Below are 72,089 nucleotides of genomic sequence, written 5' to 3'. Positions count from 1 at the left end.
ACCAGCAATGACACTCTGCTCCCGTGCGACAGTAGTGAGCTTGCTACTAGAAAACCAAGCACATATCTGACAAGAGGGTTTATGTACGATAAAAAAACACAAAATTAAGGATCAGTCTTTGCTCCAAGACCCAGTACTGTATCTGCTGATACAAAAGGACCTAGCGAGAAGCACTTCTCATAGGTCACTCTCAACGTCCTTCAGATAATGAGATGCAAACACTGAATTGCACCTCCAATATGTAGTCTCGATGTATATTCTTCAGAGACATATTTTCTTTTGGAACGCCAAAGACGTTGCTACTGCTCTTACTTCATGCGTCTTGACTTTTAGAAGACCGAAGGATTCCTCCGAGCAGTTCTTGTGAGCGTCCGTAATAACGCTTCTCACAAAGAAAGCCAAGGCGTTTTTTGGACATGAGTCGTTTGGGGTTCTTCACTGCACACCAAAGACCTTGTTGACAAGCTCCCATCTGTCCCTCTTCCTCTCTAAATAGAATTTAAGAGCTCTCACTGGACAGAGAGATCTCTCTATCTCTCTGCCTACCAGGTTAGATATGCCTTTTACCTCAAAACTTCTGGCCAAGGTTTTGATGGGTTTTCGTTCTTTGCCAGAAACATTGTCTGAAAGAACAGATGGCAGCATCTCCTTTGAACCCCAACCGTGGAATCCAGAGCGTGTAATTCGCTCGTCCTCTTGGCTGTAGCGAGACGCCACTAGGAACAAGCATTTCCTAGTTTGACGTCGCGGAAGGACGCCAGATGTAAAGGTTCGAATTTGTCCGATGAAAGGAATTTCAGGACCACGTCTAGATTCCAACTAGGTGTTCTAGGATAGCTGCTTTCGACGTCTCAAAAGATCTAATTAGATCGTGTAGATCTTTGTCGTTAGCAATGTCTAGGTCTCGATTCCTGAAAACCGAAGAGCGGCATGCTTCGGTATCCTTTTATTGTCGAGACAGATAGGTGTGACTCCTTTCTCAGAAAGAGGAGGAAATCGGCAATATTCACTATAGAGGTACTGGAGGAGGACAGCTTCTGAACCTACACCACCTCCTAAAGACTTCCCACTTCGACTGGTATACTCTTCTCGTCGAAGCTCGCGGGCTCTAGCGATAGAGCCCGTAGCCTCGCGAGAAAAGCCTCATCGCTCTGACAAGTCTTTCGATAGTCGAAAGGCAGTCAGAGCGAGACCTGGGAGGTTGTGATGAAACCTCTCGAAGTGGGGTTGTCTGAGTAGATCGTGTTCTGTTTTGGAAGCGATCTGGGGGAAGTCCACTAATCCACTCCAGAACCTCCGTCCTCGGGAACCATTCCCTGTGATGGCCAATAAAATGGGCGATGAGTATCAACTTCGTGCTCTTCGAAGCTACAAACTTCCTGAGCACAATTCCCCCCAGGATTTTGAACGTGGGGGAAAGGCGTAAGCGTCCACACCCGACCAATCCATGAGAAAACGCGTCTATTGTGAAGGCTCTCGGATCCTCTACTAGAGAGCAAAAGGTCTCTATTCTTTTGGAGAGGAACGTCGCAAACAAGGTCTATTGTGAGGTCTCCCCCACAGGGACCAAAGACTTCGACACACTTCTTCGTGAAGAGTCCATTCTGTGGGAAGGACCTGGTTTCTCTGCTCAGGTCTGTCCGCTCTCACATTTTTGATCCCTTGAACAAACCTTGTGAGGAGAGTTATGCCTCTTTCTTCCGTCCAGGTTAACAGGTGTTTTGTCAACTGATAGAGGGAGAACGAGTGCGTGCCTCCTTGCTTCTTATGTAAGCCAGAGCCGTGGTGTTGTCTGAGTTGATCTGTATTACCCCGTCTCTGACTATCTTTTCGAAGGACTTGTTTAAGGCTAGGTGTATGGCCACAAGTTCCTTGCAATTGATGTGCCAGGACACCGTTCCTTTGTCCAGGTGCCTGACACCTCCCTTGCTCCCAGCGTCGCTCCCCATCCCGACTCCGAAGCGTCGGTAAACAACACTTGGTCTGGGTTCTGCAGAGCAAGCGATAAGCCTTCGTTCTTTTGAAGCTGAGGGATCCACCACCTCAGATGATCTTTTACTTCTTGTGAAAGTTGGAAGATGTCCGAGAGTTGACCCGTCTTCCAGTTCCACACCTCTTTGAGGAAAAACTGAAGAGGGCGAAGGTGAAGTCTCCCTAGCGAGAAGAACTTTTCCAATGAGACAGGGTCCCTAATAGGCTCAGGTAATCCCTCGCTGAGCTGTCCTTTCTCTCTAAGAAGCTTGAGATTCTCGACAAACCTCGAGTAATTCTTTCTTGCGAAGGATATACCCCGAAACCCCGAGAATCCATCTGAATCCCCAGATACCAAGTTCTGGCTGGGGATCAGTTGTGACTTCTCGAGGTTGACGAGCAACCCTAGCGAATCTATCATGTTCCTTGTTACTTCCAAGTCCTCCAAGCACTGACTCTTCGACTTGGCCCTGATCAGCCAGTCGTCCAAGTAGAGGGAGATGTTTATCCCTTCTAGTGAAGCCATCTTGCTACATTCGCCATCAGGTTGGTGAATACTTGTGGGGCTGTAGACAGACCGAAGCACAGAGCCCTGAATTGAAAGATCTTGTCTCCTATCACAAAGCGAAGATATTTCTTTGACTGATGGTGAATGGGAACGTGGAAATAGGCGTCTTGCAGGTCCAGAGAGCCACCATCCAATCTCCTGGGCGATAAGCGCCGACATGACAGAGGCGGACGTTTCCATACGAAACTTCTTTTTCTGTACGAAGCGATTCAGAGCGCTTACGTCCAGAACTGGCCTCCACCCCCCCGATGCCTTTGGTACTAGAAAAAGGCGATTGTAAAATCCCGGGGAGTGTGGATCTTGTACCAGTTCGATGGCCTCTTTTTCCCACATTTGCTCCACCATCTGAAGGAGAGTCTTTCGCATTAACGGGTCTCTGTACCTCGCTGACAGTTCCCGAGGCGTAGATGTTTAGGGGCGGTTTTGTCGTCCGAAGGGGATTACATATCCCTTCTTCAGGACCGACACTGACCAAGGGTCGGCTCCCCTTAGTTCCCATACTCCTGCAAAGTTCAGGAGTCTGGCGCCCACTGGTGCTTGGAGGAGCAACAAGTCACTTAGATCTCTTGAATGGTCTAAATGAAGACCTTCCTCTCTTTTCAGAGCTCTTCTTTCTGGCAGGTGGACGAGCCGTTGCACCTCCACGAAAGGGCTGCTGAGTAGGACGAGGTTCCTTTCTTAACCGTCGTCGCTACGGTCGTCCTTTTTCTTGGACGTTTGAGTCAGTAGGTCTTGTGTCGCCTTCTCAGTTAGTGAGCGAGATATATCCTTGACTAACTGAGAAGGAAACAGATGATCTGATAGCGGGGCGAACAGTAAGGCAGTCCTCTGGCTCGGAGAAACCCCTTTCGATAAAAGGGAACCATACACTGATCTCTTTTTCAGGAGACCAGCACCGAAAAGAGAAGCCACTTCACCTGAACCGTCCTGTACTGCCTTGTCATGCAGGACAGCACGCTATGGGAGAATTTCTGGGTTCTTCAGAAACTCCAGGATCCTTAGATTTGTTGGCCAGAACTCCGAGCGACCAATCCAGAAAAATTGAACACCTCTAAAGTGGCAAAAAGTCCCTTAGAAAGTGGTTCAACTCTGAAGTGCTCCGACGTCGCTCTGACCGATCCTAAGGAGTGACGTCTAGAGGCCTCCACTAAACTGGCAAAGTCGGCATCTGCAGAGGCGGGTAAAGAAAGACCCATAGTCTCTCCTGTCCCATACCAAATACCTCTCTTCCCGTGCAATCTGGAAGGAGGCATGCAGAATACCGCTTTCCTAAACTCCTTCTTCTGTCCATCCAAGAATCTAAAGAATGGAGTGCCTTCTTCATTGATATCGCAGGCTTCATTTTCAAGAAGGCCGACGATTTAGCCGTAGCTGAGCTCGAAAAGAGCGAACGAGGAGAAGGAGGAGCTGCAGGACTAAGAGATCTCCAAACTCTTGAGTAGTAAAGAGGCCAAGACTTTGTCTAGAAAGTCCCTCATTAGCAGGAGGATCGTCGTCAGACAACTCGTCTAACTCTCGATCCGACGAAGGAGAACGTTCCCGTTTTGAGGAAGAGTCCTTCCAAGACCTCCTATGTTCTGAAGGAGAGGAGCTCCCATTTGGCGAAGAGTCATAACCTCCAGGACCGAGTCCCCGACTCTTGACTCCTGGCTCTTGACTCTTGCCTCCTGACTCCTGCCTCCTGGCTCCTGACTCCTGCCTCCTGACTCCGGACTCCGGACTCCTGGCTCCTGCCTCTTGACTCCTGCCTCCTGGCTCCTGGCTCCTGCCTCTTGACTCCTGCCTCTTGCCTCCTGGCTCTTGCCTCCTGGCTCTTGCCTCCTGGCTCTTGCCTCCTGGCTCTTGCCTCCTGGCTCTTGCCTCCTGGCTCTTGCCTCCTGGCTCTAGCCTCCTGGCTCTTGCCTCTTGCCTGGATGCCCTCCACACATCTTGGCTCTTGGCTCCTGCCTCCTGGGTTGACCTCCTCACTCCTGGCTCTTGGCTCCTGCCTCCTGGGTGACTCCTCACTCCTGGCCGGTGCCAGACGTCTGATTGTCCTCATCCAGTTCGTACAGGAAACCTCACCTCGGGTAGGAGTATCGATCCTGGAGGTAGATACCTCCATACGTCTGGAGGATCTTTTAATAGGAAGGGAAGTGTCTTTCCTTCTAGGAGGCTCCTTTGACAGGACTCCTACAAATGACGAAATCTGCTCCTGCATCGCCATCATGAACTTCTTTGTAGGCCTCCTCTATTTTCCTCTTCGGAGGAGGGGGAAGGAGGAGGGGGGAGGAGTCCATAGCCTCCACCTCCTGCCTCCTTCTCACTCTGGTTGGAGAATGGCTCTTCTCGCCTTCTTAACTCCCGATGGAGACTCCTCAGGCGGAAGTTTTCAGGGCTCGAGTCAATAGTCGGCGCCCTCCAACTCCTCTTGAGAGGCCGAGATCGATCGAATCTCTCCAATCACGTCTCGGTGATGAAGATCCCGACGACGAGAAACACTTACGTAGGACGCTTTTACAATAGCTGTCCTTGGCAGTCTGGGGTGTCACAGAAACCGCCGAAGGGACACCTGATCGGTGGGGATTACTCCACAACCTCCTTTCGGGCTTTCGACATTCCTCTCCTCTGGGCATGTGAGCTTGGAAGAGGTCTAGACCTAGGAGCGTTGCTGAGCCGACCAGATGCCCCCTCCACTACACTGGGGACACTTATATCACTGTCTAATGACAAATCACTAGCCTTACCTTGTATGGCAGCCATTTTGTTTTCCATTATTTTGAAGGCTGCTTTTAGATCTGCAAGTTCTTTCGCTGGATCTACAGTTCTGCAATAGGAGAAGGGGCTGCAATGGAAGGAGAAGTAGCAATACTTACCCTTGGGGAAGATCCCAAGCTTGGAATTAGTTCAGATCTAGAACTACTTAAACTTCTATGAGAAGCCTTCCTCGCTCTCTCTCTTTCTAACTTTTTAAATAATTAGTTAGATTCTTCCATTCGTTCTCACTCAAGTTCTCACATTCTTTACAAGTAGTTAGTAAAAGAACATTCATACTCCCTGCACCTCTTGCATACCGTGTGAGGGTCTACCGAAGCTTTCGGCAACCTCACCTTACAGCCTACATTCACACAACGTCTCACAACCATACCAGAGTCAGACATATTTAAAGAAAAATCCAAAAATCAAGTCCACAAAAACAGTCCACAAAAGCGTATGCCAATCCAACAATCCGAGTAACGTCACCAAAAGTCGGTCCCAAAGAAAGATCAATTGCCGGTGAAAAAAGAAAACCAATCGAGGACCAACAACATGTTGATGGTCGGCGACAGAAAGAATTCTGATTAGAAAACGGGGATGGTTCCTAGTCCTGCCACCCAGGGCAGGGCAGGGCGGTAGATCACCTGACCTACCTGTAGCGTGTGCCGCGAAATTTGAAATTCTGTCGGAGACGACGGAGTCTATAGCTAAGTATATATCTGGCAGGGAAGTTGAATGTATAAAACTGTTCTTGCATAGCCATCATGAACCTCTTCGTAGCCTCCTCTTTATCCTCTTCGGGAGGAGGGGAAGGAGGAGGGGAGGAGTCCATAGCCTCCACCTCCTGACTCCTTCTCACTCTGGTTGAAAGAATGGCTCTTCTTGCCTTCTTAACTCCCGAAGGAGACTCCTCAGGAAGTTTTCTGGGCTCGAGTCAATCGTCGAGCCTTCAACTCCTCTTTGAGTGGTCGAGAGCGATCTGAATCCCTCCAATTACGTCTCGGAGATGAAGATCCCGACGACGAAAAACACTCACGCAGGACGCTTTTGCAATAGCGATCCTTGGCAGTCTGGGGTGTCACAGAAACCGCCGAAGGGACACCTGATCGGTGGGGATTCTCCCCAACCTCCTTTCGGTTTTCGACATTCCTTCTCCTCTGGGCATGTGAGCTTGGAAGAGGTCTAGACCTAGGAGCGTTGCGGAGCCGACCAGATGCCCCCTCCACTACACTGGGGACACTCATATCACTGTCCACTGAAAAATCACTAGCCTTACCTTGCAGGGCAGCCATTTTGTTTTTTTTCCATCAACTTGAATGCTGCTTTTAGATCCGCAAGTTTCTTTCGCTGAATCTACAGGTTCTGCAATAGCGAAGGGGCTGCAATGGAAGGAGAAGTAGCAATACTTACCCTTGGGGAAGATCCCAAGCTAGGAATTAGTTCATTAGATCTCGAACTACTTAACTTCTATAAGAAGCCTTCCTCACTCTTTCTCTCTCTAACTTTTTCAAATAATTAGTTAGATTCTTCCATTCATTCTCACTCAAATTCTCACATTCCTTGCAAGAATTAGTGAAAGAACATTCATACTCCCTGCAACCCTTGCATACAGTGTGAGGGTCTACCGAAGCTTTCGGCAACCTCACCTTACAGCCTACATTCACACAACGTCTCACAACCATTCCAGAGTCAGACATTTTTAAAGAAAAATCCAAGATCAAGATCAGTCACACGTCACAAAAGCGTATGCCAATCCAACAATCCAGATACGTCACCAAAAGTCGGTCAAGAAGATCAATTGCCGGTGAAAAAAGAAAAACCAATCGAGAGGAACCAACAACAATGTTGATGGTCCGGGCGACAGAAGAATTCTGATTAGAAAACGGGAATGGTTCCTAGTCCTGCCACCCAGGGCAGGGCGGTAGATCACCTGACCTACCGGTAGCGTGTGCCGCGAAATTTGAAATTCTGTCGGAGACGACGGAGTCTATAGCTAAGTATATATCTGGCAGGGAAGTTGAATGTATAAAATTTGCCTCTCCCCAGGCTGCAGTACAAAATTCATAACCAGATACAACACTGTCACCTACATCAAACATTAAAAAACAATATAACTGACCACCACCGAACACTCATGGTACATACATATTACCCCCCCAGGCTCCGCTAGGACCCAACACCCTCAGACAAGGCGAAGAGGAAAAACTAAAAGAAGGGATGCTTCATATACTTCCTCAACGAACACCCTGCCAGCCACAGACTGTTTCTACATCTTGTAAATAGTGCTTTACAAAAATTGATTTGTATTTCCAGTATGTGCACTCTTAAAATCGATGAAGAGAAAGATTTTACCTAAAAGCTACCGAGGTAGCGACTGCCCTTAATATCATGAGTCCAAAATTTTGACCAGGTAAGACATCCTCCCCAATTTGGTAGAATACCTCCACAATGGTCTAGATGGATTCTTAACCGAACACCACAAGTTACTTGCTGGTCCCCTGATATTCTCTGTCCTCTGAAGATAATATCTGAGGGCTCCTCATCTTCTGCCCTAGAATTTCCATTAAACTTTTAATGGTAAAAAAGAATGAGGCCTGAGACACGTCAGGTTCTCAATCTTTGCAAGGAAACTGAGGATGAGGAGAACATACTGCATCTTCTTTGGAAAAGCTGATTGTCTTATCCATCACGTGGATCTCCCTAATTCTCTTCGCCATAGCTAGAGCCACCAAAAATCACAATACTTAAAATTAAATCGTATTTCTTCTACCTATAAAAACCTGAGGTATTTTACAATTGGAATATGCTTACTGTGAAGCTGGAACATAGCTATAAAACTCTTGAACAAGGTGGTTAGACAGCAACTACCATCCGGTAGACAAGGAAACCCCCTGATCAGGTGTAAACATTCCAGTTTGCCTTTCAGCCCAGGTTTCAGATTGAGGGGTGGCATGAGATGGGCCTAATATATAAAGGACCTTAGGTTTGTATGGTTACAAAAAATACAATGTACTCTTAAAAATTGTGCTTTGTTCTTACACAATATACAAGCCCTTGGTTCTTTACAATTGGAAGACTCACTGGTTGAATGGAGGAATCTGAGCGAGTCTCTTGAACTGACCGGAGTTCGGCACACGTGGGCTGCTCCTGGTTGAAAGTGAGGAGGAGTGCCCCGCCTCTTACAAACTGATTGGAGTATAGGAACTGCAGGATCAAGAGTCAGACATCAGGACCTTTTCAAATGAGTGAGGAATCGTAACTTGTAAAAAAAAAATGGCTAGGAAGAATCTTGATACGTAGTCAGAGGAAGTAAGGCGAAGACTAAAAGGGTTTGTCTTAATGCCATTTCCTCCTTCTATTATTATATAAAGAAACAGGAGTCAAAGCAGGAGCGGCCTAAGCAACAGGAAAGCAGGAGCGGCCTAAGCAACAGGAAAGCAGGAGCAGCTGGGTCAACAGGAACAACCAGGAAAGGAGGCACAGCAGGAGTAGCTGAGACCAAGGGTACAGCAGGAAGCAGGAACACTGAATACTAGGGTGCCGGAGCATAAACAGCAGTCTAGTCCACAAAAGCTGGGGTTGTCAGGGTCGGATAGTGTGTTGACACCTACGTGGGGACCTTTGCAATAGCCGTCATGGTTACTGTAGTCGTCGTCGGGGTAGCCACAGCATGGGTGACTACCGGCAACCCTCTCAAGATACCCTGCAGCAATGGAGGCCCCCAGAGCCCCAAGGGGGTCTATGCTTCCTGGAGCTCAACCGCCTCAAGGTGCTCGGCTGCCAATCCTGAAGAAGCAAGCAGTCAGGCGAGTGGAGGGAGACTCCTCTCCCCTCTCGCTCCAAGGGAAAATCTCCCCCTTGGAGTGAGCGGAGGCCCCTGAGAAGGGGTTGTCTCGATCATGCAATCGCCCCCACCCCCCAAATGAAGTAAGTGAAGAAGAAGAGGGAGAGATCACTTCCAAAGGAGAGACAGCCAGAAGGGGAAGCTTGGCATGAGGGAGAAACAAGGAAGAAGGATTAGCTACCAGGGGTGTAGTCGGAGGCATATAGCCTTCCAGCAATGCCTAAGCAACCTTCCTCCTATGCTGTTTCCTTCCGGTAAACTTCGTCCACTGCACAGGCAACAAAGAACAGCACTCAGCACAAATAGATTGTGGAATACAATCATGCATCCTGCAACTAATACAGAGGACATGAGAGTCTACACCAACAGGACAACGGAAGCAGGTGGTACTTTTGCCGCCAACACCAGGGTACACACGCTGGGTGATAGCCTTCCACTTAGAAGATTCATGGGTTTGAGACATTACTAATACACTATCAAACACAAATAGCCAAAATAAAAAAGCAGTAGAAAGAGAAAAAGCCCACCAAGGAAAAAAGAAGGAAATCGGCGAGGGTAGAGAGTCAAGAAACACATCTGCATAGCACAACAGCCAAAAGCAAATTGGAATGTTTACATCTGGGTAGGCGGGACTCCCACCTACTGAACGGTAATAAACTGCCTAACTACCTTGTTCGAAAGTTTAACAACCATTTCCAGCTTCTGAAAATAATTTCTAATGTAAAGGACAGTGTAGAAACAAATCCCTACTTAAAAGACTGAAGGTTTGTATTTGTGTATGTAAAAATAAAGAACTGGGATAGAAAACAGTTCCCGAGAGTAAAAACACATTAGATATATGGAAAGGAAAGAACTCCATTTACAGAGACTATACCATTTAGCCTGGCACTAGCTAAAGGGACTAACCTAACCTTTCCAGTCAAGAGTTAATAAGCCTAACCTTGACTGTCAAGAGTCATACTTTAACCTAACCCTCCTATCACGAGTTATACTTTAACCTAACGCTGCGCATCAAGAATTAACCTTTAGCCTAACCCTACCTGTCGAGGAATATACTTTAACCTAATTCTGCCTGTCAAGAGTTACCCTTAACCCCTAATGGATGGCAGGACTTTAGATCACCAATAGGTAATTGTATATGAAACTGCCCAGTTCAGCTCATATTAGTACTGTTATTTTGTGCCATAAATATACTCAGGAATAGGTGTTGGTTTCAGTTCTTATCTTTTATAATAGTAAGTTAGCTGTAATTGTAATTTTGTTAAGTACAAAAAAGTATTAGAAAGAACATCTAGGCCATAGATCACTAAAAGGTACTATGTACATCTCCTAATTCCAGTTCACCTCATTAATATTTTACCATAAATATAGCCTACTCCAGGATTGTTGCTGATTTTAGTTTTTAACTGTTAAGTATTAATTGAACTGAATGTAGAACTTTGGCCAAAGGCAATGAAACGGAACTTGACAGTAAAAGGTTTGAAAGGTGTAACAGAAGGATAACCTTACAGTTGCACAATGAATCAATTGTTAGGAGAGGGTGGAAGGTACCATGGAAATTAGAGAAAATGAAAGGAAGTAAAATAAACAGAATAACAGGGGTTGCAGCTAGGGGTTGAGGGCATGCTGCAAAGAACCTTAACTAAAGCACAAGGTGAACTGATGGCACTTCACCCACGAGGGTATACTACTGGGAAAATGACAATTTGTCGAAAATTGCATTTTTCCTAACTATACAAAACCTGAGTCCCTTTAAACAATAGGAAGGTAACTACGGCAGCTGGGAACTAGCGGCAGCTGGGAACTAGCGGAGCGGGACGGTCGTAAGCTTCGAACAAGGGGAGAACGGTAGTTAACTGCTTGTCCGATCGTGCGCACGCCCGCGCGCCCGAGAGGTGAAAAGAATCACTTTTGCTTTAGGCCCATGCAAAAAGTTGCAGAGTGAGGGGTGGCATGAGGTGGGACTATATGTAAAGGACCTCCAGGTTTGTATAGTTAGGAAAAATGCAATTTTCGACAAATTGTCATTTGTTCCGATACGTAATACAAACCCTCGGTCCTTTAACAATAGGAAGACTCACTTCTTGGTGGGGGAGGAATCTTGGTCTTTTTGGGAACAGACTGGTGTTCGTCAACCCTGGAGTGCCTCCCTGGTCGTAAGAGCAAGGAGGGATCCAAACCTCTGTCCGATTGATCGGGGTGTGTACCGCAGGATCAATGGTCAGACCTCTGGGCCAAGTACTAAGAGAGAGGCAACGTATCTCTTCGTACCAGCAAGCAAGAACTTGTTCCTGTTTGCAAGAGACAATCATAAAATGATGGGTTTGTCTCAATTTGGCATCCACTTCCTCCCCCTTGTTGGGAGGAAGTGGTGGATATTTACTCCTATCCCTACTGAAAGGGATAGGATGGTGCCTCTATTGAGTAGCTCACATGCATCTCGTCCTTACCCAGCAGGGTGACGACCGTGTCCCTCTACCCAAAGGTAGAGGGAAGAAAAAGATGGGAAGAGGAGCCAGTCACACTCTCATTCCTCATCCATTCTTACGGTCACACCAGGACTCGATGCTGTTCAGCCTGCGAGGGTCTGGGTTAACTACACAACGTGTTGAGCAACCATCCCACGGTTTCCCAATGAAAAAAGATCCAAGGAACTGTGGGCAATATCCTGAAGGTAGAAGGAGGTGCATGCGGTCCGGTTGGACCAGGCGCCTGCCTTCATTACCTGCGCCACGGAGAAGTTCTTGCGGAACGCGAGAGAATGATGAAGAGGCGTCCACACTCATCCTGGGTGGTCGAGTTTTTCTTCAGACAGCTCCGTCGCACCTTCACAGGACAAAGCAGCATAGCCTTCGTATCAGAGGCGGTGACGTCCCTTAGGGAGGGTATTGTGAAGGACTCGAACCAATCGTCAGTTACCGAAGGGTTCTGAGTCTTCGCTACGAAGATCGGTACGAAATCGAGCGTCACAAATCCCCATCCCTTTGTGCTTGACTTCTCAAGAGAAGTCATGCAGTTACCTAAGACGAAAAGAAGGGAATAGTCGTATGACCTATCCCTCTTCTCGACTTTGGTTATGTACAGTACTCATACTGACAAGCTATTAAGACGAAGTAATGATTGCTCTGGAACAACCGAACTAAGTCCACAGCATAGTTCGTAACTGACTTCGGGCGCTCTGACAGCTGCCGACTGACTGGTTCGGAATCAGTAGAGGCAAGTTGTCCAAGCATCCGGGTAAGTCACGTGACCTTCGCCCTTTAAAGAGTTATACTGAGAGACAAAACAAATAAAATATTTGTTAGTCACCGATGCCGGACGGCGCGGCGATGATTCTCTTAATGCATAAGCTCAAAAGGCGAAAGTCAATTGCCTTCAAAAGACCGAGGTCCCTGATGGCAAGAAAATCTCATAGACGTTGAATCTCAGCTTAAGGAGAAAACAACACTATGTGACGTTGAAGATGAAGGTAGGCAATGAATGCAACCTACGTCTTCCAGCTGAATCGAGAGAAGGAATCTCAAGATTCTAAACCTGTGCTTACAAATGACTGAAAACGCTAACCGCCATTTCATTGCTGTCCGTTGTGCAATGAAAGCGGGGCGTTCTTCAGTAATGAAACACAGGGGAGAGTCCCGCTTTGAAGAACTGCTTCTCATGGGCTGAACGTTTGGAAGTAGAGACTGGCAGGTGTGGGAGTAGGCGAGTCTTTCAATACATCTGCTAATCCGGGGTGAACAATGAACAATTGTACACCTCCGAATACAAGATATTTTGAGGACAAACTCAGATTCCGCAAAAATCATTCGCATTATCGGGATACGATGCAGCAAGAGACTATTACAGAATTCTGTTACCGTGCGGTAAACAGAAAGATGAGAGTCGAATAGATATCTCTGTTTAAAATTCTCGCAATACCGAAGACGATGAATACTAGCGTTTCTCAGCAGTAGATGGTCATTCATGTATGCGAGAATCCCCGTTAATCAGAGACTTAAGTCTGTGATTGTTGGCAGAGATACGGTTGTTATTCAATCAAAGCAGGTGAGAAAGACATAAACAACCGTCTACCTCAAAGCGGCAGCTGATACTGAAAATGCCTCGGGCAATTCAATACGCAGTAGCTGTCGCTGACTCGTCATCCTGAGTTTGCCAAGTAATCCTTTCCACGAAGGAATGCGTTCGGCTAGAACCACCGAGCATAAAAAGATATGCTCGAGCAATTATATTTAAGCGAAACGAATTTCGGTAAATATAAAAGCTTAAATGGTGTTGTTGTGACACCCCATAAGTATATAAAATTGAAACTGGAAACTCCTGGGAGGTTGCAGGCAACCCGGGTTGCAGTTCAATTAGAATACTTTTCGTCTAAGTCGCAATCCGTAGAATAACCAGGATATGCGCCTACCCTCGACCATTCAACTGCTTAGCAGAATCATGTCGCGAGGTTAATATACGTAGTATATTTGTAGGATTCTGAACAACGATCTCCATCCTAAATTCTTTCCTTCAAGAAAACAAAATAAGGATTGGAGATCGACCACCTTCGTTCTCTATTAAAGAGAGTGAAGGAGAAGTCTTCCTCGAAGGAAAGCTTCAATGGTGAACAGAATACTAAGACGATAGTTCCAGCCAAACTGGATATTCCCGTCCGTTCTTCTCTATTCCAGGTTGGTCGCCTACTGTGAGATAGTCTTCTTTCAGCAGCAGTCTTCTTCCTAATGCTAGAAATTCCAGGAATTCGAGCATAGGCGAGGTTTCCGATTATCGTGTAACATATCGGGGATTCTCGTCTCGCTCACTTTGGACCGTGGTCTCGCCTAAGTGTTTGGAGATCGTAAGAAACTCTAACACTCTGAATGCGCTAGAAATTCCGTAGAATTCTAAGCAGTCTGCGAAACCCCCACCGAATTCGTCAAACGATATCGGCTGGTGGTCCTCTCGATTCCCGTAGGAGAAATCGAGAATGGGGCAGGATCCATCCTCAACGACCGGGGCTTACGTCTAGGTAGGACCCGAAGGTCCCCCCTGGTAGCGCAGTCCCCAGCGTGGGATCCTACAGAGAAATCTCTGTAGGATCCTTCCCCTTTCCCTCGTAGCCGTAAGGAGAGAGGGAATAGGGGGAGGAATTGGATACTCGCTCGCCTTCCCAGTGGAACTAGCAGTTGGAGAAGAGTAGGAGCAGCCCATCGCCTTGCGGCGATGGCTTCTCAGAGTCTGGGAAAACGTATCGTCAGGAGAAAAACGTTTTTCACCCCGAGGAGGGTTACGAACTCTCACTGTAGGTAAGGGTCTGCCGCCACTGTGAACGTCGTCTGGGTGGGGCTGATCGACACCTGACAGGAGAGAGCCGATACCGTCCTCCGACTCATTCCAGTCCTCGTCGAGGTCGAAACCTCTCAGAGGACCGAAGGAGTATTTAAATACGGTGTCCGAAGACACGTAGAAACGCCGCTGTCGCAGTAGAGGAGGTGGAAGTAGCTTGATCGACCGGCCAGAACTGAGAGAGCCTTCTTGTCCGGAGACGAGAGACTCTGGTCAAGACAGAATCGGCAAGCTGCGATCGAACGGCATACCCACCGTCGGTCTGGGTTCCCTCTCGGGGCCCCAAAACGACTCGAGCAGAGACATGGGCTCTGCTGGTGGGAGCGGCGATCCTTCCCCCCCCCCCGGTCGTGTGCTGACGAATCAGTGCAATAACCTGGGTAAAGTTACTCTGAATCTCGGAAGTACAGCGTCTTGAGGAGTAGGACCGTCCAGTCCCTCCAACAAGAGCAGCTCCAGGACCCTCCTCCTTCAGAAGAAGGGACCAGCAACAGATCCCTGACGGTTGCCTCCAATCACTTGCGCGTACGTCCTGGTTGGTCCTAAGACCAACCTGGCACGTGCGGCGTCGTGACGGGATCGTGAGCGGCGCATCTCTCACGATCACTCCTATATACCTCGCTCTTCCTGGCGTATGCCGAGGAAGTTGAAGGTATCGGAGAGACAAGAACTGACGCTACCCCCTCTCCCCCTGACAGTCACCTCCAATCACTTGCGCGTACGTCTGGTTGGTCCTAAGACCATACGTGGCACGTGCGGCGTCGTGACGGATCGTGAGCGGCGCACCTCTCACGATCACTCCTAGCTACCTCGCTCTTCCCGGTGTAGCCCGAGGAAGTTGAGGGTAGTGGAGAGACAGACCTGACGCTCCCCCCCCGCTCGCTGGCAGGACCAGCGTAACGTGGGGGGCTGCAGCCGATCACCAACCCGCGGTGGGGATCGATCTGCAGGCCTGGCCGTTGCCGCTCACCTGTGGCGAGCGGCTCGACTGGAGCACGTCGACCCCCCGGTCCCGTGCGTCAGACGAGCTGCTGCTGGTCACCGTATCCGCCCCCCGGTCCCTGTGGGAGCGGCGGTCAGGTGACCTGCAGAGCTCGCTTTCCGCCGTGAGACCGGTGAGCGTCCTCGCGGCACGTCAAACCGCTGGTACCAGCCGAGGCTGGTACCGTCGGTCGAGGGGACCTGGGGACCTCTTCCCAGCCTCAACCCGTGGCCGGTCAGAGACCGTCACGTCCACCCGAGGTACCGGCTGGTCGCTGCGAGAGCGGCCGCTGGCCTGGCGAGAGTCACCTGAGCGGCTCTCGACAGTCTTCTGCTCCGTGCCTCGGTCATGACGCTGAGCGAACTCAGGCGTCTTAACTTTGGCTGCACGGTCACCCGAAGGAAGTCGTACACTCGGAACTTCTCGACGACGAGAAACCGAGCCGGTACCTGGCTTAGCAGCAGAGCTGCCAAGACCAGGCGAGGTGTACCAAGCGGTAGCCAGCACACCCTGGTCCCCGTCTTCTTCTTCTTCTCAGAAGGGGACGGGCCCCGTTCCCGAAGGAACAGGATGACCAGCAGAAGAACCCCCCCGTCACACCGGAATGTGACGAGCCCTTCGAAGTTCCCGAAGGAGTCTTCTTAGGGGGAATAACAAAACCCGGTTACACCAGCTGGTCGCTGGCGAGAAGCGGCCGCTGGCCTGGCGAGAGTCACCTGAGCGGTTCTCGCCAGCCTTCTGCTCCGTGCCGTGGTCTTGGCGCCGAGCGAACTCTGGCGCCGAAACTTTGGCTGCACGGTCTCCCGAGGGAGAGCGTACACTCGGGATCTCCCGCGGAACGAGAGACCGAGCCGGAACCTGGCGTAGCGGCATCGCCGCTAGCACCAGGCGAGGAAGTACCAGAGCTAACCGATACTCCTCTGGTCCCCGTCTATCTCTTCCTTACGGAAGGGGAGACGGGCCCCGCTCCCGAAGGAGCAGGAGGACCAGCAGAAGGACCCCCGTCCCACGAGGTGGGACGGGCCCTTAGAAGTTCCCGAAGGAGACTTCTTAGGGGAGGGAGGCAGCCTTCTTCTTCTTCGGCTTATGGGCCTTAGAAGTCGAAGGGGAAGAGGCAGCAACAGACGAAGACGAAGATGACACCTTCCTCTTCTTCGTCAGCTCACGCAGGACAGTCGTCAGGTCCTCCATCCGAGGCCGGAGTCGGGCCTATTGCCGAAGCAACACGGCCCGACTGCACCTGTCCGGAAGGACTGGGACTGGGGAAGAACACACCATGGGCAGGACCAGCAGGGACAGGGCGCAGAACCAGAGCGACAGGAACAGCAACCAGCTCAAGGAGCGGCAGGAACAGCGGACAGCGGTAAAACAGAAGGGACAGCCAAGCCAGTAGCGGAACCACATCCGCGACCAGGTACGGCAGGCCCCAGCCATCGCCTCGTAGAATCATCGGCAGCCAGCGTGGTACTGGCGTCCGGTTGCCGGTCCAGGGGCGAGCTGCTTGGAACAGCGGAAGTCTGGGGCAGGCAACACGAAGAAAACACAGGCGGCGGGGGGGCATTACCCCTCCTCGGTACGGCGGCGGACCGGGCCTAGAAGCGGCAGAGGCGTCACGACACAGCATGGGGAGTGTAGACCAGCGGGGGGTGGGGGGAAGCAGCATAAGCGGCCGTGAAGGTTGTAGTGGAGACCACTCCAAGGTCACCGCCCCACGACCTCGCTAGACTCTGCAGCGGATCGTGGATGCTAGGCAACGCCCTGCAGCCGCAGTGGTCCATACCTGTCCAAGGTCGTCTCCCACGGCTGTAGCACCTGCGGTAGCACAGACAGATTAGTAAGAGGGGTTCCCTCACGCACGGGGAGGGGGAGACATGCCCCACCCCGAACGGAAGGAAGACCCCAAAACCCCAACAAAATACGAGGAACGGAGCGGGGGGCAGGCACAAAGAAGACGAAGAATCGGATACCAAGGGAGTCGCGGGAGAGCTTTCCGACGACTTCCTGGCAGACCTTCGCTTCCCCTACCCCCGCACAGCAGTGAAAAGTAATATGAAAATGAAACAGAATACTGCACCTTGCGATTCACTTCATAGAACTTAAAGAGGGAAAAATCATTCCCGGTAAGAGCGGAAACTTGATCCATAATAATATGATGCTATCATAAATATATATGAAAATGAACAATCTGCACTTGCTATTTTCACTTTCACAGCAATAAATCGTAAGGATTATTCCCGGGTAAGAGCGGAAATTGATCCAAAATTAAATTTGATGCAATTAATAAATGAAAATGAAAAGAAAAACTGCATTGCGAATCCACTTTCATTGCACTTCTATTCATACAAAATAAGAGGCTCTTGCCGAGCGCAATCAAGCTCTCGGCAACGAACGCACAGGGCAAAAATATAATGAAAAAGATTGCTTACATCTTTCAATTACACACTTTCGCCCAAAATACATGACTCGGCGCGAGTGCGCCCGCCCTCGGCACCGAGACATTAATCAAGGGTTCAATTCATGAAAGAGCGGAAATCGCCGTTCTCTACGGCGATGCTCCATGTGATTCATAATTAAGTAATGAAAATGAAAACAGTTGTACTTACAGTTTCATTTTCAAGTCAAACCAAACCATTAGTAGAAAAACACAATATAAACAAAGCATACGACGATGAAGCGGGCAGAGAGCAATGACGAACACGTCCTTCACACCCGCGGCCGAAAAGCAAAAGTGATTCTTCACCTCTCGGGCGCGCGGGCGCGCGCACGATCGGACAAGCAGTTAACTACCGTTCTCCCCTTGTTCGAGCTTACGACCGTCCCAGCTGCCGCTAGTTCCCAGCTGCCGCTAGTTACCTTCCTATTGTTAAAGGACCGAGGGTTTGTATTAACGTATCGGAACAAATGATGAGCAGCAACATAGAAGCCACCTTCCCAAAAAAGTACTTGAATTTGCTGCCATGAGCATCAGTCAGGAGTTGTGGCTCATCCAGGAAACACAACATGACTTCTATACTCCTATCGAAGTAAGTATTTTCTCCTAAATTATAAAATAATGACATAATTCAAGTGCTTTTTCAGGAAATAGCTGCATTCTGGGAGAGGTGGCCGGTATGTCGCTGCTCGGTCAATTACCCTATGAGCTCTACTTTTAAAAAAGTAACATTTAAAAAATTATGAGAAGACATGTATAACTCACTAAAAATGATATTGTAATGATACAATTAAGTTTGTTCATACTTACCTGGCAGATATATATATAGCTGTATTTTTCCGAATCGACAGAAATTTTAAACACTTACGACACACGCAGTGGGAGTCAGGTGGTTAGTACCCATTCCCGCCGCTGGGAGGCGGGTATCAGGAATCATTCCCATTTTCTATTACATAATTTTATTTTCCACTGTCTCCTGAGAGGGGAGGTGGGTGGGTACTTGATATATATATCTGCCAGGTAAGTATGAACAAACTTAATTGTATCATACAATATCATTTTGTCATGAAACTTACCTGTCAGATATATATATAGCTGAATCCCACCTTTGGTGGTGGGAGTAGACAGAATAAGAAGATTTTAGGAAACATATATATGCAGATAATTGATATCTTGATTCCTTACCTGTTAGCATAGCTGACTTCGTGTTACTGGCCGCGTAAGTCTGCTTGTGCTACTAGAGTTGCCAGCGAGGTAGAGACCTATATAGCTGGTGCACTCCAGATGATCTGTCAACAGGGGCGAGACCACGACGTGACTAGACCATATTGACCATACCATGAGGCCTAAGAAGTAAAAAAAAATAAAATAAATATATAAAAATATATATCACCACCTGACCCACCTAGCCAAAGTTAAGGTGTGTTAACTAAGGCTTAAGAGTTAAGAAGTCACCGTTGTCGCGACTCAACTACTAAATTAAGAGCTCTTCCTAACCATTTTCTACAGGATAGGATGAGTGGTACTTCTTGCCCCAACCCCCGATTGTGTCTGCAGACACGTATGGCCCTAGCGAGCAGCAGATCTCATATGCCATCTTCACATCTCGCAGGGAGTGTGAATTGAACACAGAGTTGCTTCGCTAAAACATGGTACTCAGGAGTTGCTGAGTGCCATGCTCTGTTGAAATGCTTCCGAGGCGCGCCCTCACCTCGTGAGCATTCAAATCAAAAGATTTCAAATCTTTGTGCAAACACAAAGAGGAGCTTTTTTGAAAGACCTCCTTAACAATAAAGCCAGGGTGTTCTTCGATATGGGCAAGTCTGGTCTTTTCGGAACACTGCAGATTGTCGTACGACTTCGACTTTCTTGAGTTTTATGTAGATAAAACTTGAGAGACCTGACAGGGCACAGGACTCTCTCTGGCTCCTGCCCACTAACTTGTGCCATCCTTGCTTCCAAGCTCCTGGCCCAAGGACAAAACGGGTTTCCATTCTTAGGCCATAACGAAAAGCTTAGAGAGCACACCGCCTTGTGTTCTCTAAAGCCAAAACTTGTGACGATGGCTTAAAATCTCACTAACCCTCTTTGTCGTATCTAGGGTGGTTAGAAAAATGCCTTCCTGATCACATGCAAGAAGTTAACAGGTAGGAGATGTTCGAATGCTTTGACATCAAGAACTTCAGACTATGTCTAAGTTCCATATTGAAAGCTTCGATCTGGACATGCACAGTCAGTCCGTCTGTACTAACGTCAGGTGACCGACCAGTTGACCAGTCAGACGAATCAAGGACAGCAAGGCTGTACCCTGAAGACCATAAGGCACTATTCTTCGCTGAAGGATGAGTGTTTGGACTGCCTGGGCGATTCAAGCTAAGCAAACCTTGGGGGGTGTATCAACGCAACCCAACGTCGTTAGCGAATCAACTCCTGAGCCACTCCTGTACTCGAGCTTCTGGTGCCAGGAGAAAGGAGCGAGGAGCAAAAAGGCGATTCAGTCCCGAAGGACGAATGCCTGACAGTCCAACCTGGTCTCATGTTTAAACGATCATCGGGGGTGTATAAACGCAACCGACTTCGTCAACAAGAAACTCAGGGCTACTATATGTCTCCTGATCTCGCACGAGTGTCTGACTACCGAGAAAACAGGTGAGACAAAAAGTAGATGGTGAGCGAGTTTCGAGATTTCACAGAACTCAAACATCGTGAAGGGCTTTGTTGTTTGGACAGAGAAGCAAATCTCTGAGCCACAAAAAGGCCGTCAACAACATATTTGCGTATTCTTTAATAGTTGTTTTTGACTGCCAGCTTATCCCATTCTTCAAACGGAAAGGGAAGACTGCAATCTTATGCTGTCACATCTCGATAGTCTGAACGTAGTCAGACTCAGAGCGGAGAGGTTATAGGTACCTTTCGTGTTAAAGGAGACCGAACTCTCTCGGAAAGGTCCTTGGAATGACGTGACCTCTGTGAATCTAGGGTCTTGAAGGGCCAACATGGGGCGATTAGCGTCATTGTCGATCCCTGTGATGATATAAATCATCTTATTACATTTCCTAAGTGATTGAAAAAGGGGAAAAGAGACTAAACATCCATCCCCGTTCAATATCATAGGATGGCGTTTAATGTTACCGCTCCCGGATCGAGAAAAGGGAGCAGAGAAGAAGAAGCCTCTTCGTCCTCAACCTAGCGAAGAGATGAATGAAAGGACGTCCCTAAAGTCTCCACAACTCTCAACATACTTCTAAGAAAGATTCACTCGGAAGTCAGTAGTTGCTGCCTTCGATCGAGACGATTCGAACGGACTTTTGCAATCCTGTAACGAACCTCTAGAGGATCGTTCCATTCTACGCCTGTTGTTATAATAGGCTCTTTCTCGTAAACCCGAACCGGGACCGAGAGAAGATACTTCCTAAGATATGAGAGAGCTGTGGAAGATCAGAGTTGATATGGACCATGGTTCCAAAAACTCGTTTCGAGGACTGGAGGGACGACTGAATTGCTTCCACTTCTTTCAGATTATGATCCAGGACATCTGAAACCCTCTCCAGATGTCCGGCAACTTCTTTCTATCACCTCAAGAGATACTTAACGACCCGAGAGATGTTCAGAATCATTCCTAGATCTTTAATAAAATTTCAGTTTCCCGGTAGGAAAAAACTGTAGAGGTCTGAATTGCAGTCTATTCAGGGAAACAAAACTTCTTTAGGAAGGAAATGGTCCCCAGCAAGCTCATCCATTCCTCACACAGTATGTTTACTTCCCTAATAAGGCTGCGCTTTGCCTAAGCAAGAGAGCATATAATAGTGCAATGTTGTGGTAGACTCGTAGTCCTATACCGTGCGGTAACGAGCACCGAAAGGAGGGTAAGATATCTCTGTAGAACATATTAAGGCCAAACGAATGCAATGTTTATTCATTCATGTAAGAAATCCCCTCAATCTTAGGCTAAAGTTCCGTGATTGTAGGGCGAGATACAGTTCGTCAGTCAATCCCGCGGGAGGAGAGAGAGACGTAACGGCCAGCACAGAGATACGGTTAGTCAGTCAATCCCACGCAGAGAGAGACTTAACCTACAGCGCATGACAGCGAACGAGTTTGGTACTGGCTCGTTTTGGACTGGAGGAGAGGAGTCAGAGGACAGTGACAGCAGCAGCTTACGATCGTCCGTCATCGTCGTCTCTTAACTTTATGCCTGGGTTGCCAGCTACCCTATTCTATGAAGAAAAAGGTTCGTTATTTTTAGCATAAAGAGACTCTCAAGCTGGTATATTTAAGCGAAACAGAAAACGCTAAATATTAGATGCGTTTGTGTCGTCAGAACACTACCATACAACGGTAAAAGATAATCGGAAACTCCTGGAAGGCTGCAGGGAGTAACGATTAAATGTCCTTAAAATGGACCATAGACCTCTCGGTTGCCATCCGAAGAGGTAACTACAGCAAGCGTATATGACTTGAACCAACCAGAAATAAAATAACGCAAGGCAAAATATGAAATTATATCACAATAAAGTTTGTTCATACTTACCTGGCAGACATATATATAGCTGAATTCGGAAATACAGCTACATACATATCTGACAGGCAAGTTTCATGAACAAAACTTAGGAGAAATCGAAGCAGTCAGCTCAAGCTCTTATGTTATTGGACATAAGCGTTCATTGACGTAGTCTACAAGTCTATTTCTTGTACGAAGTCTGCGAATGACGAATGATGAGCTCTTCCGAATCTTGTCAATAAGAGCTTATTCGCTTACGCAATATCAAGTTAATGAGATGTTTGTCAATGAGAACTAACCCATTTAACCGGGACAAAGAGATATTTTGTCAATGAGGGGATACCCACTTACTTGACACAAAACGATAGTATATTGTCAATGGGGGAAAGTCACTGAATTGACAAAACGTAATCCAGGAAGTCGAGCATTTTATTTTCGATTCCCGTCTCAAACGACCGGAAGGGGCAAGAAGCCTGTTAAGAGACTGGGCTTACGTCAGGTATTACGACGATGTTCAATTCGGCAGCGTAGTCCCGACTAGGAACTAACAAAATCTATCATCTGAAAAGCCCTTTCAGATGGGCTAAAAAGCTGGCAAAATTATCCTGGGAAGAGGAAGAAACTCTCCAACCAGCTTCCTCTCCCGTATCACAACTAATGCCTGCTAAAGCTTAAAAAAAATTTATTGGCAGTATGGCAAAGGAAGTCCTGTCTTGCGCTTTCCTGAAGAGCGTACTTTTGATGAGTGCCTTTGCAAGAATCCTACTGAACGTTGCCGAGAGTCCTGACGTGCAGGACATCGAGCCTTTATAACCCGTAACTGCCTTATCGCAAAGTCTTGACTGCGGTAGTGGCAACTTAAATTTATTGGCAGAATGGCAAAGCTTGCGGTAGAGCAAACGAGAACTTCCCTTGAGCTTTCCTTAACTCCATCCACCTATGCGAAAAGCAATATTAATTGACAGAGACCTCTTGTAATTCACGAAACCCGATGTCTTGCTGGGTTTCGAAGAAGTTGTCCTGTTCACTTTAAGCTTACTCCGAAGCACTGCCTACTTCACATTCTTTGCAGGTGAGGTAGAAGGTATCATCGAAGGTAGAGGTAAAAATTCTTTAAGCCCAAATCTGAAACAAGAGCTTGAAGAGTTCAACAGAAACGTTCAGCCAGGCGACACACCTGGCGTGCCGCTGTGCACGCTCGGCGTCCACTGGAGCGCGCTCGGCGTCCATGGAGCGGCGTCGGAGCGGCGTCCACTGGCGCGCACGCTCGGCGTCCACTGGCGCGCGCTTGGCGTGCACCCGCGCGCCCCTGGCTTGGGCGTCCGTCTCAAAAGCTTACTGCTACTATGACTTCTTTTACGTATTTCTCGGTGGAAAGACGGACAAGAGTTCAGGCGACGTTCGCCTTCTTACTTCTCACTGAAACGCATAACGAGAGAGAGAGAGAGAGAGGACGTGAAGCGTCCTCTTCTATAAAGATGATATTGTTATAATACAATTAAGTTTGTTCATACTTACCTGGCAGATATATATATAGCTGTATTTTTCCGAATCCGACAGAAATTTAAACACTTACGACACACGCAGTGGGAGTCAGGTGGTTAGTACCCATTCCCGCCGCTGGGAGGGCGGGTATCAGGAATCATTCCCATTTTCTATTCATAATTTTTAATTTCCACTGTCTCCTGAGGGGAGTGGGTGGGTGGGTACTTGATTATATATATCTGCCAGGTAAGTATGAACAAACTTAATTGTATCATTACAATATCATTTTGTTCATGAAACTTACCTGTCAGAATATATATATAGCTGAATCCCACCTTTGGTGGTGGAGTAGACAGAATAGAAAGATTTTAGGAAACATATATATGCAGATAATTGATATCTTGATTCCTTACCTGTTTTAGCATAGCTGACTTCGTGGTTACTGCCGCGTAAGTCTGCTTTTGCTACTAGAGTTGCAGCGAGGTAGAGACCTATATAGCTGGTGCACTCCAGATGATCTGTCAACCGGGGCGAGACCACGACGTGACTAGACCATAGACCATACAAATGAGGGCAACGAAGTAAAAACCAAACCACCTGGCGTAGCCTACCAAAAGTATCCCACATAGACTAAGCTAATGGAAGGGAGATCCGCCGCAGGCGGTCAACCCCACAACCATAACACAAGTTAAAAACTCACCTAAACCATTAAAGGATAGGATGAGCGCTACCTCCTGCCCCAAAAAACAGTGTCTGCAGCGACGTATGGTCCTAGCGATTAACAATTTTTTCGTATGTTGCTTTCACCTCCCGCAGTAGTGTGAAGCGACAAAAACACCGAATTGCTTCGCCAACAATAACGTGCGATCAAAAATGTCTTTTGATTGCCTATATTTTTGTGAAAACGCCACGAAAGTGAGCAAGAGCCCTCAACTCGTGGGCTTTCACTTTCAGAAGTTCCATGTCACTTTCACCACACTTTTCATGGCTTCCTTAACCGTACTTCTAAGAAGAACGCCAGTGCATTTTTCGACATCGAAGATATGGTTTTTTCACAGAGCACCACAAGTTCTCCGAAGAACCTCTGCATGCTCTGGTTCTCTGCAAGTAAAACTTGAGAGCCCTGACAGGACACAGGACTCTCTCAGCTTCAGGTCCCACTAGCTCCGACAACCCCTTGATCTCGAACGTTCTCGGCCAAGGGTTGGAAGGGTTCTCGTTCTTTGCCAAGAACGTAGGACTTAAGGAACAAACAGCACTATGTTCCTTGAACCCAATATGCTTGCTTATGACTTGAATTTCGCTAACCCTCTTCGCCGTCGCCAGAGCGGTTAGGAAAATAGTCTTCTTAGTAAGATTCCTAAGCGAGGCTAAATGGAGCGGTTCAAATTGACTCGACATGAGGAACTTCAGTACCACGTCTAAGTTCCACGATGGTACCTTAGGCTGGAGAACTTTCACGGTCTCAAATGATCTAATGAGATCATGAATGTCTTTATCATTCGCTAAGTCGAGTCCTCTATGTCTGAAGACACAGAAAGCACGCTTCTGTAGCCTTTTAATCGTGGGGGAACGGCTAGTTTCGCTTCTTTCCAATAAGGTGAAGAAGGAAATCTGCTATCTGGCTCACAGAGGTTGAGGTGGAGGAAATGCCCTTCCTTCTGCACCAACTTCTAAAGACAGCCCACTTTGATTGGTAAACTGCGACTGAGGAGGGCCTCCTTGCGTTGGCAATCGCCGTTGCCACAGGTCTTGAAAAACCCTCGCTCTGGCCAACTTCTTGATAGTCTGAACGCAGTCAGACTCAGAGCGGGGAGGTTTTTGTGGTACCTCTCGAAGTGGGGCTGTCTGAGTAGATCTTTCCTTAGGGGCAGCGTCCTCGGAAAGTCTATTAGGAAGGACATCACCTCCGTGAACCAGTCGGCCGCTGGCCAGAAGGGGGCGATGAGGGTCATTCTCGCTCCTTCTGATGCAGCGAACTTCCTCATTACTTCCCCGAGTATTTTGAATGGGGGAAAAGCGTACACGTCTAGTCCCGACCAATTCCACAGTAGGGCGTCTACTGCCACTGCTCCCGGGTCCAGAAACTGGGGAGCAATACAGCGGAAGTCTCTTTGTTCGGGAAGTTGCGAAAAACGTCACGTGAGGACGTCCCCACAGCTTCCAAAGCGCCTGGCATACTTCCTGATGAAGGGTCCATTCCGTCGGCAGAAGCTGTCCCTGCCGACTGAGAAGGTCCGCTCGCACGTTTTCCACGCCTGACACAAACCTTGTCAGGATCGTGACGTTTTGCGCCTTCGCCCACATCAGGATATTCCTCGCGATGACGAACAGAGAATGAGAGTGCGTCCCCCCCTGTTTCCTGAGGTATGCCAAGGCTGTGTGTTGTCCGAGTTTATCTGCACCACTTTGCTGGAGACTTCCTCCTCGAAGAACCTCAGAGCGAGGTAAACCGCTGAGAGTCTTTTTAGATTGATGTGCCAGGACACCTGTTCCCCTCTCCAGGTGCCTGACACTTCTCTCCCTCCCAGTGTTGCTCCCCCAACCGGTGGAGGACGCGTCGGAGAACACTAGGTCGGGGTTCCGAAGCTTGAGCGAAAGACCTTCCGCGAGCTTCTTTGGATCCAACCACCAATTGAGGTGCTTTTTTACTTCCTCTGTCAAACACAAGACCTCTTCTAGATCTTGTTTGCGAGACCAATTGCTTGAGAGGAAGAACTGAAGTGGTCGGAGGTGCAACCTTCCAGAGAAACAAACAAACTTCTCCAGTGAGGAAATGGTCCCAGCAGACTCATCCATTCCCTCACCGAGCATGTTTCCTTCCCCAGAAAGGCCGACACTTTGTCCAGGCATTGGAGTTGTCGCCCCTGGGACGGAAAAGCCCGAAAAGCCACTGAGTCCATCTGAATCCCCAGATAGACTAAGGATTGAGAAGGAGTCAGATGCGACTTCTCGAGATTCACCAGAAGTCCCAGGGACTTCGCTAACGACAGAGTCGTGTGCAGGTCCTTCAGACCACCTCCTGGCGATGAGATCGAATAAGCCAGTCGTCTAGGTAGAGAGAGATTCTTATACCGCAAGATGGAGCCACCTCGCAACGTTCTTCATCAGAACGGTTGAACACCATCGGCGCCGTGCTGAGACCGAAGCAGAGTGCCCTGAATTGGAAAATCTTCCCTTTCAGGACAAACCGCAAGGTATTTCCTTGCGAAGGGGATGGATGGGGACGTGAAAGTATGCGTCCTGAAGGTCTAACGAGACCATCCAATCCCCGGTCTTAAAGCTGCAAGCACGGATTGAGGTGTCTCCATCTTGAACTTCTGCTTTGGTCACGAAGCGATTCAGACTGCTGACATCCAGAACAGGGCGCCACTGATGACTGCTTCGGCACTAGGAACAGATTCGGTTGTAGAACCCCGGAGAACTCCGGTCGAAGACTTGTTCCACTGCCTGCTTCTCGATCATTTGATAATAATAGATCGTGAAGCACTTTCTGTTTTTCTCCCTGATACGACGGAGACAAATCTTTCGGTGTCGAAGACAGCGGGTCGAACGACAGGAAGGATTCTGTACCCCGTTCTTGACGATGTCCAGAGACCAAGCGTCGGCACCTCTCTCTTCCCAGGCTTCCGCGAAATGTAGAAGTCTGGCTCCTACCGGTGTCTGAAGGACTTCCCTCTCACTTCTTGCTCTTGGAAGGAGCGGGAGTCTTGCCTCTGAAAGAGCCTCTTCCTCGAGGGCTGGCTTCGAGGAAGAAGCGGGTCGAAAGGGCTTCGACTTCTTCGAAGCAGAGGACAGAAGCCGAAGCAGTAGCAGGCTTCCTAGAAGACTGAGCCAGAAGGTCTTGAGTTGCTTTCTCCTGGAGACTGGCCGCTATGTCCTTAACCAACGACTGGGGGAAGAGATGTTCTGAGAAAGGCGCGAAAAGAAGCTCCGCTTTTTGCGCTGGTGAGACTGACTTTGCAGTGAAATTGCAAAAGTGCTCTTTTCTTAAGCAGTCCCGTGCTGAAATGAGCAGCCATTCCTCAGAACCATCCCTGACGGCCTTGTCCATGCAAGACAATACACTGGACAGCTCCCCCAGAGTGATGGAATCAGAACTCCTGGACCTGGCATCCAATACCCCCAGGCACCAGTCAAGAAAATTAAAAACCTCTAGTGTCCTGAAGAGGCCTTTAAGGTGAAAGTCTAACTCGCTATGTGTCCAAGCGACTTTCGAGGAAGACAAAAAAGATCTTCTGGTGGCGTCTCTACAATGCTACCAAAGTCTCCTTGAGCTGAGGCTGGAAGCTTAACCCCCGACGTTTTTCTCCCGTCTCATACCAACATACCCGCTTTGCCACCAAGTCTGAAGGTGGTAAAGCGAAAGAAGTCTTGGCCCGAAGCTTTCCTCTTTTCCATCCAATCATGGACCGTCCTAAAATGCTTGCTTCGTAGAAAGCGACTTCTTCATCCTCACAAAGCCCCGAGATCTTAGCAGCTTGGAAGACGAAAACTGAGAGGGAGGAGTACGTGGAGCTTCAGGTTGGAAGGTGTCTGCAAAGGCTGACTGAAGTAAGCGAGTCAAAACCTTGTAGTCCGTCGAAACTGGAGCCAACTGCTGTTCTTCGTCCACTTCGACGAAAGCGTCACTGACTTCCTCTTCAGACACTGGAGAAGTCGGAGGAGGAAGTAAAGAAGAGTCCCGAGCTTTCTCAAAAGAGAAAGAACGGCGAACAGGAAGAGTTCCCGCCTCCGCTTGTGCTTGCGGAAGTGGAAAAACTGACGTCCGTATGCGCGCGTTTTGCGTCCGAAGCCAATCTACTGGCGCCGACCAGAAGCGCGCTCAAACTCCACAGTTGTACACCTGGCGTCCACTTGTGCGCGCTGGGTGTCCACAGGTGCGCGCCGAGCGTCCACTGATGCTCGCCGAGCGTCCACTGATGCGCGCCGAGCGTCCACTGGTAGCGCCGGCCGAGCGTCCACTGGTACGCGCCGAGCGTCCACTAAACACTCGCTGAGCGTCCACTGGCTGCTCGCGAAACTTGCACCGAGTCACCTTCCGGGGTTCGCGTCCACTAACGAGCGTTTGACTTTCGCAGAAGCGCGTTCTGCATCTAAGGAAAACTCGCTTCTTATCACCAAGTTTCGTATCAGCGGAAACAACCGCTTCACGAGAGCGAGAAACGAATTTCTCGCCTCCTCTAGAAAGTTGCTGGGAGCAGGACTAACTCTAGAGGGAGACTCAAACGGAGAGAGAGACGAGCGAGGAGAGGGAGAGGGAGAACGCCTCGACCTAATTCACAGGAAGGCTTGTCATCCTTACGGCGACGTGGGTAGCAGTCTTTCTCGAAGGAAAAACATCTCGAAGTTGCTGCTGAAGAGACTGAAGAATCTTGCTTGTAGGTGAAGCCTCCTTTTCTGGGGAGGGGCTGATCCTGTGAGCAGAAGAGCGGCGAGGGGACGGCCTTCTTGCTACTCCCAGGAACCGCCGCTTCACGCACTTTAGAGCGACTTCTGGCGCTCGAAAGAAAACATCTAGGGAAGACTCCGCCTCCGACGAATCCTTAGCTTCTTCTGCGGAGGAAAAGCAGCAAACTCACTATCAGGCGACGAGCAAAGTTCCTGGAGAACAACTTGGACGTGAAGCGTCCCGAACGCGAGCCGTCCTTTTCCAGCGGACGTGATGCGGTATGCGAGCTCCACCCCTTGCCGCGGGGAGGAAGCTTCGAAGAAGAAAAGCACTCCTTGAGGAGACGTGCACGCGCACGCTCCTTGGCAGTCTGGGTATGTTCGTCAGAAGCTGCCGAAGGCACGCCAGATCGGTGGGGGTTCCTCGTAAACCCTCCTTCGACTTTCGACATGCTCTCTCCCCCGAGAATCTGGAGTCAAGCAGAGGTCTAGGTCTTAGAGGCGAAATGAGGCCGATCTGACGCACCCTCCACTACACAAGGGGCACTTTCACTGCACTTTTCTTCACTTTTGCTCTCCAGAGCTAACACTTTTGATTCTAAGTTACGAATCGACTCAAGAATTAGCGATAGCGTATTACCTTCTACCGACACTGTCTCAGGGGCCGGAGGCAACACTACAGGGGTAGGAGCATAATCTACAGAAGAGGGTTAGCAAGGAGAATAATTTTAAATCTTGCCTACCTGAAAAACACTCCTGGAGGAAGACCTCCTTAACCTATCTCGTTCAAGTTTTTCTTAAGATAGGATTCATACGCCTTCCATTGCCGACTCTGTTAGACCTTTTCACACTCCTTACAACGACTTTCAAACGTACTTCATTTCATTCCCTCCACACCTTTACAAACAGAATGTGGGGTCTACTGAAGCTTTCAGTAGCCTACCTCTACATTCAGCCATCGAACAAAATCTAGCGCTAGTATAGAACTAGACCCTGACATCTTGATCAAAGAAAAAAATTTAAAATTCAATACCAAAATCAATTCAAAACCAAAGTCAACGTGTGCCAAGCCACCGATCCAATTCAGATACCAAAGAAAAACCAAAAGGGATACTCAAGTAGCTGTAGTAAGTTTTTCCAAAATCTGGACGGAGGTGCTGCAAACAGGTGTTTCCAGCACCGCGACAGAAAAATTATGAATAGAAAATGGGAATGATGCCTGATACCCGCCTCCCAGCGGCGGGAATGGGTACTAACCACCTGACTCACTGCGTGTGTCGTAAGTGTTTAAATTTCTGTCGGATTCGGAAAAATACAGCTATATATATATCTGACAGGTAAGTTTCATGAACAAACTTCTATTTAGAGGTCGCGAGGTCCATCCGAAAGCTCCAACCCCTGCTGCGGGCGGGAGGACGCTTCGGAGGACGAGAAGCAACTCCTTCAGGATTCGTGCACGTGCACGCACTTAGGCAGTCTGGGGATTTTCATCAGAAAACTGCCGAAGGCACGCCAGATCGGTGGGGTTCCTCGTAACCCTCCTTCGGCTTTCGACATGCTCTCTCACTGGTTCTGGGAGTCAAGCAGAGGTGCCCGGCCTAGAGGCGAAACGAGGCCGATCTGACGCACCCTCCACTACCAAAAAAGGGGTATCACTGCACTTCTGCACTTCACTTTTACTCTCTAAAGCAAGCACTTCGCAGAGAAAGGGCAATTTCTCTACAGACACTGCTTAGGGCCCGAACGGCAACACTGCAGGGTTAGGAGTAACAATTACAGAAGTAGCAATTCACAGCAATGAAGGAGAGCGAGCACCTCTCGTAGGACAAATATACATAGCCGTAGGCCATACTACAGGGTTATGCAAAATAAAGTCTACAGGAAGGTTAGCAGGTTCACTACCCTGACTTTTGTTACTGATTAATTGCGTACATACGAATCATACGTCTTCCTTACGGAATTAGACATGTTTACTGATTAATTGCGTACATACGAATCATACGTCTTCCTTACGGAATAGACAAAGTCTCACACTCCTTACATGACAAATCTCAACAAAGAAGCAAGACCCATACCCTTCGTACATACCAAGTGCGAATCTACCGAAGCTTACGGTAGCCACACCCTATCTTTGCAGACAACCCGTCTGAAAACTAGCCTAACTAGATTCAGATATTTTATGCAAAAATGAATCAAATTCAAATCAATTTAAGATAGCGTATGCCTAGCCACAAATCCAAGTGAATAAATCAAAAGACAATTAGGATACTTAGCGGCAATGAAGTTTCCAAAATCCTAAGACGGAGGTACTGAAAATGATATTGTTATGATACAATAAAGTTTTATACATACTTACCTGGCAGGTATATATATAGCTTATCCTCTTGACGCACTGGCAGAATTTCAAAAACTCGCGGCAACCGCTAGTACACTGGTAGTTCAGGTGATGGCCACCCCGTTCCCGTGGCGCTGGGGTACTTGGAACTATTCCCGTGTTCCTCAGATTTTCTCTGAACCCTGTCTCCTGAGGGAGGAGGGTGGGAATTTAATTATATATACCTGCCAGGTAAGTATGCATAAAACTTTATTGTATCATAACAAAATATCATTTTATGCATGACACTTACCTGGCAGGTATATATATAGCTGATTGACACCTTTGGAGGTGGGTCATAGACAGCAACATCGTCATAATTCAAAAATTAACTAAATTTTTAGAATTATTTATTAAGTTCCTTACCTGCTAAGGTAGCTGACTTCGTAGGTCCTGCCTCTTAGCCTGCTAAACCTTAGTAGCTCTCAACTAGGATGTGACCTGTTTGTTGAGAAAGCTAACAAGAAGGGTCTGACAACTGGACATGACCAATTTGCTGACAGAGAACCCTAGCCCTCATTTACCACGGGCATTCATGCTAGGAAAGTTAGTCACCTGAACCACACACACATACAATAATAACACTACCACCAAACTGAGCTGGTAGAACCTTCTCAGACAACCATAAAAAACACTATAACCTAATTAAAATAAAAACCTAGCTGTTATTAGGTTATGGGGTGGAAACTCCTTTGCCCAGTACTGTACCTGAGGATACATACGGGCCTAACGTTTGACAATTATCAAAAGTTGTCTTCACGTCTCTAAGGTAATGAGAGGCAAACACAGAGTTTGTCCTCCAAAACGTCGAGTCTATAATGTCCTTGAGGGCTAAATTTTTCCTGAATGCTAAGGACGTAGCTACTGCTCTCACCTCATGAGCTTTAACTTTAATCAAACCGCCAAGCATTCTTCCTGACAAAGCAAATGAGCTTCTTTAATGACTTCTCTTACAAAGAAAGCCATTGCGTTTTTGACGTTTTTAGACATAGGTCTAGTAGGATCTTTAACAGAGCACCACAGAGAACATGAAGTTCCCCTAATGCTTCTTGTTCTTTCTACGTAAACCGTAAGGCTCTTACTGGGCAAAGAACCTTTCTTGTTCTTGACCTACTATATCAGCCAGTCCTTCATCTCAAATGATCTTGGCCACGGATGCGAAGGATTCTCATTCTTTGCTAAGAACTCCTGTTGAAAAGAACAAACTGCTTTGTTGTGCTTCCAACCTACTTGCTTGTCAATAGCTTGCAGCTCGCTAATCCTTTTAGCTGTAGCTAAGGCTAACTAAGAAAATAGTTTTCTTCGTTAGCTCTCGCAAAGACGAACTGCCATAGGTTCAAACCTATCTGTCTCCAAGAATTTGAGAACGACATCCAAATTCCAAGAAGAGTTCTGCAAAGTCGATCCTTCTTTGTATAAAAAGATCTGAGAAGATCTCTAAGATCTGGCGTCGTTGGACAGATCTAAACCTCTGTGTCTAAACACTGCAGACAACATACACTTATAGCCTTTAATTGTCTGATTAGCCAAACCTAGTTCCTTCTTCAAGGTATAGAAGGAAATCTGCAATTGTGTCACAGAGGTACTGGATGAAGAAATCTTCCGATTCTACACCATTTACGGAAGTTCTCCCACTTCGACTGGTACACTTTGATAGTCGATGGTCTTCGTTGCTCTTGCAACTGCCTTCGCTGCTTCTCTAGAAAACCCCCTCGCTCTGACAAGTCTTTCAATAGTCTGAACGCAGTCAGACCCAGAGCGAGGGTGTTCTTGTGGAAACCTGTCGAAGTGGGGTTGTTTGAGAAGATCTACTCTCGTGGGTAGACTTCTCGGAGAATCCACTGTCCATTCCAGTACCTCTGTGAACCACGTTGGGCCGGCCAGTATGGGGGGCTATCAGAGTCAGCCTTGCTCCTCGACTTTCCCTGAATTTTTTCATTACCTTTCCTAAATCTTGAACGGGGGAAAAGCGTACGCATCTAGACCCGTCCAATCTAGTAGGAAGGCATCGACTGCGACTGCAAGCGGGTCCGGGATTGGAGAACAAGAGTTCGGTAACCTCTTCGTCGCTGCGGTAGCGAAAAGATCCACTACTGGGGTCCCCAGAGCTTCCACAGTCTCTGGCATACTTGAAGATGCAACATCCACTCCGTGGAAAGCACTTGTCCGTCCCTGCTCAACAGATCCGCTCTGAGTTCTTCTCTCCTTGAATGAACCTGGTGAGCAGGGTGACGTTTTCTCTCTGCGACCACAGAAGAATCTCCTTCGTCAGGTTGCAAAGGGACAACGAGTGGGTTCCTCCTTGTTTTCGTATATATGCCAGACTGTGGTATTGTCCGCGTTGATCTGCACCACTTTGCCGCTGATCCACGGTCTGAACGCTTTCAGAGCCAAGAAGATCGCATCAGTTCCCTCCTGTTTATGTGCCATGCCTTTTCTTCCTCGTTCCAAAGGCCTGACTCCTCCCGAGGGCCCAGCGTCGCTCCCCAGCCTGCGTCTGACGCGTCGGAAAATAATATCCGGTCTGGGTTCCTTTCTGTGGAGTGACGTACCCTCTGACAACCTCCCCGGAACTAGCCACCACTTTAATTCCTCCTTTATCTTGAAGGAATTGGAAACCGGAAGGAATCTGGTTGCGATCTTCTTGGCCAGACTTCGTTCAGAAAGAACTGTAAGGGCCTCATGTGAAGTCTCCCTAGTGAATGAACCGCTCTAACGAAGAGAGTGTCCCCAGCAGGCTCATCCACTCTCTCGCCGAGCATTGGTCTTTCAATAGGATTCTTGCACTTTCCGCCGGCACATGGTCTGCCTTTCGGGTGACGGAAAAGCCCGAAAAGTCACTGAGGATATCAGAATCCCCAAATAAACTAGCTCCTGAGAGGGGATCAACCGTGACTTTTTCAGGTTTACCATCAGACCCAGTTGTTGAGTTAACTCCAATGTGATGTTCGTGTCCTCCAGACATTGCTGTTTGATTGTGCTCTTATGAGCCAATCGTCGAGGTAGAGAGAGGACTCTGACTCCTGACAAATGAAGCCACTTCGCGCACATTTCGACATCATTTTTGTAAAAATTTTGAGGGAGCCGTTGCAGAAACCGAAACAAAGGGCTTTGAATTGATAAATCCTGTCCTGGATCACGAATCTCAAATATTTCTTTCTGGACCTTGGGGTGAATTGGAAATATGGAAGTACGCATCCTGAAGGTCCAGCGTTACCATCCAGTCCCCTGGTCGTACCGCTGCCAGTACTGAATCGTTCGTTTCCATCGTAAACTTGGTCTTTTCTACGAACAAGTTTAGCTGGCTTACGTCCAGTACTGGCCTCCAACCTCCTGATGACTTCGGTACTAGAAACAGACGGTTGTAAAAACCTGGGGATTCGTGATCCAGAACCGGTTCTATGGCCCCCTTTCCTAACATGCTGACAACCTGATGCCAAAGAGTCTCTCTTCTCTAAATCGATGTAATGAGCCCCTAGGGCTCTCGGAGCTGTAGCGAGAGGTGGTTTCTTGAGAAAGGGGATCTTGTACCCTTCCTTCGCTACCTTTACAGACCAAGGATCCGCTCCTTTGCTTGCCAGAACTTCCCAGAAGTCTAAAAGTCTGGCCCCACACAAGTCTGGAGGACTTCTGACTCATTGTTTGGTTGAAGTTTTGGAACCTCTTTTGGTTGGAACTCTTTTTCCTCTAAATGCTGGTCGGGAAAAAGTCCTACCCGAAAGGGCTGCGCTGTGATGTCTTTGTATCCTTCGGGGTCTTCTTCATTACATTAGAAGGTAAATATTTCCTTACAGAAGACGTAAGAAGATCTTGAGTAGCCTTCTGAGTGAGGGAGAGAGAGATGTCCTTAATGATATCCTGAGGGAAGAGCTGTCCTGAAAGCGGAGAGAACATCAACTCCGACTTTTGCGCGTTCGACACTCCTTTAGCAGCGAACGAACACAAGAGATGTCTTTTCTTCAAGACGCCTGCTGTAAAAAGTGAAGCCAATTCATTAGCTCCATCTCTCAAGGCTTTATCCATACAGGACATAATACTTCTCGACAACTCGGATTCTGACGAATCTTCCATCTCCGAAGTCCTAGCCAGGGCCCCAACGACCAGTCAAGAAAATTAAACACCTCAAAAGTCCGATAGACACCTTTGAGTAAATGGTCGAACTCTGACGAAGTCCACCACACTTTGGCTGAATGTAAAGCATGTCTACGGGAGCTGTCCACTATGTTAGAAAAGTCTCCCTGGGAGGAGGCAGGAACTCCCAGGCCAAGACTTTCCCCCGTAGCATACCAAACACCAGACTTCGAAGCCAACTTGGCCGGAGGAAATGCAAAAGAAGTCTTCCCCGACTCTCCTCTTCTCCCTTCAACCACTCATTTAAACGCGTTTGAAGGGCTTTCCTGGCCGAAATAGACAAAGTCATTTTCAAAAAAGACGATTTCTTGGCTGTCTTCGTCTTCGAAAATTGCGACAAGGGCGATGGAGGACCTGAAGGTTGAAAATCTCCTTCAAACAAAGAAAGAAGGCACTCTGTTAGTCTCTTGTAGTCCGAAGAAGGAGCTTCCGCATTCTTGTCCTCTTCCGCACTCTCCACAAATTCTTCCTCCTGCGAAGAAATATCTTGAAAACCAAGATCCTGCTGACTCTCCAAAGCGGACTCCTTATGCAGAGCCTGCTTAGAAAGCGAATGCGGCGCTGTCTCCTTATAAAACTCTCTTCCTTGTGCGAGAAAAGTTATGACTTGCTGCCGCCTGCGTCCTGCGTCCTCCTGAACGTATGCGTCCACCATGCGTCCATCATTCTTCCTCTTGCGTCCTGCGTCCTGCACTGCTTCGTCCTTCTTAAAGGATGCACTGCGTCCTGGCTCGCGTTGCACGTCCTGCGTCCTCTTGGAGGACTTAACCGGGAGAGACGAGTCCTTACGTCTAACCGAAGGTTGTTCGGGCTTCTCCCATGATTGAACAATCACTGCCAATCTCTCCTGCATGTCCGCAGAACTTCCTTCGTCTCCGCTTACCTTACGAGACTCCTGATGATGAGGAGATCGAGGACGCACCGGGCTAACACGGAGAGGCGAGCGAACCTGCGATCTACGCAGAGGAGTTCCTCTAAGCGGAGAAGACCTCTCACCGCACCGCTAGAAACTTCCCAACTGACGAGAAATCTCTTCCTTTTGATAGGGATAATTTCTTCATCCTCCGATGAAAAAATCTCAGGGCTACTCCACCCTTCTTGGTCAACAGCCCTTTCATCCTGTGATGAGGACGGAAAGTATGACCTCTTGAGAGGACGCAATACTTCCGCGAAACGCCTACTCCTTCCCGAGGCCGAACTATCCGAAAGGAATAACGGCACTCTTCCCAGTATCGCCGTTTCCTATGGCGTACTGCAGCAGCCTGGGACGTAACAACAAGGACTGCCTGAAGGGACGACTGATCGCGAGTCAACCCTCTCGCCTCCCTTCGACTGTCGACATGCCTTCTCCCTTGGGTCTGGGAGCTTGACAGAGGTCCGGTCTAGGAGGCACGAGAGGGACGATCAGGCGCCCCCTCACCACACTGTCACCAAACACTTCCACTTTGTCTGTTAATCGTTTAATTTGATCTCCCATGGACGCAGGGCAGCGAACACTTTCACGATTTTGTGATCAGTAGTATCCTCGATACAGCAGCTGGGTCGCAGGAGAAACCTGAGGGGAAGGTGCTACGTCTACATGTGAATGAGCGAGAAGACACATGCAAAGGATTCATTCAAAGGCTTACTCGAAGATCCGATCTCTCACTCCTAGATACAGATCTTCTAACGATCTTTTTCTAATCTCTCAAACATACTCATAAGAGCTTTCCACTCTTCTCATTCAGACCCTGCATTCATTGCACCTATTGTCCCACGTACATACAACTCCCGACACTTCTTACAAATAGTATGTTGGTATCTACCGATGATTTCGGCAGTCTCAACCTTACACCCTTCTTTCACACAAAACTCTAAACCATACTTTCCTGAATCCAAGACATACTAATCCAAGATCCAAAACAAACAAAATGCGATTGCCACTCTAACTTCGTGAATACGATACACCAATATCCAAAAAGTCAGTCAACGAGCAGGAAATTCTACAGAGAACCAACAACGATGTTGCCGGTTCGGCTGGCAGAGAAAATCTGAGGAAAACGGGAATAGTTCCAAGTACCAGCGCCACGGGAACGGGGTGGCCATCACCTGAACTACCAGTGTACTAGCGGTTGCCGCGAGTTTGAAATTCTGCCAGTGCGTCAAGAGGATAAGCTATATATATACCTGCCCAGGTAAGTGTCATGCATAAAAACAGGTGTTTTCAGCACCGGCGACAGAAAAATTATGAATAGAAAATGGGAATGATTCCTGATACCACCCGCCTCCAGCGGCCGGGAATGGGTACTAACCACCTGACTCCCACTGCGTGTGTCGTAAGTGTTTAAATTTCTGTCGGATTCGGAAAAATAAAGCTATATATATATCTGACAGGTAAGTTTCATGAACAAATTAGCATATTTTAGGTGTCTTGGAAAAGAGCCCCACACAGGATTTGGAGTACATATTCACTTTCAACTTCCCTTAGAAGGTAGCTAGATGGTGTAAAAAAAAATTTTTAATTATTTTCTTATAGGGTAAACCACCAATTTTCTTATAAGGTAAACGACCAGGCAGCGACATAGCAGCCATCTCTCCCGGAACATGGCCACCTTCCCAAATAGTACTTGAATCCGCTGCCATGATCATCGGTCAAGAGTTGTGGCCCATCCAGGCAGCACACCGAGACCTCTACGCTCCTCTAGAAGTAAATGTTTTCTCCTAAATTATGAAATAGCCTAATGGCACAATTCAAGTACTTTTAAGGGAAGTGGCCGCGTTCCAGAAGAGGTGGCCGCTACTTGTGTCACGGCTTAGTCGTTTACCCCATACGCATCATGTGTATAGCCTATGCACATCTTCCTCTAACCATTGTTTCTTTTTTTTTACCTTAAAGTTTGCCCTGCACTAGGGTATTATAAATGTGCTATGTCGCGGCCCGGTCGTTTACCCTAGCCTACACTAGCTACCTATCATGTGTATTTGCACATAGTTTTCTTTCCATTGGTTTTATTTTTGGCACAGGATATAGTACGGCAGCCGTATCCCGATCGCAGTAGATATTGGTACGGCAGTGAATTGCGCATGCGTCAATTTCAGACTTCCTGCCATACAAATAACATAGTGTGGTGGGGGTACGGCAGATTCTGTTGGTGGTGCCGTATTGCGCTCTTGACTTGCTGTAGGTACGACTGTTAGCTGTATCTGTTTACCAGTTTGCTAATCATACTGTATTATATGACCAGTTCCGCTTTTTGAACATCTGTCCCACTTTTTTTAAAGTTGGCAAAATGTCCCCCATCCCCGCCTTTTGTTTGCTTTTGTGAGATTTGTCAATCTTTTTTGTGCAACTAAAACAAAACTATCCCAATTTTAATGGAATAGTGCTGAAATTGTGTTTAATTTTGCCATTTCACTAGCTGGTAACTTCTATCGTTTTCTCCGTCAGCTCCAATTACTTATAATTGATTTGGCCGTTTACCAGAGGAGCGACTTAGGTAGTTTTCCTTGCCACCATGAATACAGCAGAGCACGATTTCTGTGTATTTCAAATCCTCTTTTAATCTCCTCTTCGGAGTTCTTTTCAAAGGCTGATTTGATCGTTCTGGACCTACATATATACAATTTGGTATTTCTGTAGAAGCATTCTGCATCGTTTGTCCCTGCGAATACGAAAGCCACCAGGAATTGGGGCATCAAATGTATTTCACTGTGTTTAGTATGAGCCCCGGAGGGTTAATTACAGTCGTCCAAATAAATATTACTTGAAATTCTTTTTCAGGAGGTAAAACCACAGAAAAGCTGCAACTCCCATAGTCTAGGCCACCGAGGATTAGTAATATAGATCTACCTATGGCTTCTTTCAGCTCGTTAGAGCCTGAAAACATTTGTTTTTCGGCGATAACTAGTAATGTATTACTCCGCGGTTTATGAGTTCTGTTGCCATTTTTCTTGCTGCAAACGGGTTTGCGCATGCGTAATTCACTGCCGTACCGACATCTACAGCGATCAGGGTAAGGCTGCCGTACCAATATCCAGTTCGTTTATTTTTTCCCCCGACCTTAAAGTTTGCCTGGCACTGGGATATTGTTTATGTATAGGCTAGGTTAATTCAGCCCTACCTGTAAGGGTTAACCTAACCCTGTCTGTTAAAGAGTTATCCTTAAGCCTACTAACCTACTACCTATAGGTAGTAACATACCTAGTAGGTACTACCTACTACTAGGTAGGTAGGCTAGGTATAGGCTACCTAGCTAGTAGTGGCCCTAGTAGGCTAGGTACCTAGCTACCTAGCCTAAGTAGGTTGGTAACAAGTACTACCTATAGTATTAGGTAGGTAGGTACCTACCTACTACTTGACCTAATGGGTAGGTGCATCCTGTGGGAATACATTCTGTTCAATATCATAGCCATTTGTCTCAAATCTGGACGCTTCCACGAAGGGAGGTAATCCACTCTACAACAGCGTTTTGACAGGGGTTCTTATGGACAGACTCCCTGTCAATCCTGGTATCGTACCCAGCGTAAGTTTGTGATATAGGCTATGTTCGATGACCTAATAACCTAAAGGCTAAAGCTGCAAAATCATATCGACCCAAGCAAAATCATCGTAATCTGTACTGAGGTACATTACCTTAAGAAAATATTAGCAGCATTATTGAGAAGGAATACTTTTGTAAACATTACTCCGTTCCACCGAACTCACAAACGTAGCGTTAAAAAACAACACTCGCCTATGGATGCGTTTTTTAGGAACAATTTTCCATTGGCTACTAAATGCAAAGCTTCTTCCTTTCAGCAAATATTGGTAGTATAGAACAAATAAACATATATAATATTCATATTATTATCTGTTCATTCATTGTAAATACTAATATATTCACATTGCTGCTTTGATATGAACTTGAAATATAAATATCCGAATGTGAAAAGTACGACACCACTTGTATGGCTCATTGGTGACGAAATACGCTCAAGTGAAAATGGACAACATTGTCGTAAATAAGAGAGAGAGAGAAAAAAAAAGAGAGAATAATCAATCAATACCAGAGTGAATGCAATATCCTGCTTGTCCTTCAGTGCCCAGAGACTGCTACTGGATTAATCCTAATCAGTTCTCGAAACACTATCTCCGAGTAAGTGACTTTGCTGTCCTGTGTTTTTGTACAGTATACATTCCCCGCATATTTCTCAAGAGCACAAGCGACCTCTTGAACTAGTAGGGTTATTGAACTTTAGTTAGTACTTTCACTTTTAAAAGCAGGTTATTTTGAACTTGCTCTACTGATTTCATAGCCTGACTTTGTAGTGAATCTCCCTTCTATGAAATCCCCATATATCCTTAAAACTATAATTAGCAATATCCTGCCCAATTTAAGTATTCTAGATCATGCAAATGCAGAATTAAACTAAAAGTTCTTTAAGATAAAATCCCCTTATCCAGAAAAGGTATAAAAACATCTACCTTCCGTAGGAATGTAGCTTCTTTTTCATTCCCTTTTCTGTTTTCGAGTGCTTGGTAGACCTTGCCATTGGGTTGCAACTGAAAAACCACAGCAAAGGCAACGTGTTAACGGTGTAGCAACCATAGCAACAACTGTCAGAAGCAGAATAAATGGATTATGAAGGCTACAACAAAAATAACTTAAGAGATAAAGACCTCTTAATGTCTCTTCCCAGAATTTTAAGACGTTATAAAGATGACGTAATCTGCAGATCCCTACCTTCCTCCCTCCCCTGCCCTTCATTGACTATTATTATTATTATTATTATTATTATTATTATTATTATTATTATTATTATTATTATTATTATTAGGTAGATGGGAATTTTTCTCAAACCAACTGTTGTGCTGGTAGTTTTTTATCGTTAATGGTGATGATCTGGGACTAGTGAACCTAAGATCAGCACGAAGCGAGAAATATCTTACCACCAACGCAAAATTTTCAATTTTAAAAACATTCTGAATTAAAGCAAAGTATTCCTTGCTTCGTTTACCGAAAACGCGCACATACATATTCTACCCGTGACTCAATCGGGAAGTTCGCGACAATACGTGACTGATTGCACAAACAGAAAGTTTTATTCCTGCTCATCATCATCATCGCCTCCAGCTGCCGTTCATAACAACAAGCCTCTCTGAAATTCCAAGTCATGTATTTTACGAGTTCTATTTTCCATTCCACAAGGCTCCACCAACTCCTGCCTCCCTTCACTTACTTCTCGGCATAGTAAGCCCAAGTCTTCTAACTTATTTTCTGTTTTCCACAAGAAGCCAGCTGTACTTTTAAAGTTTCGTGGAAAGGACTCGTCCAAGCCCTTATCATATCTCTTTCATAATTATCTCCTCTATGTGTAGAACTACCGTAATTCGTCAAAACATTATTTCAGATTCTATCCTACCATCTGAATTATATGCACTAAAGCTGTATGCTCAAATCGACAAAGTTGTTTCAGCATCGTTCCCTGGTCATGTTTCATGCCCGTTTAGGAGTCTATTTGATTTTTAGTTTTCTGTAAAAGAAAACTATCGAGATGGCTATTTGTCGGTCCGTCAGCAATTTTTCTGTCAGCCATCAGATCTTAAACACTACTGATGCTAGAGGGCTGCCAAATTAGTAGTATGTAGATCATCCACCCTCCAATCAATCTAATCAATCATCAAGATACTACACACTAAATTGCAACCCTCTAACATCAATAGTTTTATTTTATTTATGTCATAAAAGTTAGCCATGGCCGTCCGTCTGGCATCACTATAGGTGCCAATAATACAGGCCACCACCGGCTCGTGCCTGAAAGTTTTATGGGACGCGGCTGAGTTTCATACAGCATTGTATGTTTTACAGAAAATTCGATTTCTTACTCGAATACTCTTATTCCAAATCGAAAGAACCCACCCTGGATAGCACTGTTCCTCAATATTTGAAAGATCGAATCTTATTCGTACATTTTCTATCTTAATCCACTCCTTTTGATTCCCATCTATCTAGCAAGATGATATATTTTTCAACATCAAACCGTTTCCTCTAACAGGGGTGGGTCCATGGAATCACGACAACGGTCTATGCCAATTTCACACTTTTAACTTCTTAATTCATCCACTATTCAGCAGGTAAAGGCCGTCTATGGTTTGTTTGTTTGTATGGTGTTTTTACGTTGCATGGAACCAGTGGTTATTCAGCAACGGGACCAACGGCTTTACGTGACTTCCGAACCACGTCGGGAGTGAACTTCTATCACCAGAAATACACATCTCTTACACCTCAACGGAATGGCCGAGAATCGAACTCGCGGCCACCGAGGTAGCAAGCCAACACCACGCCGACCACGCCACTGAGGCGCTTGAAGGTCTATGACATTGATCAATTTTCTGCCTTTGTTTTCGAAGGCGTCTTCTTTTGATAAAAACTGCTCAATTTGAATAATAATAAAAGTAAACTTCGTTTCACGGATGTTTAATAATAATGCATAATTTACACCTTTCCATTATGAATTTTCGATATGGTATACAAATACTTATAAAGAGCACTATATTAATTTCAGAATAAATTCTTTGTTGCTATCTAATTGTTTGTATGTATTTCCGATCCTTCATGGCCTAGTTTCTCTTGAATTTAAATTAATTCTGTTGTCTTCTAATTGTCCTATAATTTGTTTGCATGTATTACTGACTTCATTATCGCCAGAATCTTCAAAATAATTCTTTGTTCTAATTCTATTTGTAAGATTACTGATACTTCATGTTCCGTTCCTCCTGATTCTTCACCTTAATTCTTTGTTCTTCTAATTCTATGTATTACTGATCCTTCAGTCTTAATAACCTGATTCTTCTTCGTCTTTCGTTGTTCATGTTACTTCCATAATCAAATGAGAATTTTCAGTTGAAATTTCTCATTACAGCATAAAGAATTACCACAGACAAGTAACTGAACTATTTCTATTATCGCTTTTTTGAAAGCCCGTCATTCCTGCAGATGGGCCATACTAAATATTCAACCATGTACACCAAAATGTCATTTCCCTCGACTTAAGTGACCCCAGGAAAACGGCCTTCATGGCCACATTAATTTTTCAAATTTTGTATCAAAGACAAACCTTCTGTGCAGAAAATTTCCACAGAAGTGGCCACACTACCTACATACAGACATAAACGATACTTCAGCAGTGCTTCCCCACCAACTATATACAGGAAATTAGTGCTGAAAAAGTTAATACTAATTTTTCTGACAAATAAAATCTCAATAAATAATGGTTCAGCAATTCATAAAGATGGAAGTTATTAATTTTAGACGAACTGCACAAGGTTGTGATGCAAAAAGTAATCACAGAAATAAGAGCAATGAACTAATGTTTTAAATATGTTATTATTTTCATAAATTTTGCAGACACCGAGTATGTGTTTCTATGTCCGAGTCAAGTCTTCGATATTTAGGCCATCATTCGAACAACCGTTTATCTGCACAAAACGGAAATCGTAAAAAAACGAGATTGAAGTTTTGCAATGTTTACATCATCATATTTCCGTTAATATTTATGCTATGACATCATTCTTTTTTTTTCAAAATGAAGCTAAAATCATGTTCTTTACAAATATGTGTAAATATTATCTGTCTATCCAAACTGGCCTCAAACAATACCATAAATACAAAAAACCGAAGTTTGTCAACATTGGAATAACAATATAAGTGACAATTATGAATGGTATGATATCTTTTTTTCTTCAACTTTTATATTAGCCTAGATCTTAGAAACTTAAATCTTTAAAAACTAGTCCAATTATATAATGATGGGAAGAAATAAAAATAAAATTAGAAAACTTTATTGTATAAGAATGGTTCTGTAAAATTATTCAGAACGTCTTTGGTCATTATTCATAGTAGGCCTACGTGGTGCAATCACATAAGTGCTTACCTAAAAATAATGTTAAAGCATACTGTACTCCTAAAATCATGGTAGGATGCAAGATTTACTAGCACCATTTTTTTTATTACACTTAATTACGCATAAAAAGTGACTAACTTTTTTTCCCATTTAACACATCTGACTATCCAATAATGGGTACAGTAATGATAGGCTAATAGATTTTTAAAATCCAGTAAGGTATACTATTTGGAAGGTATTTTCACTGGTTTTTTTACCATAAAAAGACAGAGGAGTAATTACGTGTGCACTCACATTATTCTTTTCACACTGAGTACTATATTCTACTGCGTTGTTTTCCATTTCATTTGATTCCTTATGCTTTCTACCCATAGTTGCTAATCACAATAAATTATTTTTGTCAGAAACAATGCTTAATGAAAATTATAAGGTAAACCACGGAACACGAGAACTTGACAGCCAAACTTAGCACCCTTTAAATAAAAGTTTGTGTTTTAAGCTTTGCTGCAAAATTAAAACTTTATTTTTAAACAATTTCATCCTTAATCTCGGTATCGGAAAAACATTGACAATTATTTTATTGCCGATACGTGAATTTCCATTAAAAATATAAAGGACTGGTTCTGCTTAATCTTCTCATTCGTGGTTGAAATGGAACGGACAATAAAATATATTAATCTTTTATTACTTTTGGTAATTTTTTTTCACGATTCCCTCCGGTACTTGGATATTAAATTGTATTATTGTGACGAGTAGTATATTCTTCTGTTAACACAATTTCTTAAGTGCCTGCATTTTCTATCGATTCTCAGCCACAGTAGCTGCCTGTCACTCTTGATCTTTGATTTCCTCTCATAAAAGCAAAGCAGGAATAATGTTAAATTTCCCCAGAGGCCAAATACCAAAATAAACTCAGCCTAATCTAGTATAATAACCCAGATTAATGACTTCACCATATGGTCAGTGCAGAGGATGTAAGGACATTTGTTAATACATACCAAATTTTCCTTGAGGTCGGTTGGCTATAGAATTAACCAGTGCAGCAATCCAGGTTAGACTTATAATGCAGGAGTTTAAAAGCAAGGGCATCTGCGATTCTGGTATTTTTTACGGGCTGCTCGGTGGGCAAGAGCCCGTGCTGACACAAGGTCAGCTTAATAAAAAACGATGATGATTCTGGTCAGTCAGTAGATCCCCAAATGCCGATACATTACTCTTCAAAAGTCTCATTCAAGACACTCGGTGAATCATAATTCGTGGACACTTTTTTTATATAATATTAAACCAGGTGGACTACCCATAAAATTGGCAGATTTTTAAGCAAGATACGTACTAGTGAAGAACTTAATTCTAATACTGAAACCGTTTCGAGTGAAGTAAGTGTCCAGCTAAGAAAATTAATTTTAGACCTAATCGGAAATACGACAAAAGTTATTAAAGTTTTGGCTTCACGTGGACTAGAGATGAAAATCAGCCTCTCCCGTTGTTTGGTTTGTGGTTGTAAAATGTCAAATGAGCCTATGCTTCCTAGTAAATTAAGTAAACATTTTCAAGCAGTACATTGCAGTCTTCAAGGAAAAGACTTAACCAACAAAACAAGCAAGCAAGCATTTGCTTTCAAAAGTAGAGTAACGTTGTCTGAAAAAGCTCAAATTGCATTTTATGAAGTATCGGAAATGATTACCGTAAAGTTGAAGTCACATACTCTTGCTGATTCTCTTATTTTGCCCGCTTGCAAAAAGATGGTGAACACTAAAATCAAAGGTGGACCTCAAAGTTTAATTCACTGATGCGCCCTGAGGTAAAAGAGGTTGAAACACTGTCACCTTGGTAGACTGCATCTCTTGATAACATGCACGGTGGCTGAATAGAGGAAGAATTAGTGAGAGGCAGAAGATGATAACTCAACTACATCTACCACAATTATATCTAAATTACACTTAGACAGGTAACAACAGCGTTCCTGGAGATGTGATAATAGATTGATTTATGACTTATACTAAAGGTGGCGTCAACATTTAGGTATTTTTGTTTGTTTGTATGGTGCTTTAACGTTGCATGGAACCAGTGGTTATTCAGCAACGGGACCAACGGCTTTACGTGACTTCCGAACCACGTCGAGTGTGAACTTTATCAACACTGATACCATACCAACCATGCCGCTGAGGCGCTGCACAACATTTAGGTTATCTGCTTCAAGTGCAGACTGGTAGAAGAGAAATGCCTGCACCCTTCTGATTCGTACCCTCTTCAGGAAGTGATTTAAAGGCCTTCAAAGACAGTGCAAGAGATCTTCCTCACTAATAGTAGTTGACAACAACACAGGGACAGAAAAGGGTGGCATAGTACGGTCATAGCTACCAGACAACCAATTCTTAACAAAATCAGGAGAAACTTCCAATGACTTTGAATGTAATAACCCACCACCTTGGAGAATAAAAAACTGCTCACATGAACCACATATATTTGCTTCAGGATTAATACAACTTGGTCTCTTGTCTCTGTTCTGAGCTGATCTTATGGTATTTGGCCAGGTAGTCAGTGAACTCCTGGTATGGAGACTTGGTGAAGACCGTTTCCTTCCACAAATCAGGTGTCAGATAAGCGTATGTCTTTGCAATGGCAGCGTAGGTTGCTTTAGCAAAGTTACCCAGGGTAGCAGTCTGGCCTCTTGCACTTGTGTAGCAATCTTCAATACCTGCCATCTGTAGCAACTTCTTGGGCACAGAAGCAGCGACAATACCAGTACCACGGGGAGCTGGGATAAGTCGCACTAATACAGAGCCACATTTGCCAGTCACCTGAAAGAAGAAAGCATCAAAATTACAAAATGGAGTTTTAACATGGCTAGTTTTATTAAATTACAAATACCAAGACTTATACAACTAAATTAATTTGAAATAAAATAAAAATTCAGTCTCCCCTCCCCTACTAGGCAATCTAATACTATTAGAAATATATAATTTCAACTACAATATCACTACCAATACAACTTCATGAAAAAGTTTGTTTGTAGATAACAGAGTTGATGGAGTGTAAGACTGCATCAACACAGATCTACCTTCTACTCTGCCTGCATTTTTCATAAAACTTCCCCAAGGAGAGGACAGCATTCGCGGTATACAGGTACAAATACTTCTTTAACAGATATTACAAAAACATCAACAGCTCTCCAAACTACTTATACTACAGCCAAAATTAAACAATTACCAATATCTACCACAGAAGCAACATTTTAACAAGTGACTTCATTCATGTATCGTGGATGGAATAAAGTAAAGGGGACCTCAAGTCAAGAGTACTTTCATTAAACATATCCAATGATGTATTAATCCCCGTTCCCCAAAAAATAAAAATTGCTATCAAAAACAAATCTAGATTTTACAGGCAAACCTGAATGTTTACCCAGTGCCCTAGACTTCCAGTAGTACTTATACACGCATAAACTTGATAACACTAAGATTATTGGTATTAATACCTCAAATATTATTATATATTATATTACTAATTCAAAAAGTTGCAGTGAACAAATTAGTTGGCTTTACTTAGCAGAAAACTACAAATTTAAAGGTGCCTGTAAATTACCTATGTATGTCTAACAAACCACATGTATATCACTTCATTTTATCATTACTTGTTTAACTTTAATCAAATTTTTCAAATATACTTGAAACTAGAGTGATAATGGTAAAGTTGACAGTTATCACTAGTATCACCACCATCTATTAGTGAGCACAACCAAATTTCCAAGTGCTCATAACAACAATAGCATATTGGTAAACACCATCGTAATATGTTGACTTTAATGATGATAATTTTTCAAGATTTGTAGATGAAGTTTTTGCTACAGATATTGGTTTTTCAAGCCTCTTAATGTATTAAGATACCCATACTGGTAGCTTACTTTCTTATAACAGGTTTCTGCAGACCCAAAGACTTTACTAATTTATGACATTCAAGTTGTCAAACAAAACACTAGGTACTACTTTCACCTGAAGCACTCAAGACAGTGCAAAATACAATTTTTGCATAACCAGTGCAGTAAGTTCAGTATACCTTAAGTTTAACCAAACCACCGAACTGATTATATATTTTAATAAGGCTACGAACGAATTCATTACTTAGCAACGACACCTACAGCTTATTGCCGGATCCGAACCACATTATATTGAGAAATGAATGTCTAATCACCAGAAATAAATTCCACGGATTCCGCATTGGCAGAGCGGGGAAGCGAACTCAAACCACCAAACCAGGTGAGCACGCAAACCACTCGTCCAACAAGGCCTTATAACCAGAATAAGAGACTGCTAATACCTCAAGGAACCAATTATAATATTAACACGCTGATGTTAGTAGATAACAGAGTTGGTAGAGTGTATGATTTCACCAACACGGAGACCTACCCATTAATCTACCTGCAGTTATCATAGAACTTCCCTATTGAGGAAAGCACTCGAGTTTTACAGGCACACCAACAGCTGTTTTCAGCAAATGTATTACAGAAACATTAACAATAATCTATACAGTAACGAGAGAGAGAGAGAGAATCACACTACTTTTTTTTTTTACATACTTAGGCGAAATTCACACACAACCAAATAGTAGGAGAAGGGCTAATATTACAATAATGAATTCACAGCAATGTTGGAACATGTGAAAATGTAACTTATCCATAAACAAGGTTGTGTTTGCAGTAAAATTGCAGCAAGTCTCGTTTATGGTAAGTGCCAATCCCCTTCTGTTGTAATTGAAAATGTCAACTGAATGGTAACAGACACCTCTGGCGCCACTAAATCCCAGCGTCTACTTCAATGTTACCAAATACATATACTACATGTCCTGTTGAACAAGCCAACAGGAAAGCAATATTTTTTAGACACAGACTTGACTAATTTATGACATTTAAGATGTCAAGAAAAGCACTGTCACTTTCAGCCTGAAGCGGTCAAGACAGTGAAAAGTGCTTTTTTTTTTTTTTTTTTTTTTTTTTTTTTATTTTGTTTTTGGGGGGGGGGGGGGGGGGAATTATGTAAACTATATTACTGTAATTTTTTATGCCAATAATCATAACAGAAACTATATCTTCGTTTAACCAGACCACTGAGCTGATTAACAGTTCTCTAGGGCTGGCTGGGAGGATTACATAATTTTACAGGGCTAGGAACCAACTGGTTACTAGACAACAGGACCTACAGCTTATTGTGGGACCTGAACCTCATTATATCGAGAAATGAATGTCTAATCACACCCAAGATAAATTTCAGATTCCATGTTGGCAGTGGGGAAGTGAACTCAGACTACCAAATCGGTAAGCAAGCACATTATCCACTTGTCCAACAAGGACTGTATAATCAGTATAAAAGACTGCATGATGCCTAAAGGAAGCAATTAATGTGAACTAGCTGATGTTTGTAGAAAACAGAGTTGGTGGAGTTTATGACTTCACCAACACGGAGATCTACCCAATAATCTACCTGCAGTTATCATAGAACTTCCCTATAAAGAGGAAAGCACTCGAGTTTTACAGGAACATTGATGACTCCCTTTTTGGCATAAATTACAAAAGCATTAACAATATTCTAAATCTAAATACATATGAGAGAGAGAGAGAGAGAGAGAGAGAGAGAGAGAGAGAGAGAGAGAGAGAGAGAGGGAGAGAGAGAGAGCGAGAGAGAGAGAGAGAGACTCCACCACCTACCACTTTCATTTTTAACCAAATAATCTTCTTCCCTTATATTTTTTTCTTACTATTTCTTCAAAGTGCAATTACTGTAAAATTTTTATTCAAAAATGACCTAGCCAAATTTTCTTCGACTTCATTGTAATTTCCTTATATCTTCAAGACTTTTTCTATGAAATTAGTTGCATCCTATTGGCTGGATGAGACAGACTTTACAGGTATAGGTAGGTAAACTACTGGAAAACAAAGCACAGGTTTTATAACAAGAAATCACTTATATTGAGGATACAACAATACACCAAAATACTGACATCTTTCATTTTGATGTTCATGATAAACTGCTTTACCTTTCACAATTTCGATTAAGTCTACGAGTTGGGCTAAGATTCCAATGACACATTAGCAGCAAAAATAGAACTTGTGAATATATTTGCTTCCATTGGGATGGTTGCATTAGCAGGGGAAATTACCCAAAGTCTCTCAGTTACAGTACTAAGTCTAAATCCCTTCTTGTCGCAATTGAAAAGGGCAACCCAATGGTAACACACACTTTTGGCACTGCTAGAGAGAGAGAGAGAGAGAGAGAGAGAGAGAGAGAGAGAGAGAGAGAGAGAGAGAGAATTCAACCATCCTTTTTGCTTTAACTTGAGAACTCATTAAACCCCCACCAAGCTGTGTAAGTTTTACAAAAACAAATCGAGACATACCTTGCATGGTACTGTATGGGGTTTACCGATCTTATTACCCCAATAACCTCTTCTTACAGGGACAATGGACAGCTTAGCCAGAATGATTGCTCCACGGATAGCAGTTGCCACTTCCTTGCTGCACTTGACACCCAAACCTATGTGGCCATTGAAATCTCCAATGGCAACAAATGCCTGGAAAATTTTGTATGAAAAATTAGTCCATGAACAATTTTATCAGCACCAAAGATATACAAGGCATTTCTTACAACTGTTACTCATCAGAATCAAAGTGCACTTGGCATTAAGAAAAAAATTTACAGAATACAACACAAGCAATTCCAAGTCAAGTAATATTCTTACCTTAAAACGGGTGCGCTGACCAGCACGTGTCTGTTTCTGAACAGGCATGATCTTCAGTACCTCATCTTTGAGTTGAGAGCCAAGGAAGAAGTCAATGATCTCAAAGAGAGAAGAGGTAAATCTCTTCCAGACTCCTGATCTTGGCATCCTTTACCAGCCTGCCTAGTTTGGTGATTGGAACCCACTCCTTTTCATTTTCCTTTCCACGGCCACGTCCTCTCCCACGACCGCGACCTCTTCCACGACCACGTCCTCGGGTACCAAAACCTCCCCGGAAGCCTCCACGGCCAGATCCTGAGTCTGCCATTCTGCAACACAGGATGAAAAATAATAAAATCAATGAAATCTTAACTGAAAGTGGCTAACACCAAGGATACATGAAGACATGTGCATTACTGTACACCACTTGGCCAGGGTAGGACAGTCTGGACACCACTCGAGGAAAGGTTAGGCTTATTTTCACTGTGGGACCTGTCTGTTACTCTCAACTGGCCACTACTGTAATTTGGTTAACAGTAAGAATAACAAATAAAAACAAAACAGCCCTAGTGGCAAAAACCTTCACTGTACTACAAATGTGCAAAATTACACCATGACAAATAACACTATTTTCTCTTGCAACAAACAAAATCTTTTTAAACAGACATTTACTTAAAAAATAAATTAAAAAACAAAACAAAAAAATTATGCACCAGGATTTTCTTACAATTAAAACTCCTATCTACAAAAATAAAACCGTGGGTGCCAATCATGGAAGGAAATGCTATGTATACAGAAATGTTTTTTTCACTTCTGGTAGCATTTCCTTCAATTTTTGGTGCCCACACTTCTTTTGGTACACATTATTCAACAGTTAAAAATTCCTGGTGTAGCTAACAAAATTGAATGTGATATCCTGTCAAGACAAAGGTGGTTTGCAAAATCCATAGTTACTGAAAGATTGATCATATAAGGGTGTATTTTTTTTTATCAGAACTGAGCACCCATGCAGAATTCAAAAGTTAATAGATGGGAACACTTGAAAACCTGACTAAAAAGTCTTGACCCAAACAGACACCGAAGTTAAAACAAAAGCATGTAAAAGTTTATCCTTAGCCCAATATGCATTTAACTAAACTTTCATCATGGTGGTAACTTGTCCATTTGCACCATAGTATATGATTGTACAAGGGACAGCACTTCCCACTGGTACGATGTTTTTTAAACTTTACAACTAACTTGCCCCATTGTATATGTGCTGAGGTTGCCACAAGCTAAATAATCAACAATATAAATATAAACCATAAAGGGAATTTACATCAAATGAACCAACACTGGCACTAGAAAACTTGCAATTAAGACCTAGTAACAAGTCACTAAAATGAAACCAAAAATACTACAAATATGTATTAGTAAATGTTTTTGACGATGCCACTGCTCCCCTATTTGATTTATAAACCCTTGACCTAAGTTGGGATGGCATGCAGTTCAGATAGAAACTTTGCCTTACTTTCCTTGTACCAGGTAAGAAAGGATCAACACCTTGACACTTTTTCTGCTTTTCTAACCCTAGACATTGAGCGACTTGAAATCATGCATTAAAACGTTTTGATAAGGTAGGATGCACAATATACAGTAGATGGCTGATGGAGAAAAAAAAAAAAAAAAAAAAAAAAAAAAAAAAAAAAAAAAAAAAAAAAAAAAAAAAAAAAAAACTATGGGCTCCTCAAAGCTTGTAAATTAAATAAGGCTTCTGGTTCCCTCTTCCTTCTGGAAGGCCTATAGGAGGTATAAGTAAGATGTTGTGACTAAATTTTTAGCTATGGAGGAGGGGCACTGGGATCCAGGAGGGGCACTGGGATCCAGCCCTAAATGGCTAGACAGATGTCGATAACCATTCTGGACAGGTAACATACACATGCCATTACCATCTCAATTGTGACACTCTTATCACCTGTATCTTTACAAAGCTTACTCTCATTAGTTTTACAATCTCTCAAGCAGCAATATTCCCATAATCCACCTCAGCATTTTCACCTCACATTTTTATCACTGTTCCCAACCAATGATGTCTCAAATATTTTAAATACATACGTATACTCAAAATTTGTTACTGATTTTAGTTCTGTTACAGCATCATGCCAACAGTCATATTATTTTTCAAAATAAACTGGAAAATAAACTTGTAACTTGGTAAAAAGTAGCATAATTTTGCAATAGATGGTAGTTTTTTTTTTATACCATGCACATTTGCATATCTTCCTCTTTCCATCAATTTTTTTCTTACTTGGCCAGCCTTTAATTTAGCAGTCGAGGGGTGTGCTTAATATATATTTAGCCCAGCCTGTGAGAGTGAGAAGCCCTTATCCATCACCAATGACCCCCTTCTGCCCAGAGTTCCAACCCCTTTACCAAGGTGACAGCCACAACCTGCTCCCTTCTCGATGAAGTCTTCTGGAGTTTTAATGGGGCATCAAATGGTGTGACTAGCAAGCCCTGGCATTGTTGGCCTAGCCAACCCCAAGGCTTACCTAGTACAGGCAGTCTCCGGTTATCAGCGATCCGGTTTTAAGGCGCTTGTCTAGCACCATAACATGCAGTTCTGGTTATCAGGGCCATAAGGTGCCAATAATATTATGGCGTCATAACATACCTAAAGGAGGTGCCATAAATCACTAAGTTGCATATATTTCTAGAAAAATTTCCCTACCTTCCACAAGAACTTGCAGTCCCTTTTACAAGACAATAGTAAATTTTAACAAGTTACACATGCTTTTACTAATTAATTTTATGTAAAATTTTAATTACAGCTCACTATATCATCAGATAAGAACTAAATTCTGTAACAAATTCTGAGCAAATTTGTTGTAACATTTAAGTAACTTCAAGATTGAGGATGCAGTAACTTTTTTAAATTGACATACCATAAAAGAAAAGAATAAATCCAACAGCAACCCCTAGTTATATTTATGAGCAAATATATAAGACATCATGAGGGAGAGAGGCAGTACATGTCTCCTTGACGTCAAGCACTAGTGGTGGGCAGAAATCGACTCTGGAATCGATCTTGGCGAGTCTACCTTAGCGATCCCGGAGTCGACTCACATCCACAGAAAATAGACTCCACTCTGCTCCCTATCCGCCAGCCGTTCGGCGCACCTGATCATGACTCATTCATCAAGATCACCGACCTGGGGTCAGCTCGCTGACCGCTCAGGGTCAGGGATCGATCATCAGTCAATGACAATCAGTGGTTATAGGAAGATCTCGTCGTCGGTGTCGGAATCGCCTCATTTTAATGTAAGTGTATAGTTCAGTGCATTGTATATAAAGCATTTCTAACGTTGCATTTAGAGGACAGTTATAAAACGTGTACATACATACGTGTTATAAATAGTAGCAGTGGTATTTATGACAGTAAATAGTAGTAATTATGAGAAATAGTCACAAATACACGTGACATACATTTTTTTTTTTCAAATAAGCCACGAATTCCTTTTAATTTCGAATTCACTTTCAACTTAGAAGAAACATTTCTTTATGCTTCTAAGCAGAATTACTAAGTGAAAATACAGATTTTTTTCTTCTCAGATTTCGTCCGTGGACTTTGATTCTAATCATGCAGCCAGCCGCAAAACGTGCAAGAAAGAGTCCTGTGTGGGACTTCATGGAACAGGATTCCCCCACCACCGTTAAGTGTTTGATATGTAAGCAAACGTTAGCTTACAATAGAACTACAAGTTCTATGATGAAGCATATTCAGTCAAAGCACCCTTTACAATATGCAGAACAGAAAGAGAATAATTCACCTGTTTCACCTGCAACATTGTCTCAATCGCAAGCCACATCAAGCCACTTTGCCCAGCAAACTCTGCCTGATGTATTTGCTAAAAGAGATGGCTATAAGGAAGGAGGTTTGAAAAAGCAACAACTTGATAAACTGCTCATTAAAATGATTGCAACTGACTTGCAGCCAATATCCATTGTCGAAGACAAAGGATTCAAAAATGACAATTTGTCCAAAATTGCATTTTTCCTAACTATACAAACCCTGAGGTCCTTTTACAATAGGAAGTACTAGCGGCAGCTGGATAGGTCGTAAGCTTTCGAACAAGGGGTTCGGTAGTTAACTGCTTGTCCGACAGGCGCGCGCGCGACTGGTAGGTAAACAAATCACTTTTGCTTTTGGCCCAAGCAAAAACTGCAGAGTGAGGGGTGGCATGAGGTGGGGCTATGTGTAAAAAGGACCTCAGGTTTTGGTATAGTTAGGAAAAATGCAATTTTGGACAAATTGTCATTTGTTCCGACACGGCATACAAACTTCGGTCCTTTTACAATAGGAAGACTCACTTCTTGGTGGGAGGAATCTGAGTCTTTTGTGAACTGACTGGTGTTCGCCCAACCTTGGAATGCCTCCCTGGTCGTAAGAGCGAGGGAGGGATCCAAGCCTCTGTCCGATTGATCGGGGTGTGCACCGCAGGATCAATGGTCGAACCTCTGGACCAAGTACTAAGAGAGAGGCAAGCGTATCTCTTCGTACCAGCAAACAAGAACAAGTTCCTATTTGCAAGAGGCAACATAACGTTATGGTTTGTCTCTTGTTGGCATCCACTTCCCCCCCCTTGTAGGAGGAAGTGGTGGATATTCGCTCCCATCCCTAGTGAAAGGGATAGGATGGGGCTCTGTCGAGTAGCTCACCGGCATCTCGTCCTTATCCAGCAAGGTGGATGACCGTATCTCCCCCTACCCACAGGTAGAGGGGTAGAAAAAGATAGGAAGAGAAGCCAGTCACTCTCTCATTCACTTATCTATTCTTACAGTCACACCAGGACTCGATGCTGTTCAGCCTGCTAGGGTCTGGGTTAGCTAGACAACGTTGTTGAGCAGCCACCACGGGTCCTAAGGAAAACGATCCAAGGACCTGTGGGCAATATCCAAAAGGTAGAAGGAGGTGCCAGTGGTCTGGTTGTACCAGACCCCTGCCTTCAGTACCTGCGCCACGGAGAAGTTCTTGTGTAACTCGAGGGAGTGTACTTCTAGGTCATCTTGGTGCTGACGAAGTCTTCAACACTCAGCCTGGGAATGATCGATTTCTTCCAGAAACGCCGCGGTCGCGCTTTTCACAGACAAAGCAGCATCTCCTTCGCATCGGCGAAGGTGGCCCGGAATGAAGTCCATTAGGGAGGGGATTGTGAAGGACTCTAACCGATCGTCAGGAACCGAAGGGTTCAGAGTCTTCGCTACGAATTCGGTACGAAATCGAGCGTCACGAATCCCCATCCCCTGGATGCTTGACTTCGCAGGAAAAGTCATGCAATTACCTCAGAGGAAAAGAAGGGAATGGTCGTATGACCTATCCCTCTTCTCGACTTCGGTGATGTCCTGTACCCATACTGGTCTATCCGTCTGCCGCGACGTTGTTGTTCTCGGTAGTGGATAGGACACCGACACTCAATGGTGGGTGTCGATGGTATGGGTACTGTGACAAGCCGTTAGGACAAGAAAAGATTGTTATGGAACAACCGAACTAAGTCCACAGCGAAGTTCGTAACAGACTTGGGCGCTCTGACAGCTGCCTACTGACTGCGTTCGGTAGGAGGCAAGTTGTCCAAGCACCCGAGCAGTCACGTGACCTTCGCCTTAAAAGGGTTATGCCAAGAGACTAAACAAATAATTTGTTCGTCACCGATGCCAGAAGGCAAGGTGATGACTCTCTTAAGGCATGTGCCCAACAGGCGAAAGTCAATTGCCTTCTAGAGACCGAGGTCCTTGATGGCAAGATATCTCATAGTATAGTTGATTCTCGGGTAAGGAGAAACAACACTATGTGACGTTGAAGACGAAGGTGTACAGAAAATGCAACCTACGTCTTCACAGCTGAACCGAGAGAAGGATTCTCAAGATTCTGAACCTGTGCTACAAAGACTGAGAACGCTAACCCGCTATTGATTGCTGTCCGGTGAGGATCGTAGTTGCAATAAAAGTGGAGCGCTTCCAGTAATGAAGACAGGGAACTACTGCCTGAAGAACTGCTTCTCATGGGCTGAACATTTGGAAGTAGAGCTGTCAGGTCGGAGATGTCTTCTGACATATCCTGTTAATTTCGGGGCGAGCAATGAATTGCACACCTACGAATACGAGATATTTTGAAGACAAAAACTCAGATGTCTGCAAAATCATTCGCATTATCGCAGTGCGATGCAGCGGTTGACTAGTACAGACTTCTGTTACCGTGCGGTAAACAGAAAGATGAAAGAGTCCAAGAGATATCTCTGTTGAAAATTCTCGCAATGTCGAAGGCGATGAAATCGAGCGTCACAGCAGTAGATGGTCCTTCATTATTGCGAGAATCCTCCCCGTTAATCAGAGACCTAAGTCCATGATTGTTGGGCAGAGATACGGTTCGGTAGTCAATCCAACCAGGGGAGAGAGAGACGTAACCGACCGTGCATCTCCGAGACCCTAGCTGATACTGAGCCGCTATCAGGCAGTTCAATACGCAGTAGCTCTCGGTGACTCGTCATCCTGAGTTGCCAGGTAATCCATTATTCCACGAAGGAATGCGTTCGGGCTAGAACCATCGAGCATAAGAATACGCTCGAGCAATTATATTTAACCGAAACGGATTTCGGTAAATACAAAAGCTGATTTGGTGTTGTCATGACAATACCAAGTATCTAAAATCGAAACTGATAACTGCTGGGAGGTTGCAGGCAACCCCGAGTTGCAGTTCAATTAAGATACAATTCGTCTCGGTCACAAACCGTAGAGTTAACTACGGTATGCGCCTACCCCACGGACAATTCAACTGTTAAAGAATCATGTCGCGAGGGTTAAATACGTAGTATATTTGTGGTTCTGTACCACGACCTCCATCCTAAAATCTTTTCCCCTCGAGGAATGAGAAAAAGGATTGGAGATCGACCCCCTTCGTTCTCTAGTCAAAGAGAGTGAAGGAGAAGTCTTTCCCAAAGGAAAGCTTCAATGGTGAACAGAATACCGAAGACGATAGTTCAAGCCAAACTGGAAGTTCCCGTCCGTTCTTCTCTATTCCAGGTTAAGCGCCTACTGTGAGATACTCTTCTTTCAGCAGCAGTCATCTTCCAAATGCTAGAAAATTACAGGAATTCGAGCATAAGCGAGGTTCCCGATTATCGTGTAACAATTATCGGGGATTCTCGCTCACTTTGGATCCGTGGTCTCGTCCTAAGTGTTTGGAGATCGTAAAAAACTCGAACACTCTGAGTGCGCTAGAAATTCCGTAGAATTCTAAGCACTCTGCGAAAACCCCCCACCGAATTCGTCAACGACATCGGCTGGTGGTCCTTCGCGATTCCCGTAGAAATCGAGAAAGGGGCAGGATCCCTCTCAACCGGACCGGGGCTTACGTCAGGTAGGACCCGAAGGTCCCCCCGGTAGCGCAGCCCCTAACGTGGGATCTTACAGAGAAATCTCTGTAGGATCCCTCCCCTTTCCCTCGTAGCCGTAAGGAGAGAGGGAATGGGGGAGGAATTGGATACTGGCTCGCCTTCCAGCGGAACTAGCAGTTGGAGAAGAAAAGGAGCAGCCATCGCCTTGCGGCGATGGCCTATCAGAGCCTGGGAAAACGTATCGTCAGGAGGAAAACGTTTTCACCCCGAGGAGGGTTACGAACTCATACTGTAGGTAAGTGTCTGCCGCCACTGTGAACGTCGTCTGGGTGGGGCTGATCACACCTGACAGGAGAGAGCCGATACCGACTCCGACTCATTCCAGTCCTCGTCGAGGTCGAAACCTCAGGAGGACCGAAGGGGTATTTAAATACGGTGTCCGAAGACACGTAGAAACGCCTCTGTCGCAGTAGAGGAGGTGAAGTAGCTTGTTCGACCGGCCAGAACTGAGAGAGCCTTCTTGTCCGGAGACGAGAGACTACCTGGTTCAACACAGTCGGCAAGCTCCGATCGCGGCAGACCCACCGTCGATTTGGGTTCCCTCTCGGGCCCCAAAACGACTCGAGCCGAGACGTGGCTCTGCTGGTGGAAGCAGCGATCCTTCCCCGAGGTCATTGTGCTGACGAATCAGCGCCGTAACCTCGGCAAAGTTCCTCTGGATCTCGGAAGTCACAGCATCTTGCAGAGTGGGGACCGTTGTTAAGCCCTTCGAACAAGAGCATATTCCGAGAACCTTCCTCCTAAGAAGGGGGAACAGCGACAGCCCTCTCGGTCTTCCCCATCCACTTGCGCATACGTCCTCCTGGCCGTCCAAGAACCGTGCCTGGCACGTAGGGCGTCGTGTGGGATCATGAGGGCGCACCCCTCACGATCACTCCTCAATACCTCGCTCCTCCCGGTGTAACCCGAGGAGGTTTGAAGGTACGGGAGAGGCAGACCTGACGCTCCCTCGTTGCTCGCTGGCAGAACCAGCAGGCTTGGAGGGCTGCAGGCGATCGTCAACCCGCGGTGGCGATCGAGCTGCATGCCTGGTCGAACCGTCTCGCTGTGGAGAACGGCTGGACTGAGCACAGCGGCCCCGATCTCGAGTGTCAGAAGAGCTGGTGCTGGTTGCCGTACCCGTCGCTTTCTGTGAGAGCGACGGTCAAGGCGAACCTGCAGGCTCCACTGTCACAGTGAGACCGGTGCTTGTCCTCACGGCACGTCACGTCGCTGGTTCCAGCCGTGGCTGGCACCGGCGAACGGGAGGACCTCTTCCCAGCCTCAGCCCGTGGTCGGTCGTGACCTTCACGTCCCCGGGTAGCCAGCTGTTCGCCGCGAGAGTGAGAGCTGGTCTGGTGAGAGTCCGCATGAGCGGCTGTCACCAGTCTTCCGCCCCGTGCCGTGAACCTGACGCTGAGCGGACTCAAGAGGTCTGGTTCCTGGCTGCACGGTCGCTGGTAGACGACCGTACACTCGTACCTCCCGGCGAACGAGAGGCCGAGACGGACCCTGATGCAGTGGCAGAACCACTGACACCAGGCGAGGAAGTACCGGTGTTAGCCGGTACCCCTCTGGTCCGTCTCTTCTTCCTTGCGGAAGAAGAGACGGGCCCCGCTCCCGAAGGAGCAGGAGGACCAGCGGAAGGAACCCTCCCGTCCCACCGAGGTGAGACGGGTCCCGAGAAGCTCCCGAGGGAGACTTCTTAGGAGGGAGGAGGCAACCTTCTTCTTCCTCGGCTGTGAAGCCTTAGAAGTCGAAGGGGAAGAGGCGGCAGCCGACGACGATGAAGAAGATGAAGACGACGACGACGACACCTTCCTCCTCTTCTTCGTCAGCTTCCTCAGGACAGACGTAAGATCTGCTATCCAGGGCGGAGCCGGGGCTGCTGTAGCCGAAGCCACAGGGCCCGGACGCACCTGTACAGACAGACCAAAGTCTGGGGTAGTACCACCACGAACCGGGACGACATCAGCAGGTATGGGCATCTCAGGAACAGCAGGCACAGCCAGCACAGCATCGGTAGGGACAGCCAGCGCAGCACGGCAGGGACAGCCAGCGCAGCAACGGCAGGGACAGCCAGCGCAGCAACGCAGGGACAGTCAACCCAGAATCGGCAGGTACGGCAGGTAGCACCGGAAACACAGGAAGTGGAGCAGCAGCCAGCAACATCCTGGTACCGGCGGCAGGTCCAGGGGCGAGCTCTAGGGCAGCGGAAGTGTGGTCGCTGCAGCGCGGCAACCACGAGCGGCGGCGGCACGCCCCCCTCTCGTACGGCGAACGGCACTTCACAGCGGCTGTAGGCAAGACTGTTACCACGTGAGGCGAGTCACCAGGTGAGGAGGGACGTCGTCACCTGGTTGCGTGGTCACCACTCCATGGGTGACCGCAGTAGGCCCAGACATAGAACCGCAGCCCCTGGACACTAGCACGCCCTGCAAATGGAAGGACGCCCATACCTCACCAAGGTCCACCCTCGTGGCAGTAGCACCTGCGGAAATAACAGTAGTAGCGATTAGTGGGGGGGAAGTCCCTCGCGCGGCGGGGGGTGAGCCCTCTCCGAACGAGTGGAAGACCCCTAATACAATTGTACATCGGGCACCGAGCGCCCCCCCCCGCGCTCGACGGATCGGGCGAGGAGAAGAACGCCGATAACCTCCCCCCCCCCCAAGGGGAAGGGCCATCTGTGGGAGCTGAGCGGGGGGGGTTCTCGTTCCCCACCCCCGCACAGTACCCATGTACCCAACAACAATATAAAAGAGCCCGAGAGCAATCGTGCCATCGGCCCGAATGCAAGGGCATAAGGATCAATTCCCTGACTGAGCGGAACTTGAACCCAAATAAATATTGATGCAATCAATAATAAGGAATAAAATGAAAATGCATCTTGCATTACGATTCACTTCACAATGAATAAGGGCTCGGATCGAGCGCATTTGCGCCTCGGTACCGAGCGCAAGGGTAAAAGGATCCATTCCTTACCTTATGGATCAAGGTTTATGGAAACCTTGATCCATAATGAATTGATGCAATCAAAAAAAAAATATGAAAATGAAAAGAATACTGCGCTTGCGATTTCACTTCATACAAATAAAAAGGGGAAGGATCAATTCCCGGGAAATAGCGGAAACATTGATCCAGTAAACAATGCAATCTCAATAAAAAATGAAAATGAAAAAAGAAACTGCACTTGCGATTTCACTTCATTCAAAATAAAAAGGGGAAAGGATCAATTTCCGGGTAAGCTCGGAAACTGATCCAAAATGAGTATTGCTACAATCAAAATAATATATGAAAATGAAAAAGAATACTGTACTTGCGATTCCACTTCCATACTGAATAAGTTTTTCCAACCCAAATATACGCTCGGAGCGAGCGCTCTCCCGCCCTCGGCACGGAGGGCATACACAATACGAGGATCATTTCTGGGAAAATGATTCCCGCACTTACGCCCTTCAGTCCCGGCACTCGGGTAATCGGAGGGCGTGGTGAAACCAAGATCCTTTAATTCACAATTGATATTTTCTAGTCAGATCCCTCCGGCTAGGCATAACATAACCGAGGATCTAGACCATGAACAAAATTTGTTCCGACACGGCATACAAACCTTCGGTCCTTTTACAATAGGAAGGTACTAGCGGCAGCTGGATAGGTCGTAAGCTTTCGAACAAGGAGTTCGGTAGTTAACTGCTTGTCGACAGGCGCGCGCGACTGGTAGGTAAACAAACCACTTTTGCTTTCGGCCTGCTGGCGTGTGGACGTGTATCATCGCTCTCTGCCCGCTTCATCGTCGTTGCTTCGCATGATTGTGTTTTTCTTTTTTTTTTTCTATTTATCTAGTGAAACTGAATTGTAAGTACAATCATTTCATATTTATTCCCATTGAATTCAATGGGAATAAATATGAAATGATTGTACTTACAATTCAGTTTCACTAGATAAATAGAAAAAGAAAAACACAATCATGCGAAGCAACGACGATGAAGCGGGCAGAGACGATGATACACGTCCACACGCCAGCAGGCCGAAAGCAAAAGTGGTTTGTTTACCTACCAGTCGCGCGCTAGCGCGCCTGTCGGACAAGCAGTTAACTACCGAACTCCTTGTTCGAAAGCTTACGACCTATCCAGCTGCCGCTAGTACCTTCCTATTGTAAAAGGACCGAAGTTTGTATGCCGTGTCGGAACAAATTTTGTTCATGGTCTAGATCCTCGGTATGTTATGCCTAGCCGGAGGGATCTGACTAGAAAATATTTGCCTGCAATGTATGATGAAGCTGTTAAACAAGTTCAGGGCGAGCTAAGAGAAACACCACATGTATCGCTCACAACAGATCTATGGACTTCAAGGCAAACTAGGGGCTTTATCACCGTGACTGCTCATTACATTAACTCAGAGTGGAATTTAAAATCAGCTGTATTAGAAACGGCTCGTTTGAAAGTTGATCACACAGCAGAAAATATTGCTGATGAACTAAAACGCATTTGCACTCTATGGGAAATTCTTGATAAAGAATGTTGCATTACTGATAATGCAGCAAATATTGTGGCAGCAGTCACAAAATACATGAAAATAAAACAACAGCCATGTTTTGCGCATACACTGAATCTCGTTGTGCAAGATTCAATAAAAAACACAAATGAAATAAAGCTGTCACAAGAAAAAATTAAGCGCATAGTGTCTTTTTTTCACCACAGCGTGAAGGCAACAGACAAACTAAGTGAAATTCAAAACCAAAATGGAGTGGAAAAGAAAAAGTTAATAATGGATGTTGACACCAGGTGGAACTCGACGTTTTATATGATGGAAAGATTTCTCGAACAGCATGAAGCCATTACCACCACTTTGTGTTTGTTAGGGAAAGGCAACATGTGCCTTAGTAGTGAGGAACTGGAAGTTGTAAAAGGTGCAGTGTTGCTACTGGGACCGTTTGAAGAGGCAACGAGAGAAATGTCCACAGAAAATTTCACCTCCTTGTCAAAGGTTATTCCAATTACGAGGGCACTTCAGCAGTGCATAAACTCAAATGCTCACATGAGTGCAGGTTTTGGCACTGAACTGCAAAAACAGTTGCAAAAAAGATTTGCAACAGTGGAAAAGGTGTTCCAGCTGGGAGCAGCAACGTTGCTAGACGTGAGGTTTAAAAAAGTGTCTTTTGTTGACATGGGAAATGTGAAGGTGACTGAAGAGAGAATTATGAATTTAATGCGCAGTGAATATTCTCAAGAGGAGATAAACGAGTCTGTGCCAGTACCTCATGTATCCCAGTCGTCAGAGACAGAGAGCCACATAAATGAAGTGCAGGCTAAACGGGGATCACTCTGGCAATGCTTTGATGCTAAAGTGGAAACAACTATGAAGTCACAACGATTGACAAGCATAGGGCCTCACATTGAATTGAGGAGGTACCTCGAGGAACCAATAATTCCCCGGGATGAGGACCCATTGAAATGGTGGAAAATGGATAGTGTACTTTTTCCAAAGTTGCATGCCTTAGCTAAAAAGTTTCTATGCATTCCAGCTACTTCTGTACCTTCTGAAAGACTTTTTTTTCGAAAGCAGGAACTAATTTCACACAGACGTAGTGCTTGAGTGATAAAAATATCAACATGATATTGTTTTTGAATAAAAAACATGTAATAAACCCTATCTGAAGCTTTATTTTAAATTATTACCGTTACTAATATCATAATACTGCTAGTTTGATGCCATCTCTAATATATGTGATACTGCTTTATTGATTGATGTAGGAACCATGTGATATTGGAAATGTTTATCATTACTGTAACTATAATATGTGATACTGATCCCTCATCATTACTGTAACTATATGTGATACTGATCCCTCATCATTACTGTAACTATAATATGTGATACTGATCCCTCATCATTACTGTAACTATAATATGTGATACTGATCCCTCATCATTACTCATACATGTGCTATATATTGCTTTATTGGTTAGTGTAGGTAACTTGTGATATTGAAAATATATATTACTGTAATATAAAAACATGTAAATAAACCCTATCTGAAGCTTTATTTTAATTATTACCATTACTAATATGGCATACTGCTAGTTTGATCCATCTCTAATATATGTGATACTGCTTTATTGATTGATGTAGGAACCACGGTCGGAACCATGTGATATTGAAAATGTTTATCATTACTGTAACTGTAATATGTGATACTGATCCCTCATCATTACTAATACATATGATATATATTGCTTTATTGGTTGGTGTAGGTAACGTGATATTGAAAATATATATTACTGTAATATGTGTTACTGAGCTTTCACCATTACTACATGTGATATTGGTTTAAACGGTGGTCGATTTATGTACCAAATGTGATACTGAAAAATATTTATTATGTATTGTCATATCATATTGGAAATGTTTGTCATTACTGTAATGTGATATTCAAATATTTCCAGCAAGGCAAAAGAAACGGCGGACCTTTAAAATAAACAGATGTATAAAGTAAAAGTGAAAGCTTAAAAAGAGAGGAAGATGTATAAAAGAGAAAGGAGAATAAAATGAAGTGGATATATAAAAGAGAGAGTAAACAAAAACATAATAAGGGAGTGTCAAATGAAATAGATTAATAAAGAAAATTTCTGAGGTGAATAAAAATGAGTGTAAACAATTGTAATTGAAATTAAACTTACAATCAATCTTTGAAACATATAGTAGAATAATTGATCATATGTTAATAAGACAAACACTAAAGAAGGAAATAAGTATAGCATTTATAATGAACAAAAAAAACCAAGGAATAGGCTATATGATTCGAGACAAACTGCCAAAACTAAAAGCCATAGGGCAAGGTCATAGATTAAGAGGATAAGATGGCCCAGATAAAGCAGACAAAGCCTAAAGCAATGTTCTCCCATATGAAAATAGGCGACGATATGTTAATCTGTTTAAACTCCTCCCTACCACTCGATTTTGGATTGACTTTATAGTCTTGTTTGGTTGGACAGTGAACACCTGCATGTAATTATCCTGGAATGCGGGCCTAAGTCTCTCTAAGCGGCTTAGGAACAGGAAGCGCCCGAGTGACTCGGAGAATATTTCTTTCCTCCAAGACCTCCCCCCACCCCCCGAGTCCCTTGTTTGTTTGTCTTAGGTGCAGCTGCACCCAGGGAGTCAACTCCATCGACGGCGTCGAACCTCTCGCCACTACATACTACAGAATGACGTTGGGAGGGGAGTCTACTTCAGAATCTATTCTTGCGAGTCCACCCTCTCCAAGAGTCGATTTTGTCGAGTCCAAAGTTTGCGATTTTTGCCCAGCCCTATCAAGCACACAACTAACTCATGTCATGAGGCATCGAGTCTTAAAAGTTGCCATTGGTGAATTTGTGGACGATAGAAGTAATAGCACCTCTTTCCTGCCTGATTCACCGAGTAAATCTGTTAATTACCAAACCCTGTCATTACTATATGAGTATAAGGTAAATGACAGGGCTGCGACACAGTGAACACCACTCTCAGAACATGGCCAACTTCCGCAAAAATTACTTTAATTTGTTGCCATGAGCATTAGCTTCCCAAAAATTTACTTAATTTGTTGCCCCAAACATCAGTCAGGAATTGCGGCCAATTCAGGCAGCACATGGAGACCTACGCTCCTCTCGCACTAAGTGTTTTCTGTAAGTTACAAAACCTTGGCATAATTCAAGCGCTTTTCCAGAAAATGACCACTATGTTACAGCCCAGTCATTTACCCAATCTGTCCACTTAGGGTTAACTGGTGATTTTGGCCATTACTGTCAACATAGCCTAACCAATCCCTCATCTTGAGCTGACTGTAAATGGATAGGTTAGGCTAACCTCTAACCTAAGCTATAGCCTATCCTTAACAACTGACTTAGCAGGTGTGAGTTAACTGTGAATGAAATTACAAAATCTAGGTACATGAATGATAGGGAACAGAAGCAGAGTTGGGCAACGTAAAAGCTTAAGAAATCCAACCATGAACGTTGGCAAAAACTCAAATTTCTCTGAGGATGTCATACCCTGGCCTAGTCAGAACTTACATTCCTAATGTAACTCATGGCTAGGAGGCATTTGCCATCCATGGTCCAAACCAGTTAGGGTAAAAAACCGCATGGTACAGGGGTGGACCATGTACGATCAACGTGTACAACCCGAAAAAAAGTACATTATAACGCGTCCTGACATCGGAGATGGGCATCACATTATGTTGACAAAACTTCAATCTTTTGAATGGTATGCTTGGAGTTGTAATTGTATTCTTGTTTCACCACTTAAATATCAAGTGAATAAGACCTGTCCAGCGTGATAAGGGTTGGTAGTCGGTGGTGTTTCCCCCTACATAAGCATAACTAGGCCTTTGGAGCGCCTAAAGTCTAGTTGGCCAAGAGTATCGTCTGCTTGATAATGGCAGCCGAATAAAAACATGATGGCAGCTGAATGGAAGATATTTTGGTAAAACTTGACAAATCTAGCGCTTAAGTTTTGGTCCGATTTTAGAAAACGTGCAGTAAGATTATACAAATGGTATTTTCAGGTGTAATTTTTGCAGAACGGATTGGGGGGGACCCATTGGGAAACCAGGGTTTCTAGGTGGGGGAAACTAAGACGACAATTAAAACTAGGAAATCCATGAAACGGATGTGTGGCTGACCCCTACTCTACATTGGTTCAGACACGAGTTGCGCAGCCTGCGTAACTAAACTGTCCCCTTACTCTACATGCATATTTTGAACATATGGCCTGTTAACCTAAGTGGAGGTTTGGGCAAGAGACGTGCAGCCTGACTAACTAAACTGACCCCCGAACCAAATGAACCAACCTAACCTGACTTAGGGCGTGTGCCCTAACCTGGCTGGGGGGTAAAGGCCAAGCATAGTAACAATGATTGTGACCTAACCAAACGAATCAACCTAACCTGGAGCAGGCCTTTTAGTTTAGGCAGCAAAATTTCCCATGCTTACTGAGCATACTGACGATGGGTAAATAAACCATAGGTAGATTTTAGCTATTGGGTACTGAGGAACGGTTACCTGCACCTTGTACTGGTAGTATAAGCAATGTCATATGGGTGAGTGGGAGGGGGATCCGGGGGGGGGGGGGGGCCGAGGGGGGGTGGGGGGGGAGGAAGTTTCCTCACAGCAAGGTGCGAGTAAGGACGCCGGTTCAGGTTGGGGTGAAATGTATTTTTTATCGTGCCTAGCCTTTGCACGTTATGCACTTCAACAGAAAATAAATATTGCATAACGAAGCAGTGTGCATTCTGATAGGCTTTAAGAACAAATAGGTAAAAGTGTGAGACAAACGTACTGACATAGCAAGCCATTTTCCTGCCGTTCTCAGTCTTGTGACCTAGTCGTGGATGATGCACAGTAGGTTAAAATACCGAAGCGGTCGGCCTCTGCCATAGCGCGACCACCTTCCCGAAACGGTACTTCCTCTACTTTCCTCCCGAAGTAAATTTATTCTCGCAAGTCACAAATTAAGGCCGTAACTTCCGATTTTCGGGAAGGTGGTTGCGCTATGACAAGAGGCCGGCCATTCGGTATTTTACCCTAATAAATTGCAACAGCTGGATATAAAACAAATTTGCCCAGCCTACAATAAGAAACTCGAGGCGAGCTAGCCTATATATACAGGTAAATAACTCGAAAATACCGGTAGGTCTCAAGTAGGCCGGGGGAGACGACAGGTTGGTCTGACAAATAGCCTAGCTAATGCGGACGGCCTTAACGCTGGCGCTGGAGTAAGTGGGCCAATCTAGATTAACCAAAACGAAATCGCCTTCTCAGAATCATGACAATGAATTGACGATTAACCCGACCTCTCCAAAGCCTAATTCTACAGACTTTCTCTTCACCGCGAACAAAGACAACACTTTCGGCCAAGTAAATTGGCGGGACCTCCGAATCGGGGATAACCCTGTCAAACATTTAGTAAATGCATCGGTCTTCATATAATCAGCGGTTCTCCTTCATCACTGGAAACCATGCAACTAAAGTCTAAATGAAGTATTTACGCAGTTACAGACCAAAACAACTAGACTTTGCCTCGGCCGCTCCGGATGCGGGGAACCATCGAATCACATTTCCCAAAGTTTATTTTCAAACTTACATTTCACCACCAAAACATTAACTAATGACCTTATTTCTTACACAAGTGCAACAGTCAATGATTAGACTAAATTCTGCTATGTATACAAGGTCGGATGGCACAAGATAACGAAGTAATACAACGAGATAAATTAAACCGTACACTTACGTGGAGGAAAGCCTTAAAATGAGCGAGTAAAGAGCCCGATGGTGTGAATTTCTCGTAGAGGGTCCCCCCGAAAGTCTTCTAAAAGATGCATTTTTTAGAATAACCTATTTCTTTTGCCCAAACAACGAATTCGCCTCATTAGATTCATTATATTTACTTATATTCATCTATAATTGTGTAGATATTAAGAGGAGCGAGAATAACGAAAAATTACGTTTGTTTTGAGATATCTCGGTATTCCAGAAACTAAGTTTGCTTATATTTAGAAACTTTAACTCCAAATAACTCGATTTTTTAACCTTTAAATATCATAAGAATATTATCTGCCATAAGTACTAATAGAAGGCCGTTCTTGACTAATACAGTAATGCTGCAAAATTAAAGTACGTCTTCTTTCCATTTCTCATGGGAATTTTGGTCGTATTTCTGCCTTCAACTTTTAATGAATATCACATGATTTAGACATAGTTTTGACATGAATTAGGTGTAAGAATATGAAAATAAAAGCAATAAGTATGGTATACGTGTGTGTGTGTATAGGTACTATGATTACAGAAACAATTCGTGGTTTTCATCTCTGCTATCGGGCATTTAAAGCTACTTAAAGCAAATTGAATTGAACTAAATAAATGGCAGCGCAACTCCTGTATAGGCTGAAATGTTATAAACAAAACAAAAAAAACTTTGAATTTTACCCAGGTTATGTCGTTCCACGCTAGTCAAAATCTTACATTAATTTACCTTTCACGTTTACAAAATTTCATAGTCCCCTTTTGATCAATTAAGATGAAAAGGGCTTTTAAAAACGCTAATTACATAATAGCCCATTTTCTTAAAATTCTATATGTATGATAGTCTGCATGTCTTAATATTTTCGACAAGAACACTAATGCGATGATAAGGTGTTGACCGTCAATAATTGTCATCAGTATTTCTTTCAACACTATTGTAATAGTGAGCTCATTTATAACCACTGGATTACTATTTTATACTTTCGACGTCTATATTGCTAATTTTTTCTTATAATTTCTCGTAAAAATAAAGATGAATGAGATGATGTAACTTTTGGGATCCGTCTTCTAGGGACACAATTATATTGCATCATGCAATTAAATTTTTTTATTGATCATTTCTTCGATGAAATCAGTAGACTAAAATTTTTATCAATATTCGGCCGCGACTTGCCATGGTCTATTAGACTATTACAAAACAGAACTCGCGTATGATGCAAAGTTCACTAGTAGTTGGTGCACCGTGCATTGTGCAAAATGGCTACGTGAAATACCCATTATGTTGCAAAGAAGTGTGGGAGAATATGCACTAATTTCCTAAATTTCTGCACTTTAATTACAGTAGCTTCTTTTTAAAACATCACAAGAACATAATGGTATACGTACATCAACCAATATTTAACTGAATGCCTTCCTCACTTCTGGTTGGTGTCACAATTTAAATGGCTGTACGTTTTCCTTCTTCCGAGACCCGCAGAGAGAAAGTCGACATCACAGAAAACGTTCTACTGAAGTCCAAGAATATTGGAACATCATAGAGATGTACTAAATAAAGCATACAATAACAATCACCTGTCTTGAGCTAGGAAAGTTTTTTTCCATCTTTTACTTCTATCATGTATTTTGTTTCATGGTTTAGAGAGATTTAACTAAAATTCTCCCTCTCTTTCTCTCTGAGAGGATAGTCATCATTAGGTTATACTTCACCGTTTACCATTGTCTAGAGTGTAGGGAGGTGACCTTAGACTAAACACCAAAAAGCAAACATAAAACATGTAAATTTTAGTCTTTCTCTGACGATACCACCATCGCCTCGTGTAGTGAAATTCCAGGTAGTATTCCAGGCCATAACTGAAGCGATTCTTAAATTCATTATGTCCACGTTGAACTAAATAGGGAAACTGAGTAGCTGTCATGTAGTTAAGTGTAGGTAGTGAGTGATAGCCGAGAGACGAGTGGAAACCTAAACATTACCATTTTGATATCAATGAATTATGTCATCATAGGAGGACATACTTTAAGTAACACTCTTTATAACTTGCGCACAGACTTTTCATTTGGTACATAATGTAACCAAGTTTCTAAATATGTGCTTCTTTTACTTTGATGGTCTCACCTCACCCCACATTCAAGGCTGGATTAACATTTTTTTCTTTTTTTCGCAATTTTGTCGTCGAGGCCGTTCATCTGATATGTGCTATGACTATCGTTTGAAAAGTTTTCATTTGGAAAAGAAACATTAATACTTGGAAACTGCGACTTCTTAGCTCACATTATATTATTATGGACCTCGGTGCCGACTTTACTCTTCTACTTGAAATAAAAGCGAGCAACGCTCTGGTCTTTCAGGAGATCCACATCTTCCTAGAGTGAGCCTGGATTATCAAAATATTCGTCTAAATCTCTCTCTCTCTCTTCTCTCTCTCTCTCGTCTCTATATATATCTCTATATATATATATATATATATATATATATATATATAAAATATATATATATATATATGTATATATGTATATATATATATATATAGTATATATATATATATATATATATATGTATATAGATATATATATATATATATATGTGTGTGTGTGTGTGTGTGTGTGTGTGTGTATATATATATATATATATATATATATTATATATATATATATATATATATGTGTGTGTGTGTGTGTGTGTGTGTGGTGTTGTGTGCTTAAAAAATCACAGTAGATGCACGTGACTTCATAAATAAGCGAATCCCATAGGAAAATGATAGTCAGAAATCCAAGCGCTTTCGTCTTTACTCAGACATTGTCAAGGAGCTAATGAAGTACAATTGGAGAGAAAGGTCTCAGGTACACAACAAGATCAAGAATACCAGATGGTTAATTGTCAACAGGGTAAAAATTAAAAGAGATAATCCAGGATTATCGGATATCACATGGTCACAAACCTAAACAGATTTGACCCTAACCGAAATTACAAAGTTTCTTTACAGTCCAAAACATGTAAAAACTGAATATATTAATTTTGTTGCCTATATTTATCTACAACTTTTTTCATTATGAAAGCATCCAGTTTAAATAAACCAAGACTTAAATT

The 72,089-nt window shown here is 44.7% G+C and overlaps 2 protein-coding genes across 2 annotated transcripts; one reads left to right on the top strand and one right to left on the bottom strand.

Annotated features, from left to right (window-relative positions):
- Positions 1-47,048: 47,048 nt before the first annotated feature.
- LOC135214467 (small ribosomal subunit protein uS5-like) lies at positions 47,049-70,508 on the bottom strand. The gene is given in 5 exon segments (XM_064248812.1): positions 47,049-47,402; positions 50,992-51,165; positions 51,334-51,439; positions 51,441-51,641; positions 70,388-70,508. Coding segments are annotated over 4 exon segments (804 nt in total). The 5' UTR covers position 51,641; positions 70,388-70,508; the 3' UTR covers positions 47,049-47,078.
- On the top strand, positions 62,985-64,313 carry LOC135214207 (zinc finger BED domain-containing protein 4-like). The gene has a single exon (XM_064248273.1). It carries the CDS (start codon positions 62,985-62,987, stop codon positions 64,311-64,313), a length of 1,329 nt encoding a protein of 442 aa, XP_064104343.1.
- Positions 70,509-72,089: the final 1,581 nt, after the last annotated feature.

This window comes from Macrobrachium nipponense, chromosome 45 (assembly GCF_015104395.2).
Source record: "Macrobrachium nipponense isolate FS-2020 chromosome 45, ASM1510439v2, whole genome shotgun sequence".
Taxonomy (NCBI): Eukaryota; Metazoa; Arthropoda; class Malacostraca; order Decapoda; family Palaemonidae; genus Macrobrachium; species Macrobrachium nipponense.
This window is presented reverse-complemented; position numbering and strand designations above follow the sequence as displayed.

What these genes read in the sequence shown, in the direction of transcription:
- LOC135214207 (XM_064248273.1), top strand. Translation starts at nt 62,985, where the DNA reads ATGTATGATGAAGCTGTTAAACAAGTTCAGGGCGAGCTAAGAGAAACA.